This window comes from Lontra canadensis, unplaced genomic scaffold (genome assembly GCF_010015895.1).
Source record: "Lontra canadensis isolate GAN:19392208 unplaced genomic scaffold, GSC_riverotter_1.0 scaffold87, whole genome shotgun sequence".
NCBI lineage: Eukaryota > Metazoa > Chordata > Mammalia > Carnivora > Mustelidae > Lontra > Lontra canadensis.
Genome location: NW_022631081.1, coordinates 4,668,922 through 4,738,185, shown reverse-complemented (window position 1 = coordinate 4,738,185; position 69,264 = coordinate 4,668,922). Strand labels below are relative to the sequence as shown.

The window sequence follows — 69,264 nt, the reverse complement described above, 5'->3', positions numbered from 1 at the left end:
CCCCTGGGGATGCTGGGACACAGAGCCGAAGCAGTCAGGTTCCTGTGTGTGCAATGTAACACAAATGTCTTGCCATGACCTGCCACCATGCCTCTCTCAGACTCGTCTCCATTAAGGGTGCCTGCATACTTACTTCCCTCTGCCTGGGCTGCCCCCTACTCGTTTTCTTTTCAGCTCCTTTTCCTTCTCTGGGTCTCAATACACCCTGTCGCGCCTGGTCCTTGGAGAGCCTTCCCTCAACTCCCTCCCTGAATCAGTGGCCCCCAGCTCTCTACCTCCATGCCTGGTTCGCTTCCTTTCGCACTCACCGCAGCCCCAAACACAGCACAGATTTGCTTCCTGACTTCTTTTAACTGTCCCCTTTGCTAGAACAGATGCACTAGGAGGGCAGGGTTGGGACTGGTCTCACTCTATTCCTTCCCCAAAGCCCAGCGCTGCACTGGCTAGGAGAAGTCTCAGTCAATGCATGTTGAATGAGTAAATAAACTAATGACTTTAATGGGAGCGGTTTTGTCTGGTGGGCTGTCAGACATATAGAGCTGACCCTCGAACAATGTGTGTTTGAACTATGTGGGTCTATACGTGAATTTTTCTTGATATAGTACAGAACTTTAAATGTATTTTTTTTGACGATTTTGTTTTTTTGTTTTGTTTTATTTATTTGAGAGAGAGGGAGACAGACAGCAGAAGCAGGGCAAGGGGTAGAGGGAGAAGCAGACATCCTGCTGAGCAGGGAGCCTGGACGTGGGGCTCTGGGCCTCATCCCAGGATGCTGGGGACCGAGACCCGAGCAGAAGGCAGATGCTGAACCAACTGAGCCTCCCAGGTGTCCCAAATCTACTCTTTTCCTGGTGATTTCCTCAACAACATTTTCCTTTTATTTTTTAAGCTGACTTTATCACAAGAATACAGGATATAATACACATAACATACAAAATATGTGTTGTTTATCTTATTAGTAAGGCTTCCAGTCAACAGTAGGGTATTAGTAGTTAGTTAAGTTTCTGGGGAGTCAAAAGACACACACGGATTTTGGGCTGCATGGAGGGTCGGCTGCCCTAACCCACCTTGTTCGAGGGTCAACCATAATTAATCTCAATACAGGGTGTCAAACACTGAGGTCTAGCTAAGTCCCAACTGCTGTGGAAGCCCAAAGGGGCAGATAAATTGTACCCTCCCACACATCCAAGCCTCAGTTTCTCCAGATACACACTGAGGGGTTTGGACAAGGCGGTCCTCCCTCCTAAAGCCCCAGGAGGAAAGAAGCACAGGGTAGATCTGGTTACTTACCGCAGACATCAGCGAGAGCCCCCAGGACCCCAAGTAGGAAGAGGAGGGCCCCAAAGTGCCTCATGGCAGGAGCGTACAGGTGAACAGCGGGCGGGAAGCGCGACAGACTCCTGGAGCTGGTCTTGCACAGCTGGTCTCTGCTCAGAAAGAGGCTGCTTCCTGTCACTGATTAATCCCTCCACGCCCCCAGCAGGAAGCTGCTAAATCAGCAGAGAAAGGGGAAAAGATCTGTAGCTGAATTGAAAGCAAGGCCAAAGAACAGAGGAAGGAAGGGCAGTGTTTTCCTGGAGGTAAGGAGTGGGGGTGGGGGCAGACAAACAGGAATGGTGTGAGACATCCCGAAGACAGCAGCATTCTGTCCCCGCTGCCTAAGAGCACTGGGCAGGCACAGAGGGCCTAACATGGGATCTGCCCAAGTCTGTCCACCTGCGCCGGCGCGGTAGCCCCCTCACTGTTCCAGCGGTGGACCGGCAGGGCTGGGGTGCCTACCTGGTGCCCACCCCCGCCCAAAAGGAATCCCTGGGAGGGCCCAAGCGGGTCTGGGTCAGGGAGCGGAACTGAGCGCTGTGGCGGTTACGTGAGCGACTGCTGGCGTCAGCGGTTCTCGGCTGGCCTGCCCCGGGTTAGGGGTGGGAGGGGCGGGAGCCGGACCAGACCGGCCGGTTTTTTCAGCCAACCAGAAAGACAAAACAAAACGAGGAACAGTATTTAATCACTTGAGACACCAGAACCCTGGGTAGCAGGGCTGGTTGTTAGGACTAGGAAAGTAATCTTAACAAAAACAAAACAAAACAAAACAAAACAAAACAAAAATCTCAGTAGAGGCGACTGGGTAGCTCAGTCATTAAGCGTCTGCCTTCCCCTTAAGTCATGATCCCAGGATCGGGCTCCCTGCTCCCCAGCTTCTCCCCAGTCTCCCACTCCCCCTGCTTGTGTTCCTGCTCTCGCTATCTCTGTCAAATAAATAAATAAAATAAATCGTCTAAAAAAATCTCTGTAAGCAGGGGCGCCTGGGTGGCTCAGTGGGTTAAGCCGCTGCCTTCGGCTCAGGTCATGATCTCAGGGTCCTGGAATCGAGTACTGCATGGGGCTCTCTGCTCAGCGGGGAGCCTGCTTCCCTCTCTATCTCTCTGCCTGCCTCTCCGTCTACTTGTGACCTCTCTCTGTCAAATAAATAAATAAAATCTTAAAAAAAAAAAAAATCTCTGTAAGCAGAAGAGAGAAGGAAGGATTCCTCCTCTGCATAACCCAACAGGAAAATCAATGTGCAAGAGTTAAGCCTGGCGGTCTGTGTGACCTCGTCCAAACTCTTCTTGAGTTTGAAATAGTTCTCCTGCGTGAAATGGGAGGGTTGGACAAGATCATTTTAACTAAGCGCTCTTCCAGCTCAACCTGTGAAAATGTTATCATCTGAAAACACCTCTAATCATTTCCTCTAATGAGACTTCTATGGCAGTCATATTGTGGCTAATTGCCAAGATTCATTCTTTTTTTTTTTTTAAAAGATTTTATTTATTTGACAGACAGAGATCACATGTAGGCAGAGAGGCAGGCAGAGAGAGAGAGGAGGAAGCAGGCTCTCCACCGAGCAGAGAGCCCGATGCAGGGCTCGATCCCAGGACCCTGAGATCATGACCCGAGCCGAAGGCAGAGGCTTTAACCCACTGAGCCACCCAGGTGCCCCGCCAAGATTCATTCTTTCAAGATAATGTGGTTTTGTGCCTGACTTACCACAAGTCGAGCTCTTCACATCAACAAATACAGATACATGCATCTATTTACAGAAGTACTTTACAAGATACAATTAGATTGTCTGGCTCAAGAAGGCAAGGTGTGGCCCATCGGGGTGAGGTTCTGGGGAATGAAGGAGGCCAGCTGGAGGCCCAATTTCTGCAGATTCTCAAGTTCAGGCCTCCGAGGGAGCTCCAGCAATTTGTGGGCAATGGACCTGCCTTGATCTGGGACAGGACCGCTTTGGCTCCTGCAACCCGTCTGTGCCAGGTGGTGGTGATTGTGGTTCCTGCCGCCTCCAGGAGGGCAGTCTGAAGGAGGTGACCATGGTGGCGGCGTTCCCTATCCCCCAGCCTCTGGGAGAAACAGCTTCCTTCAGGAGGGTCACCTCTGATTCCCGTGGACTCAAAGGTACTGTGGTGACCCACCAGGGAAGAGGTGCATTTCCCATAGCTATCAGGAACAGAACAACTGGGGGCAACGCTGGGTTGTTTTAGGTAATATCGTCAGGAAAAGTAAAAAGGAAAGAGGACTAAAATGTTTGGTTCAGGATTTCTATTTGGGGTCTATACCAAGAAAGTGAAAATTAGCTTGGAATGAGCGAGTGAAAGTCTGCCGGTCCATGCATCAGGAAAGGTGCTGATGAAGTCTGCTGCAATGTTAACAGGAGACTACTTTTCCCAAGGTCATGTTACAGCTGTAAGTGTCCCGATGATCAGGTTCTTTGAGTGACTATTACTTTTTTACTGAGATTTCTTTTCCCCCCCTAAAATCATAAATTTGCTGTTGGAAATCCTAATTGTAAAAAGAAACATGTCTAGGGGCGCCTGGGTGGCTCAGTGGGTTAAAGCCTCTGCCTTCGGCTCGGGTCGTGGTCTCAGGGTCCTGGGATCGAGCCCCACATCGGGTTCTCTGCTCGGCGGGGAGCCTGCTTCCTCCTCTCTCTCTGCCTGCCTCTCTGCCTACTTGTGATCTCTGTCTGTCAAATAAATAAATAAAAATTCTTAAAAAAAAAAAAAAAAGAAACATGTCTAGAGGACCTGTCACTTGGACACAGAGAAGACGCCTGAGGTCAGGAGTTTCCGAACTTAACATTATACACCTGTCTCTGTAGTTCCCAAGGGAACAGGACTCTGGGTCCACTTTGCTGTCCGGATCTGAGGTCGACCCCTCTCACTCAGTGCTGTAATGCGCTGAGCACAGCAAAGCACTCCTTGGTTTACATTTCGCCTAACCCCAGTTTCTAGCCAAATGCTTTAATAACCTTTCTATTTGTGTGGTCAGAGCCCCACAGTTGCTCTGCTCCACAGAGGAGCCTACAGATTCAAAACAGCTCCAAGGATCTGTCTGAGAAGTTCTCTTGAGACTGGCCAGCAGGAATCCAGTGTGCTCCCTCCAGGGGTCCTGGTCAGGACAACCAGCCTTTGAGGAGGAAGGAAGGTTCAGGGGGAAGATGGAAAGGCTCTCCGAGGACAGGATTACTCAGACTGTCCGTGGTGTCCCTGCACTGCATAGATTAAGACAGCCTAATAGTCTTGGGTCCTGTGCAAGGCTCTTTTCTCTTACTAAACTGGAATCCAGATCTTTAGAAATTGGAAACTCACCAAGAGGACATTTTCCCTGTAGCATTTTTTCATGGATTTTTTTTAAATGTGTTACTTTTCTCTTTTTAAGATTTTATTTATTTATTTCAGAGAGAGAGAGAGAGAGAGCGCGCGCACCAGAAGGGGTAGGGTCAGAGAGAGAAGCAGACTCCCTGCTGAGCAGGGAGCCCAATGTGGGACTTGATCCCAAAACCCTGGGATCATGACCTGAGTTGAAGGCAGATGCTTAATCCACTGAGCCACCCAAGGACCCTCTTTCCTGGATTTTGATAGTTAGTCATTAACAAGTGCTAAAATGGAATGAGTTTGAACCATATGACAGCCATACTTCTAAGCGTTTCATAAGCATCCTCATGTGATCCTAATAAGAAACTTACGAGTATAGTATTCCAGTCCCATTTTATAAGAAACAGGCTTGGAAAACCATCTCAGTATGTGGCAGAAGGAAACCGTAGCTCTTTAAGAATCTATTTCAAACCTAGGCCTCAAAGAATTCCAAAAGGCAGAGAAATAAAACAATGTGAGTAGTAAATTGAACAAAACATGTATAGGATTGGGGCACCTGACTGGCTCAGTCAGTGGAGCATGCAATTCTTCATCTTAGGGTTGTGAGATCAAGTCCCACATTGGGTGTGGAGCCTACTTTAAAAAAAAAAATATGTAGGATCTATATGCAGAAAACTCTAAAATATAAAAGAAATCAAGGAAGCGGTGGCTGAGTGGCTTAGTCGTTAAGCGTCTGCCTTCAGATCAGGTCACGATCCCAGGGTCCTGGGATTGAGCCCCGCATTGGGCTCCGTGCTCGGCGGGAAACTGCTTCTCCCTCTCCCACTCCCCCTGCTTGTGTTCCCTCTCTCTCTGTGTCTCTCTCTATCAAATAAATAAATAAAATCTTTAAAAAAAATAAAAGAAATCAAGGAAGATCTAAACAAATGGAAAGATATTCTGTGTCCATCAACTGGAAGACTCAGTATTGTCAAGATGTCGTGGTGACACGGATGTCAACATAATCTAGAGATTTAAATGACCCCAGTCAAAATCCCAGTAAGCTATTATGTGTTGATAAAATGATTCTAAAGCTTCTGTGGAGAGACAATAGACCTAGAATAATCAACAAAATACTGAAAACGAACAAAGTTGGAGGTCTGACACTACCTAATTTCAAGATTTACATAAAGGTACAGTAATCAAGATGGTGTAGAGGTGGTGAAAGAATCAACGGGTGGACCAATGGAACAGAATAGAAATAGGAAGAGAAATAGACCCACACAAAAATTGTCCACTGATATCTTGACAAAGGAGCAAAGGAAATTGACAAGGGAGAAAAGATAGTCATTGCAGCAAATGTGCTGGAACAATTGGATATCCATATGTGAAAAAAAAAAGTCTATTGAGACGTATACCTTATACTTCTCATAAAAAATTGAGAACTGAACATAACATACCAAGCTATAAAATTTAAAACTTCTGGAAGAGATTATGACTTTTTAGAAGCAACATCAAAGTCATAGTCTGTGAAAGAAATAATTGATAAGCTGAACTTCATTAAAATTAAAAACTTCTGCTCTGCTGAGGACACAGTCAAAAATGAGAGGACAAATAAAATAAAATAAAATAAATGAGAAGACAAGGGGCACCTGGATGGCTTAGTTGGTTAAGCATCTGTCTTTGGCTCAGGTCATGATCCCAGGACCCTGGGATCCAGCCCCACATTGGGCTCCCCACTCAGCAGGAAGCCTGCTTCTCTCTCACCCTCTGCCTGCCACTCCCTCTGCTTGTGTGCTCCCTTTCTCCATCTTTCTCTCTCTGTCAAATAAATAAATAAATCTTTAAAAAAAAAAACGAGAAGACAAGCCACTGACTGGAAGAAAATATTTGCAAAAGACATGATAAAAACTTATCCAAAATACACAAAGAACTCTTAAAACTCAACAATAAGAAAACAACCAACCCAATTTTAAAAATGGGCAGCAGACACTTGATCAAAGATGATATATAAATGGTAAATAAGCATATGAAAAGATGCTCCACATATGTCATTAGGAAATTGCAAAGTAAAACAACAATGATACCACTACACACTTATTAGAATAGTCAAAATCTGGGTAGTGGGTGGCTCAGTTGGTTGTGGGTCGCAACTCTTGATCTCAGCTCAGGTCTTGATCTCAGGGTTGTGAATCCAAGCCTCAGGGCTTGATCTCAGGGTTGTGAATTCAAGTGGTTTTGGGTCGACACTGAGTGTGGAGCCTACTTTAATAAATAAATGAATAAATAAATAAAATTTTAGAAGATTTTAAAAAGGAGTGCCTGGGTGGCTTAATAGGTTAAGCGTTGGACTCTTGATTTTGGCTCAGGTCATGATCTCAGGATGGTGAGATTGAGCCCTGTGCTGGGCTCTATGCTGGACATGAAGCCTGCTTGGGATTCTCTCTCTCCCTTTCCCTCTGCTCCTCCCCCCACCACATGTGCACACTCTCCCTCTCTAAGAAAATAATGATAAATAAAATATAAACAAATAAATGAATGAAAGAATGGTCAAAATTCAAAACACTGACAACACCAAATGTTGGTAAATATGCAGGTCAATATCAATGACCATTCATTGTTTGTGGGAATCAATATAGGACAGTCACTTGGGAAGACAGTTGGGCAGTTTCTTACAAAGCAAAACATAGTCTTCCTATCAGATTCCACAATCATACTCCTAGCTATTTACCCACCTGGAGGTCCACACAAAAACGTACATGTAAAAGTTTATAACAACATTCTTCATAATTACCAGAAACTGGAAGTAACCAAGATATTATTTAATGGGTGAATGGATAAATAAATTCTGATACATATATATAATGAAATATGGTATAAATAAAAATAACAATCAAAAGAAATGGGAAAATGGGGTGCCTGGGTGGCTCAGTCAATTAAGCATCTGCCTTCAGCTCAGGTCATGATTTTGGGGTTCTGGGATCAAGCCCCATGGTGACTCCCTGCTTGTCAGGGAGTCTGCCTCTCCCTCTCCTTCTGCCCTCCTCCCTCTCCCACTCCGTCTCTCTCTCTGTCTCTTAATGAAGTAAGATCTTGAAAAAAAAAAAAAAAAGGAAATCAAGCCACAAAAGAGACATGAATGAAACTTAAATGCATATTGATGAGTGAAGAAAGAAGTGAGTCTGAAAAGTATACTTACTATATGATTGTAATTTTTTTTTAAAGATTTTATTTATTTGACAGACAGAGATCACAAGTAGGCAGAGAGGCAGGCAGAGAGAAAGAGGAGAAAGCAGGCTCTCTGCGGAGCAGAGAGCCCGATGCGGGGCTCGATCCCAGGATCCTGGGATCATGACCTGAGCTGAAGGCAGAGGCTTTAACCCACTGAGCCACCCAGGCGCCCCTATGATTGTAATTTTTAAAAAAGATTTTATTTATTTATTCGACAGAGACAGACACAGCTAGAGAGGGAACATAAGCAGGGGGAGGGGGAGAGGGAGAAGCAGGCCTCCCACTGAGCAAGGAGCCTGATTCGGGACTTGATCCAGGACCCGGGATCATGACCTGAGCCAAAGGCAGACACTTAACCGACTAAGCCACCCAGGTGCCTCTATATGATTGTAATTATACAATATTCTGGAAAAGACAAAATGATAGAGATAGTAAGATCAGTAGTTGCCAGAAGTAGGGGGGAAGTGGCTGGGGTAAGAGTGTTGAATAAGTAGAGCAAGAACAGAGAACATTTTTTAAAAAGTTTTATTTATTTATTTATTCGACAGAGAGAGAGAGATACAATAAGACAGGGAACACAAGCAGTGGGAGTGGGAGAAGGAGAACTAGGCTCCCCACAGAGCAGGGAGCCCGATGTGGGGCTCGATACCAGGACCCTGGGATCATGACCTGAGCCAAAGGCAGATGCTTAACAACTGGGCCAACCAGGTGCCCCACCAGGATACATTTTTTAGCATCGTAAAACTATTCTGTATTATAGTTATATGGTGGATACATAATACTATGTATTTATTGAGACTTATATAACTTTACAATACACAGAGTGAATTTAATGCATGCAATTTTTTAAAAAATCATTGATGAAATCCCAGGATAGAATCCAGAATGGGACAAGCAACCTAATATGTATTACTAATATATAAAACAACCGAACGGGTGGGGGAAAGGATGCTTACCTAAAAAAATTTGAAAATGAGTGGGATCTGGAAGGATAATGGCAAAAGAGGGTGCCTGGGTGGCTGTCAGTTAACCATCTGACTTTGGCTCAGGTCACAATACCATAGTCCTGGGATTGAGCCCCATGTTGGGCTCCCTGCTCACTGAGGAGCCTGCTTCTCCCTCTGCCTGCTGCTCCCCCTGTGTGTGCTCTCTCTGTCAAATAAATAAAACCTTTAAAAAAAGAAAGAAAAGAATAATGGCAAAAGGATTTGCACGTAAGTACTGTTCTCAAAATTGTATATCATGAAGGTATGAGTTAATACTGATACTACTAGACATGTGTACTGGAGTTGAACAATTAAGTAAATGGATGGTAGATTATGGAAGGCAAGTTCCTCACAGCTGAAATGGGAATTTACAGATAAGCAAGGGGAAGCTAGAATGATCCATTGATAATGGACTACAGCTGGAGACATCACTATGAACTCATGTTTAGCTTAATGTAGACAAAGGTGGTGACATAGTGATATAAATAAATGATTGAATGATTCACAGATAATGTGTGTATACAACAGAACTGTTTGTAAAAATTAGTAGGAAACCTTATTTACAATGGTGGAGAGGCCAGCAGGGGGAGCGCTCATGCCTACCACTTGTCCTCAGTTGCAGACCCAACAAGAAGAACTTGTATGTGGATACTATACTCCCACCAGGAGGAAGGAAGATTTCCTCTTGCCCTGGCAACCACCTGGCCAATGAGAAACAGTCACAGCTCAGCCAATGAGAAGCCACTATACTTAACACTCCCAATCTACTCCAATGAACTATTTGTTTACAACAGCTCTTCCAAAGCCCCCTTTTCTTTATTAAAAAAAGTATCCCGGTCTTGGGGCCCCTGGGTGGTTCAGTGGGTTAGGGCTCTGCCTTAGCCTCAGGTCATGGGCATGGGCATGGGCATGATCCCTAGGATCGAGCCCAGGAATCAAGCCCTGCATCGGGCTCTTTGCTCAGCAGGGAACCTGCTTCTCCCCGCCTCTCTGCCTACTTGTGATCTCTCTCTCTAATACATAAATAAAATCTTTAAAAAAAAAAAAAAGTATCCCTCTCATTTGTTCTCCTGGCTCCCCTGTGGGCTTGCTGTAGTTTGCTTTTCCTGCATTGCAGATCTCAGCTATTCCCAAATAAACCGTTTTTTATGTATTTGTCAGAGAGAGAATTAGGGAGAGCGCACAAATGGGGGGAGTGGCAGGCAGAGGGAGAAGCAGGCTCCCCGCTGAGCAAGGACAGGATGTGGGACTTCATCCCAGGACCTGGGGATCAAGACCTAAGCTGAAGGCAGATGCTCAATTTACTGAGCCACCCAGGTGCCCCACCAAATAAACTCATCCTTTGCTGGTAAGATAATAGTCACTTTGAAGGTTAACAGTGTACACACATTTTTTGATGTCAGCTAGAAGCAAAGACACCACAGTAGCAATAAGATTACCTAGTGCCCAGATTTTGGTTTATACCATCTTCCGCAAGAGAGACTAGGGCTCCCTAGAAAAATAACTGATTCTAGGACTGGGGCAAGAAATATACAGGGTGAACCTGGAACATCTTAATAGTGCCAGAAAGTAAAAAGTGTGTATATGAGTGCACATAAACACACACACACACACACACACACACACACACACACACACACACATGCACACTGATGTATATGCCAAAGGGATATGGAAGCCAACGAAAAGAACCCCCTACTAGCTGTAAGGTTTAACAGGCAAGATACACACGACACCAGGCGAGATAGGTGCAAGGCAAGGTTTATTAAAGGCGCCCTCGGGCGAGGTTCCGCGACTCCGGAGAGGAGAGTCGGGGAAGTCATGCCGAGGAGGGGGGTCGAGTGGGTCTCTTATTTGGGTTAAGATAGGGCATAGGTTCACAGCCATATTAGGTAAGGTATTTAGTCCTGATGTTCCTGTTTCCTGCATAGGTATCGGTTTACTTATGGTGACGTGTCCTCGGCAGACGTCCTTCGTCCTTCAGGTGGGAGAGTCATGGGTTAAGGAAGAGGGCGGCCTGGAAGATGACGGCCCGGCAGCCATTTTTATTGTTCCTCCCGCATTCCCGGAGCCCCCGACCCAACAATGGCCAAAGCTAAAACAATTTGAGCAATAAAATAAAGAAGTATTAGAATATGAACCAAAGAGGGGCACCTGGGTGGCTCAGTGGGTTAGAGCCTCTGCCTTTGGCTCAGGTCATGGTGCCAGGATCCTGGGATCGATCCCAGTATCGGGCTCTTTGCTCGATAGGGAGCCTGCTTCCCTCTCTCTCTCTCTGCCTGCCTCTCTGCCTACCTGTGATCTCTGTCAAATAAATAAATAAAATCTTAAAAAAAGAATATAACCCAAAGAAAAACAGTATTACTGAGTTCATACTGATGTAAATAAATGATTAAATTAAAAAATGTGGTGCTGTAGACTGAATGTTTATGTCTCCTCACAATTCTGTATTGAAACTTAATCCCCAAATGGTATTTGGAAGTGGGGCCTTTGAGGGGTGATTAGCAGCCCTCATAAATGGGATTAGTCCCCTTATGAAAAAGATGCCAGGGAGCCTCTTACTCCTTCACCCATGTGAGAACACAGTGAAAAGACAACTAACTATAAACCAGAAAGCAGGTCCTCACCAGATACCAAATCTGCTGGCACTTTGATCAGGGACCTTTCAGCTTCCAGAATTGTGGGAAATAAATTTCTGTTGTTTACAAGCCACCTAGTCTATACTATTTTGTGATAGTTGCCTGAACAGACCAAGATAAATAGTCAAATATTCTTTGCAGAAGAATCCCAAATAATGTGTGTAGATACTCTGTCCTCATGGAGGGGAAGCATAACTTCCCACTCCCTAAGTATGGGACTTCCTTCCAAAGAGTATAACATGGAAAGGGGGTGGGAGGAAGAGCAACTTCCTCAGCCAAAACCGCCTCAGCCAAATGGTTAAAGTCAACATTAACAGTGATGGATCATATTGGTAGCACATACCCGTGATATGATGTGAGAAAAATGGCACTTTTCCTCTGTGGTCTTCCCTCTGTGGGGATGGTCTTTGCCATCCCCAATTTAACCATGAAAAAAATTCCAAACTCCAAAGTAGGCATATTCTACAAAATACCTGACCATCACTCCTCAACGCTGCCAAGGTCTTCAAAAACAAGGAAGGTCCGAGAAACTACCACATCCAAGAGAAGTCTTAGGAGACAAGACAACTACAAGTAACAGGGTATCCTGGAACAAGAAAAAGGAGGAGGAGCAAGGGGCGAGGGGCAAGGGGTGAGGGGTGAGGGGAAAGGGAAAGAAGAGGAGGAAGAAGAAGAAGATTAGGTTAAAAATGAAGAAAATCCGAGTAATATATGGACTTTAGTTAACAATAAAGTATTGATATTGGCTAATTACTTGTAATACATGCACATATTAATGTTAGATGTTAATAAGAGAAACTGACCATGGAGTATATGGGAAGTATCATGCTAGATACTCAATTTTTTTTTAAGATTTTATTTATTTATTTGACAGAGAGAGAGAGACAGACAGACATCACAAGTAGGCAGAGAGGCAGGCAGAGAGAGAGAAGGGGAAGCAGGCTGTCCGATGAGCAGAGAGCCCAATGTAGGGCTCGATCCCAGGACTCTTGAGATCACGACCTGAGCTGAAGGCAGAGGCTTAATGCACTGAGCCACCCAGGCGCCCTAGACACTCAATTTTTTTTTCCAAAAGATGTATTTATTTATTTTAGAGAGAGGATGAGAGAAGGTACAGCAGGAGCGGCAGAGAGAGAGGAAGAAAGAATCCCCAGCAGACTCCACACAGAGCCCAATATGGGGCTTGATCTCACTACCCTGAGATCATGACCTGAGCCAGAACCAAGAGCAGGTCGCTTAACCACACAGGTGCCCCTATCTACTCAATTTTTATGTAAAATTAAATCTTTAAAAAAATATATTTTTTTTAAAAGGGAGGAGTTTCCTTAAGATGATCACCTCATCATTCTGGAGGGTCTACTGATTTTATGCAACTTATGGAGGGTGGGGATCTTTTGGGAGACTAGGTTAAAAAAAAAGTGATGTTGTTTGACCAATTTCACAAGGACTCGGTGATTTTAATTGTCCGTAATTTTTTTTTCTTTAAGATTTTCATTTATTTGACAGACAGAGTTCACAAGTAGGCAGAGAGGCAGGCGGGTGGCGGGGGTGGGGGTGGAGTAAGCAGGCTCCCTGCCCAGCAGAGAGCCCAATGCGGGGCTGGATCCCAGGACCCTGAGATCATGACCCAAGCCGTAAGGCAGAGGCCTTAACCCACTGAGCCACCCAGGAACCCCTAATTGTCCTTATTTTTATTTAAGAATTTACTTATTTAGGGGGGTGCCTGGGTGGCTCAGTGTCATGATCTCAGGGTCTTGGGATCCAGCCCCGCATCAGGCTCTCTGCTCGGTGGGGAGCCTGCTTCTCCCTCTCTCTCTCTCTGCCTGCCTCTCTGTCTACTTGTGATCTCTGTCAAATAAATAGATAAAATCTTAGAAAAAAAAAGATTTATTTATTTAGGGACACCTGGGTGGCTCAGTTGGTTGCATGTCTGCCTTCGGCTCAGGTCATGATCCCAGGGTCCTGGGAAGAAGTCCTACGAGTCCCACATAGGGCTTCTTGCTTAGCAGGGAGCCTGCTTCTCCCTCTGCCTGCTTTGCCTGTTCTGCCTGCAGCTCTCCGTGCTTCTGCTCTCTCTCTGACAAATACATAAATAAAATCCTTTTAAGAAAAAAAGATTCTATTAATTTATTTGAGAGAGAGAGAGAGAGAAAATGAGCAGGAGGGAGGGAGAAAGGGAGGTGGAGAGGGAGAAACAGACTCCCCACTGAGCAGGGAGCCCTATGTGGGGCTCAATCCCAGGACCCTGGATCATGACCTGAGCCAAAAGCAGACGTTTGACTGAGTTATCCAGGTACTCCAACTGTCCTTAGAAACTAAATTTGAGTGCCTGGGGGCGCCTGTGTAGCTCAGTGGGTTAAGCCTCTGCCTTTGGCTCAGGTCATGATCTGAGGGTCCTGGGATTGAGCCCCACATCAGGCTCTCTGCTCAGTGGGGAGCCTGCTTCCCCCACCCCCCACCTGCCTCTCTGCCTACTTGTGATCTCTTTCTCTGTCAAATAAATAAATAAAATCTTTTTAAAAAATAATAAAAAAATAAAATAAAATTTGAGCACCTGGGTGGGTCAGTCAGTTAAGCGTCTGCTTTTGACTCAGGTCACGATCCCAGGATTCTGGGATCAAGTCCTGCATCGGGCTTCTTGCTCAGCAATGAGTCTGGTTCTCGCTCTGCTTGTGCTCTCTCAAATAAATTAAATAAATAAATAAATAAATAACAAATAAATAAATAAAAATTTTAAAAATTTTAGATAGTTTATCAAATATTATAGTTAGTTGACTTCAATACTGTCTCGGTCAGTGCATCCATATTAATTTTATGCTTGTCTTTTCACGTTAAATAAATTAAAATGTTTCAAAAAAATATGAGGAATTAAAAGCCATGGATAACAGAGTAAGATGGTCAACATAAGTCTAATGGAAACTACATGAGAAGGAAATGGTGAGAATAAAGAAGAAGCAATGTTTGAAAAGATAATGGCTGAGAATTTTTCAGAATTGAGGAAAGATACAAATCCTCAGAATGAGGAATACCTTCTGGCTTGAATCTCAAGCCAGATAAATAAAAACAAGCCCAAACTTAGATACATTATAATGAAATGAAAAACATCAAAGGTAAAAAAAAAAGAAAAAGAAAAACCATCAAAGATAAAAAGAGTATCCTAAAAGAAGCTAGAAAAAGACACATTTTCTACAAAGAAACAATAATTCTACCATCAGATAACTTCTCAGTAGTAACAATGGAAGCCAGAACACATTAGATTAATATCTCATTAATATCTGTTAAAAGACTATGCTAGCCACCTAGAATTCTATACCCAGTGAATCTATCACTCAAAAATTATGTAAAATGAAGACATATTAAGACAACCAAAAACCGGGGTGCCTGGGTGGCTCAGTCATTTAAGTGTCTGCCTTAGGCTCAGGTCATGATCCCAAGGTCCTGGGATCATCGGGCTCCCTGCTGGGTGAAGCCTGCTTCTCCCTCTCCCACTCCCCCTGCTTATGTTCCTGTTTTTGCTGGCTCGCTCTCTCTCTGTCAAATAAATTTAAAAAAATCTTAAAAAAAAAAAAGAGAGAGAGAGAGACAACAAAAAACCAAGAGCTTACCTGCAACAGAACCTTATTAATATACCTCCAGAAGAAGGGAAACGATTCCAGAAGGGAAGTCTAAGATCTAAGAAAGAACGGGAACCAAGAAAATGTCAAGCTTGAGGATAAATGTAAACAAGTACTGGCTGCATAGAACAATACCAATTATGTCTAATATAAAGGGCATAATTCAAGATAAAAATGAAGTACAACAATTGTGCATAAGTCTAGAGAGTTCAGATTGGAGTTAGAGTATACTAAGATCCTTGTGTTGTTCCTGAGGAAAACAAAATAATGATTAACTTTAGGATCTGCTAAGTGTGTAAACTAAAATTTGGGGGTGATCATTAAAAGAACAGAAACAGAGTATACAATCTAGTAGAGAGAAAAAGAGAATTAGTATGGGGGAGAATTTAATCCAGCCATCACAATCCACGTACTAACAGTCTCTTGAGTCCAGAGAGAGAGGATGATTGGAAGCTCCCCAGTTGGTACTTTCCCAGGCTCTGCCCTATGTATTTCTTCCTTTGGTTGATTTTACTCTGCATCTGTAATAAATTGTAAAAGTTATAACAGCTTTTACTAAGTTCTTAAAGTCCTTCTAGTGGATTATTAAGCCTGAGGATGAACTTAGCAACCCATGAACTTGTCACTGGTGTCAGAAGTGTGCACTCTTCCCTATCTTCACAGTTGGTGAACTTTTGGACTATCTAATCTCCACCAAAAATAAAATGAATAAGGTATGGCATACTCTGTACAGCAATGAGAATGGACATTTGCACAAAAATAAAGATGAATTTCATAAACATAATGTTGAATGAAAGAAGCCAGAAGAAAAAGAAAACATTGTGTAAGGGAATAAAACTCCCATGGATGTCTTGGTGCTTCTGTAGAAAACCCTAGTCTTGGGCACCTGAGTGGCTTAGTTGGTTAAGCATCTGACTGTTGATTTCAGCTCAGGTACTCATCTCAGGATTGAGCCGCATGTTGGGGTCTGTGCAGGGAGTGGAGCCTGCTTAAGATTTGTGACTCTTCCTCTGTTCCCCAACCCCCACCATGAGCTCGCTCTCTCTCTCTCTCTCTCTCTCTTTCTCTATTTCTCTGAAAGATAAAGAAAGAAAGGGGCTCCTGGGTGGCTCACTTGGTTTAGCGTCTGCCTTCGGCTGGGGTCATGATCCCACGGTCCTGGGATCAAGCCCCATATCAGGCTCCCTGTTTGTTGGGAAGTCTGCTTCTCCCTCTCCCTCTCCCTCTGTTTGTGTTCCCTCTCTTGCTGTGTCTCTCTCTGTCAAATAAATAAAATCTTTAAAAAAAGAAAGTGAGAGAGAGAGAGAAAAGAGAAAGAAAGAAAAAAAATAAAAAGAAAGGAAGGAAGGGAGGGAGGAAGGAAGAAAGAAAGAGGGAGGAAGGGAGGGAAGGATAAAGGAAGGAAAAGAAAGAAAGAAAAAACCCTAGTCTCCCGAGATGTGGAAATGCATATGATATAAACATAGGCAATGCTTGCTTTCACTTCCCCTAAAAACATATAACTTTCAGACTCCGGAAGACTCCAGTCTGTAGCCATTTGTCTAGTTAATTGGTCTTATCCAAAAGCAAAATAAAACTCTTATTTCCTTGAGAGGGCCAAATGGATATAGTCCAACTAGGCTCCCGGTTTAAGCTCCCAAGTTTCCAGAAAAACTAGAGTGCTATCTCCCCGTGTATTTCAAAAGGGATAATGCCCAGACATCCCAAACATCATGGGCGGGGTCTTATCCAGTTCTTGGAAGGATGTATTTACATTCCATCGGATTAGGGTAAGTACCTAGGATTCTTTCCATTCAATCTCCAATAAGCAGAGATTTTTCTTTTTCCTTTCTTTTTCATTTTTTTAAGATTTTATTTATTCATCTGACTGACAGAGATCACAAGTAGGCAGAGGGGCAGGCAGAGAGAGAGGAGGAAGCAGGTTCCCCAAGGAGGAGTGAGCCCGATGTGATGCGGGGCTCCATCCCAGGACCCTAAGACCATGACCTGCACCAAAGGCAGAGGCTTAACCCACTGAGCCACCCAGGTGCCCCCATAGAGAATTTTTTTTTAATTGTTTTAATGTAGTTTTTGGAATGTAGGTGAGGTCCAGAGCCAATGACCGAGAAAGAATTCTTGAGACGTCTTTGGTGCAAAAAGATGATTTTATTAAAGCACAGGGACAGCACCCATGGGTAGAAAGAGCTGCTGCATCCAGTCTGTGAGGAGTGACTGATTATATCCTTGGGAGTTGGGGAGGTAAGGAGAAAGGAAGTTCTTCAAAAGAACTTTCCTATGCTAAAGAGAACCTATAAGATACTGGAGGCCTGGCCATTGTCAAGTTAGGGTTGTTTTTCCCTCTAGTAAAGCACTAATTATCTTAATAGATAGTTGGGAGTTCCCCTCTGGAAGTTAGGTTATTGATGCTTTTACCTTATAAATCACTATGACATTTGTAAACCGAGTCTCCCTCGGTTTACACAAGACACAATCCCTGTCTTGCAGGATTGTGATCTATATAGGTTAACCATTTGTTTATCCTTCTCTTAGTTTAAGGGCAGCCAGGAATGACAGAGGAACCTCACACAGATCCCGCCTGGGGCTGTGTGTGTGTGTGTGTGTGTGTGTGTGTGTGTGTGGTGTGCTGGGTGTCAGCTTGTGCTTTGTCCTCAGCTTGCCTTCAGCTCTCTCATCAGTTTGGCATAATCGGCATAAGGATTATATATACTGTTGGGCTGGCAGAAAGGGCTACTTAAGATGGCAAAAGTTCCCGCCACAAGACCTGAGCTTGAACAAGAGAACAAAGGCCCAAGCAGGAATCTGAGACCCCCGCCCCGGGCTCCTATGGACCAATGGGACACCGACGAGCAGGCGAAATATCCGAATAAGGGAAACTTGCCAAAAGACCCCTGAGCTCCCCTCGAGACCCCTTAAAAGCCCCCTCCTCCCTGCCTTGGGCGTGACTTCCACCACTCTGCTTTCCAGAGTCACGGAACCTCGCCAGAGGAACCTCCACCCGGCGCAACTTTCCTGGCTCCCCTCCTCCTGAGCCCTGAAACTTCACTGGAGATGCCTTTAATAAATATTGCCTTGCACCCACTTTGCCTGGTGGTGTGTTTATCTTGCCGGAAAAACTTTACATATACAGACCAGTGGGACAGAACCGAGAGACCACAAATAAACTCTCACATGTATGGTCAATTGATTTTTTTTTCCCCAGAGATTTTTATTTATTTATTTGACAGCGATCACAAGTAGGCAGAGAGGCAGGCAGAGAGAGAGAGAGGAGGAAGCAGGCTCCCCGCTGAGCAGAGAGCCCGACACAGGACTTGATCCTACAACTCTGGGATCATGACCCGAACCAAAGACAGAAGCTTTAACCCACTGAGCCACCCAGACACCCCTGATTTTTGACATGTCACCTGCCTCATCACCTTTTCCTCCCATCCTCTTTAGCAAGGTTATTTCATACATGTGTAAAACGGTTAAGATTGGTTTGTCACTTTCTGCATTCCATTCTGGGATTCCCCAGATGCCTAAAAGATTCTTTTCTTGTTGTTGTTAATTTGCACACATTAAGATTCAGTCTTTATGCTGTGACATCCTATGGCCTACCGCAAAAAGCAAACTTAGCTTGACAACAGCCAGACCTCCAGGATCCTGTACGTCTTTCACATATGAAAATCCCTTTGGAAACTTCTTTTCTCTCTGCCCCTCCCAACTTAAAAGTACAGAATCAATTGCTCATCACGACCCCAATGCAGCTTGTTCTACCCACAGGACCTGTCCCTGTGCTTTAATAAAACTACCTTTTTTGCACTGAAGATGTTTCATCTTTCTTGATCGTTTGCTTCTGGACCCCAATATCTCATATCATTTCGGTGTCCCAAAGTGCAGCCAGAGTCTTCTCTGGGGCTGGACTCCCATCCTTGGTATAGACTTGGTGAGTACTTTTTCATCTTTTCCTTTACTTCCACTTACTTTCATTTCAGGGCCTTTTCAAGGAGTAGTCTTATCAGACCACTTTCATGACTATTGCTCAGGCTGCAATCCTCTAGTTCGTGGCTACTCTACAGGAAGGAGAAAGCCTGCTTTTTTTTTTTTTTAATTTATTTGACAGACAGAGATCACAAGTAGGCTGAGAGGCAGGCAGATAGAGAGGAAGGGAAGCAGGCTCCCTGCTGAGCAGAGAGCCCAATGCAGGGCTCAATCCCAGGACTCCGGGATCATGACCTGAGCCAAAGGCAGAGTCTTTAAGCCACTGAGCCCCCCAGGCACCCCAGAAAGCCTGCCTTTTTGATATGGGAAACAGAGGCAGAAGAACAGTTACTAAATTTCCTTGCCCACTGACAAGCCCTTGAAACAGGCAGAGGGACATTGACTCAACTGCTTCCACCTTAATACTTTGCTAAGGGCAAAAGGCAATCCTAGCCTGAACAACCCACCACCACCACCACCACCACCAACCAGGATCCTGTGGGTCTACTTTAAGATATAAAAATTCCTTTGGAAACGTCCTTTATCTCTAAATCCTCCAAGATATATGTTGGCAATCATCACCAAGCATATGGCCCACCAATACATATCTGAAGGGTCTCATGACTAAGATCTTATTAGATGGTAATAAATGACCTTTTCACAACAACAGCTAGCCCCTCAAGGTCCTGGAAACCTTGCTTCCAAAATTCCTTAGAGACTTACTCTATTCCTGACTCCCTCCCATCTTGCAAGTATATAATGGACCTCTCCTCACAGCCCCAGAGCAGCAGCTTTTTCTGCCCACAGGTCCTGTCCCCATGCTTTAATAAACCACCATTTTGCACCAAAGATGAATTCTTTCTTGGTCATCAGCTCCAGACCTCACCCCAACAAACCTCACTTATATTCTAAAACTTCATCATTTTGGCTGGAAGATAGTACTCTGGCCAGAATGGTAATAAGACCCAGAAACTTGATGCTCTCCCTTTATTCCTGTCCTTATGCAAAGTTGTCTGTCTTGGGCACAGGACTGCCACCGAAGTCACCAGGACGGCTGCCAATCTTAAGACTCCCGTGTGAGGTTTCCTCCTGATTGATCTAACGCCATCCCATTCACATCCCTGGTCTAGCTACTTCTGGCTACAGGACCTCCATGGGGAGCTGGCCGAAACCAGTATGTGATGCAACTGTTTTCTATTTGTGCCCCGTACTACCTAAATTACAAACTTCGGTAATTTCCCCTTGTAAAACTTTTCTAGTGTTTCCCATGGGTCAAAAACGGCAGGCTCTTCACAGCCTGGCACAGTATTTTGGTTCATCCACAGGCACCCATTTGTAGTCTAGAAAGCATTGTGGAAGAAGGGGTCGCCAGCATCCCTCCTACAGGGCAGGATGGTGATCATATTGATTTCATTTGAGGGACTTCTCTGGTTGCTTTGACACCAGAAACCTCGGAAATATCCTGTGTGGGGATGCCACAAGGGAGTTAGGCAGCATCTGGGGGTAGTTTCATGGTAATGGACCTTCGATACTTTTCTAGGAGTATAGGATCTTCAGTTTCCAAGGACTCTCCCTTGGGATCACTTTTAACCCACTGGAAACAATTTGGATTTCAAAATCTTAAAAAAAAAAAAGAAGAAGAAGAAGAAAAAGAAAGACTAATCTTTTGAATCACTGCATGGGCTCAGTACTCCTTCAGAGACAAGGAAAAATGGCCCATTAATGGGACATTAAACTGCAATACAGTTAGATCTCTTCTGTAGAAAACAGGACAAATGGACAGGAGATACCCTAGATCCAGGCCTTCAGGGCCCTAAATCACGACCCCCAACACAAGGTCCTCTTTCAGAATGTGTTTACGAGTCCAGTGTCTGGCCCCTGACCAGGCTAGTAAACCCCCTCCTGCTATATGGGATGAGAACTGATTCAGCAGTCCTTCTCCAGATAAACCCAGGTTGCTGGAGGAAACACTAAGAAAGGGGATGCTGACTCTGTCACTGTTGCCCCTAATAGACCCAGGTTACTTCTCTTGTATGTGGGAGCTCTTCCCTCATTCATCTCCCGGGTTAACGGCATGATAACTGGAACCAATGGTCTCTGGTTAGACTATTTCAAGAAAGGGACTTTAAGGAATATTACCACACAGCTAGCTGCCAAACTCCCTTTGCTTTGGGGAAGTTCTCTGTCTTTTTTGGCCCCTTCATGGAATGCCTGCTTCTACTTAAGTGGTAAGAAAACCTGTCCTTTCATCAGCCCCAGGGAGTGAGCTTTAGAACTAGAAGTCTTCGCTCTCTGTCCTTGGGGTTTTTATCCACCTCTAGCCCTGGCTGGAGGCCCCGCCCCTCTTTGGCCTTCCCCTCCCCCTCCTCCTGTTTCTGCACCGTCTTGGGTGCCGCCTGCATAACTAGCTCCTCCCCTTGCCGTCCAGGAGCAAAGAGCACCCAACTGGACCTACATCACTCGCTTCGGTTTTCCCCACCAGTGTCATGGGTAAAAATGACAATGGGGAACAAAGTGATTAACTTCTAAGTGGACTCAGGTGGAAGATATCTAATTTAATTTAAGTTGGTTGGGTTTAAGATAGACATGTCTTTAGAGCTATCAAAATTAAATGTGAAACTTTTATTCTACCTAGGTTTACTAAGGTCAAATAAGCTCCTGATCTTGATGAGGGAGCAGAAGGCTGGCTGAGGACAAAGCCCGAGCAGACGCCCCACAACCTCCCCCCACCCCTTCCTGGGTGGGATATGGGTGATATTCTTCTAGAAAGCTCCTGTCTTCATGTTAATGACTTACTAGAGGGAAAAACTACCTTAACTTGACAATGGCAAGGCCTCCAATATCCTATGGGTCTTTAACATAGGACGATCCTCTTTTGAAACCTCTCTTTTCTTTACTTCCCCCAACTCGCAGTTATATAACAGCCACCCCTCACAACCCCATATAGCAGCTCTTTCTGCCCATAGGTTCTCTCCCACGCTTTAATAAAACCACTGGGGTTTTTTTGGTTTTGTTTTGTTTTAAGTAAGTTCTTTTTTTTTTTTTTTTTTTTTTAGATTTGATTTATTTATTTGAGAGAGTGAGACAGAGCATGAGAGGGGTGAAGGTCAGAGGGAGAAGCAGACCGCCCCCCCATGGAGCCGGAAGCCTGATGCAGGACTCGATCCCAGGACTCCGGGATCATGACCTAAGCTGAAGGCAGTCGCTCAACCGACTGAGCCACCCAGGCGCCCTAAAACCACTGTTTTGACCAAAGACGTCTCAAGAATTCTTTCTTGGTCGTTTGCTCCACACTTCGCCACTCCAAACAATTGGACATCTAAATCTTTCCCAGATAAAATATGGTACTGAAGGATTGATGACCAAAAAGAAGGTTTATCTGCTTTTGACTTCTTACTGCAAAGAAACTAAAGATACTTGAGTCTGTTGGTAAACATGCTTTGTGCTTTATTAAAAGATTGTACTATGGGAGCGCCGGGGTGGCCCAGTGGGTTAAGTCTCTGCCTTCAGCTCGGGTCATGATCTCAGGATCCTGATCTCAGGGTCCTGGGATCAAGCCCTCCCTCAGCCTCTCTGCTCAGCAGGGAGCCTGCTTCCCCCTCTCTCTCTGTCTACCTCTCTGCCTACTTGCAATCTCTCTCTGTCAAATAAATAAATACAATCTTTTTTTTTTTTTAAATTGTACTATGGAAAAATATGTTTTTAAAAATTGTAAACTGTATTCTTCAGTTTCAGATAAAAAAAGAATTCAGATCTAAAAGATCAGAAATAAATTTCATAAATTTCAGAATTCTCAAAGAATTCTGGTTGTCGCTAAATGTAATTAAGACTGATGGAGGGAAAAAGGCTTCGGTCAAAATTTGAATGAATAAAATCAAACAAGATGGGATCCGGAGGGAGACCAACCATAAGAGACTCTTAATCTCACAAAACAAACTGAGGGCTGCTGGGGGGAGGGAGGTCCTTGGATTGAGCCTTGCATCAGGCTCCTTGCTCAGCAGAGAACCTGGTTCTCCCTCTCCTTGGTGGGTTGTGGACATTGTGGAGGGTATGTGCTATGGTGAGTGTTGTGAAGTATGTAAACCTGGCGATTCACAGACCTGTACCCCTGGTGCTAATAATACATTATATGTTAATAAAAAATAAAAAATTAATTTAAAAATTTGAATGAATAGGTTGTAAAGGTTTGCAAAGGGAAATCATTGGAAAGGAATTTCGTAAGTGGTTGGGACTAAGTTTGAAATGAATGGATTTTTAAAGTACACTGGTATAAGATTACAACTCTGCTTTTCTTTTTGTTAAAGAGACAAAGTCTTGGATTGTTGATCCGCTTTTTATTTTATTTATTTGACAGAGCTATCATAAGTAGGCAGAGAAGCAGACAGAGAGGGAGGGAAGCAGGCTCCCCGCTGAGCAGAGAGCCCAAGGTGGGCCTCGATCCTAGGATCCTGAGATCATGACCTGAGCAGAAGGCAGAGGCTTAACCCACTGAGCCACCCAGGCACCTCTGCATATCTGATCTTGATAAGAAACTGCAAACAAAAGTGTTTTTGTTTTTTTTTTCTCCTTTGTCTGCCAGGAAAACCAAAGTTTCTATGTTTGGCCTTTTTCAGGTCTTTGATTACTTAAGATAGTTAAGACTTCTCAATATTAAAGGAACTAATTTTTGGTAACTATATAACCCTACCTACTTGCCCTTGGGAATTCTTACTGACACCTTGGTTAAATAAATTAAGTTCTAAATTCTGTAATGATCTCTAATACTATTTAGGCATGTGCTTTACATTTTCTGAGGGTTTTAAACAAATACCCTCAAGATTTAAATTATAAATGAAGTTTTTGGTTTTGTTTTTGTTTTTGTTTTCAAATGATAAACCTTAGGTTATGGTGCTTGGATAAATGCTGTAACTACTGTGGAGATTATATGCAGTTCCTAAAATTTATAATACATTTTTGTACAAGGCCACCACTTGATATTCTGATTATTGAAGTGTTATGTGTCACGAATAACTGGACTTCCTTGTCGCTACATTATAATGAATTCTCAGATCATTAACTAGGTCCATTTTTGAGTCTTTTGTCATTTACAGTTATTGTTCTAATCTCTTGTGAAACAAGTATCTTCAAGGAGATTCATGAAAAGGGCTTCTGACAAAGACAAGTTTTTGAGATCTTTAAAATCATAAAACCAGGGGCACCTGGGTGGCTCAGTGGGTTGAGCCTCTGCCTTTGGCTCGGTGGTGGTCTCAGGGTCCTGGGATCCAGCCCCACATCGGGCTCTCTGCTCAGCGGGGAACCTGTTCCCCGCCCCCCCACCTCTCTGCCTACCTGTAATCTGTCAAATAAATAAATAAAATCTTTAAAAAAAATAAAATAAAATCATAAAACTAAAATGGGTAAGAATTTCCAGAACTTAATTTTATTTTATTTATTTTTTAAAAAGATTTTATTTATTTGACAGACAGAGATCACAAGCAGGCAGAGAGGGAGGGGGAAGCAGGCTCTCCGCTGAGCAGAGAGCCCGATGCAGGGCTCAATCCCAGGACACTGGGATCATGACCCGAGCCGAAGGCAGAGGCTTTAACCCACTGAGCCACCCAGGCACCCCCAGAACTAAATTTTAAAAGCTGCAATCACACTGAACAAGAATTAGTCATGGAACTAAATTAACCAAAGAAGATATTATAGTTTTTGTGACTCCTGTTTGAAACATTGTTGGTTCTCTAAAGTTTGCTCTTACAGATTAAGGAAACTTTTCAAGATAACCATGACTCACAGAAATATAAAATATTCCTTTGTGAACAATTAAAAATGTTTAACTTTTCTCTCTACCCGAACCCTCCACAATCCAGGAAACCCTTAATGAATATTCTTTTATCTATAGCAACTACAACTGTTTGAGTAAGTACAGTAAGACTCTGTTTTTGTAATAGGAGACCACTCGAAACATTGGTTATTTTACCAAGGCTGTGACTGGAATGTCATATTTGAGAGACATGCATAGACTCAGATATAACTATACAGCTTTTAAAAAAAAAGATTTTATGTATTTTTATTTGACAGAGATCGCAAGTAGGCAGAGAGGCAGGCAGAGAGAGAGGAAGGGAAGCAGGCTCCCTGCTGAGCAAAGAGCCCGATGGGAGGCTCGATCCCAGGACCCTGAGACCAGGACCTGAGCCAAAGGCAGAGGCTTAACCCACTGAACCACCCAGGAGCCACCAAACGTACCTTTAAAATATACCACAAGTTCTATAGCTCTGCTTCGCCTTTGGTCATTTTTCAATTTACTGCTAAGGCTCAGAACATACAAGTGACCTCTCGGGTCACTAGACTTCTCTGAGTAAAAAAGTCTGCTTTTGATCTACTTTATCCCCCTCCAACAGCCAATGAGCCAAAGGGAAAACCACTGGCAGCCCGAGGGAAACAGCCCAGCCTCACTAAGCGCCCCTGGCGGCCGCTTTTTCTCAGGAGAACCCTCTTTCCGAGGGCGCCTAACAACCGTTACGATGACAACCCACCGGCCCTCGCTCACCTCAGAGTGAGGCTGTCCTCTGCATCCCAGAAGGTACTGCGGGGTCGCCAAGCCTTCCGCCACCCTCCATCCCAACATGCAACGGGGCTCATAGAGACAGGCGATCGTCACCAGATGGCTATAGAAACGCCTGAATAGCTGCGGTCCTTTAAATGCTAAAACTGTTATATGTCCAGAGATGAGAAAGAACTCTAAAGAGCGGTCTCAGTGACTTTTTTCAGAAAGTTCCGTTGTAAATTTCGAAGAGGAAAGCCGAATATTTCCCTAGACTCCCTCAGGCACCTCATCGGGCAGCCCGCGCAGGCCCGCGGCGTGGGGGCCTCGGGACCCACGTGCGGGAGGAAGTGGCGCTGTCTGTGCGCGCGGCGCTCGTAGACCCTTGAACGTGGAGCAATGGGAGGCCTGGAGAAGAAGAAGGTGAATGGGGCAGGAGCCGGGGAGGGGTGGTGCTGGGAAGAAGGGGAATGGGAGGGAGGGGGAAGCGAGGGTGCCAGGGGACTGCACCTTCCTGGCGTGGCCCTTCGTGCGTTCAGAAATGTCTGGGATCAACGGGATGAGAGACGGTTATGAGAAGGGGTCCGAGGATGGCAGTCCTCGTCCGATGAAGTCCAGGAAAGAACCTTGGAGCAGGGCTGTAGAAGAAAGTTGGGAGTTGCCAAAGAAAGCTTTACCCTAAATGCAGACCGGGCCGAAAGACAACTGCTTATTTGAAACAGTCATAAACATTACGTAAAGTTTACCATTATGTCAAGTTTATCATCTCCAAAACTTGTTATCCCTTCTTTGTTGAACCTACCCTGCACACTGGGGAGGGAAACATAAACAGTCAGGTGTGGTCCCTGCCTTCCCCAAGCTCACTTTCTAGCGGGGAAAGGACTCTAAACAACCAAATGAAACAATCACATGTTGTTAAATGTGATGCGAAAGGGTGGGGAATGTAAAAGAATACTTACTTCAGTAAGTGTTGTGTTGGAAGGTCTCTCTGACTCGACATTTAAGCTGAAATCTGAAAGATCAGGAGATCCAAATGGGTTCTGGGCCATGGGAGTGTTTATCGAGCAAACCTGGCAGGGGACACACAGTGCCAAGACCGTTAGGTGGGAAAGGCTTTCTGTGTGCAAGAAATTAGGACATCAGGATGGCTGGCGGATAGCCAAACCAAGGGAAGAATGGCTTTTGGTGAGGTTGAGGTTAGACAGGGACCAGATGTGCAAGACTTGTGAGCCACCAGGAGGAGCTTGGATTTTACATCAGGTGCAGTAGGTCTCAAGGGGAAGCACCATCGTCAGTTTTTCAAGGATTTCTTGTGCTGTATAGAGAATCACCTTGGTGGTGTGAAAAGACTGGGGAAGGGATGAAGGTGAGGAAGATGTAGTTGTCTCCTGTTTCCTTCAGATTGAAAGTTTCTGTTGCCTGTTTATGTTTAAGCCAACACAGTGTTGAACAACCAGTAAGTGTCAGTGTTTGGAATTACAAAGTTAGAAGATGGAAAAATCTTCCTTGCAGCACAGATGCAGCTATGTAAACAAATCACAACAGTTTTTAATGCTGGGTTTCACAAGCGTCTTGAGTCAGATAACGCCCCCCCCCTTTTTTTTTAAACACAGCACAAGCTGGGGAGCAGCAGGCAGAGAGAGAGGGAGAAGCAGTCTCCCTGCTGAGCAAGGAGCCCCCAGGATCCTGGGATCAGGACCCGAGTTGAAGGCAGATGCTTGACTGACTGAGCCACCCAGACGCCCCAAGCCAGATAACCCTTTGTGGTAGAGAGGGCTGTCCTGGGCATCATAGGGTATTTAATAGCATTCTAACTTTTTACACGCTAGATGCCACTGGCACTCAGCTGTCCGAAATGCCTAATTGCCTTCCCTCCATCCCGCACACACCCAGGAAGTAAAATCACCCCAATTGAGAACTACTTATCTCCTTGATGTTTAAAAGGATAAGCAGGATGACAGACATAGGTGTGATGTAAAGCAATGGAAAACACTTTTAATGAAGACCTAACTTTCTGAGACAGTCTGAAGCTCATCTTTATAACCCCAGTAGACAATTTCTGGAGGAAAGAATAAATGAAGGATGTATTTTGTGATGGGGTGGTCGGAAGGTGGGGGTCATAAACATACTCTTTGAGGGGCTGTAGGTTTATTTCTTAGAGCTAGACCTGGCCATCAAGGTCCCTGCTGCCTTACTGCAGACAATGATCTTGTTTGGAAAGGACATTCTTGGTACAATGCACTATTGCTCTTTATCATTGATACAGAGATGCGAACATGAGACAGGATGTTGGCACTGCAGACATCCACATGGTTGCATCAGACAGTATGCTCCTTGGGGGCGGGGAGAGACCAGGTCTTCTGTCTTCATTGCCCTTGTAGCATCTAGCTTAATACCTGGAACGTAGTAGAGGTTCTCTTATTTTCCTTTGAATGAATGCTGGAGGGGAGAGGCTTTGGCTTAGAGCATGCATTCTCAATTGGGTATCACCTACAAGAATTAGTTGAAGGGGTTTTAGATTTCAGTGATTTGTGACCCTTTGTTTTTATTTATTTTTAATTAATTAAAAAAAGATCTTATTAATTTATTTGACAGAGAGAGACATAGTGAGAGAGGGAACACAAGCTGGGGAAATGGGGGAGGGAGAAGCAGGCTTCCCACCAAGCAGGGAGCCCGATGCAGGGCTCAATCCCAGGTTCCTGGGATCATGACCCTAGCTGAAGCAGCCGCTTAGGGACTGAGGGACCCATGCGCCCCTTTTAATTTATTTTTATTAACATACAATGTATTATTTGTTACAGGGGTACAGGTCTGTGATTCAGTCTTACACAATTCACAGAGCTCACCGTAACATACACCCTTGACAATGTCCATCATCCAGCTACCCCATCCCTCTCACCCCTGACCCCTCCAACTGTCAGTTTTTTTCCTGAGATTAAGAGTCTCTTATGGTTTGTCTCCATCTCTGGTTTTGTCTTTTTCATTTTTTCCTCTCTTCCTTTATGATCCTTTGCCTTGTTCCTCGCAGTCCACATATCAGTGAGAGATCATATGATAATTGCTTTTCTCTGATTGACTTATTTTGCTTAGCATAATACCCTCTAGTTCCATCCATGGTGTTGCAAATGGCAAGATTCCATTTTTTGAATGTTGTGTAATATACCATTTATATACCACATCTTCTTTATCCATTCATCTGTCAATGGACATCTAGGGTCTTTCTGTAGTTTGGCTGTTGTGAACATTGTTGCTATAAACATTGGGGTGCAGGTGCCCCTTTGGATCAGTACATTTGTATCTGTGGGGTAAATACCCAGTAGTGTAATTACTGGGTCGTAGGGTAGCTCTATTTTCAGCTTTTTCAGGAACCTCTGTACTGTTTTCCAGAGTGAGTGGTTGCACCAGCTTGCATTCTCACCAAAGAGTGTAGGAGGGTTCCCCTTTCTCTGCATCCTTGCCAACATCTGTTTTTTCCTCACTTGTTGATTTTAGCCATTCTGACTGGTGTGAGGTGGTTTTGATTTGTATTTCCCCGATGCCGAGTGATGTTGAACACTTTTTCGTGTGTCTGTTGGCCATCTGGATGTCTTCTTTGCAGAAATGTCTGTTCATGTCTTCTGCACGTTTCTTGATTAGATTATTTGTTCTTTGGGGTTGAATTTGATAAGTTCTTTATAGATTTTGGATGCTGGCCCTTTATCTGATATGTTATTTGCAAATATCTTCTCTCAACTCTGTTGGTTGTCTCTTGGTTTTGTTGACTTTCTTTTGAAGGGGTCTTAGATATTTCAGTGGTTTGTGGCCCTTTAAAAGACCATATTACAGGGATGCCTGGGTGGCTCAGTGGGTTAAGCCTCTGCCTTCCGCTCTGGTCATGATCCCAGGGTCCTGGGATCGAGCCCAGCATCAGGCCCACTGCTCAGCGGGGAGCCTGCTTCCCCCTCTCTCTCTGCTTGCCTCTCTCTCTGCCTACTTGTGATCTCTGTCAAATAAATAAATAAAATCTTAAAAAAAAAAAAAGACCATATTACAGGGGTGCCTGGGTGGCTCAGTTGATTAAGCTTCTGACTCTTGACTTCAGCTCAGGTTGTGATCTCAGGTCATCAGGGATCTGCACTCAGAGAAGAGTGTGCTGGAGATGCCCTTCCTCTGCACCTCCTGAGCGCGCACGCGCTCTCTCTCTCTCTCCTTCTCTCTCAAGTAAATAAACAAAAATTTTAAAACAAACAAGAAAGAACACATTACATAACAGATCTTTGGTATGTCTGTAGTAACATTTCATGGGGCTGTGAGAGGGGACAGTTAAGGGGGGAGACAGTTTAAAAAGGCTTCTCATGGTAGGGGTTGCTTACAATGAAAACACTGAAAAAACTGGCTTAGGGGATTAGGCACTGAGGCGTAGGATTCCAACCTGCATTTGAATCACAGCCCTTAAAAGCTATGTGACCCGGATAGGTTATTTCACTAAGTCTGTTTATTCTCAGTAAAATAAATTTTAATGGCACCCATGCCACGGTGTTGTGAGATTAAATGAAATAATGTGTGGAAATCACTAATCATAATGGCCAGTACTTAGAGCCACTCCCAAGTGCTTGGCTTAGCACCTGATCTATAGCAACCTCGTGGTCCCCAGGGTCGTGCAGATGTGTGTGTCCTTTATACTGATTACTGCAAGAACACTGCAACAGAGCTTGTTCAGGCAGGTGGACTCCCTCTCTATAGCATTTCCTTTCCCAGAAGCCTCTTGGCTACTTGTGCACAGTGATTATGCCTCTGGCCTGAGGCATGCCCAGAGATTGATTTCATCACTGCAATCAGTGCTAATGGTCATTTGTTTTTTTTCCATCCCCAAGTATGAACGAGGCTCTGCCACCAACTACATCACCCGAAACAAAGCCCGGAAGAAGCTGCAGCTGAGCCTGGCTGACTTCAGGTGAGGGTGGAGAGAAGTAGAATAGGGGAACCGCAGGGAGGTGCCTGGGTGGTGAGTCACACTCAGTGATGGTGAAAACTCAGCTGTATCCGTGTCTTAACCTACACTGCCACAAACTCTGTCTAGAATTCTGATAGCCCTAGTCTGGCTTTGCTTTAATAAGCTGTGCTTTGCCAGGGGTGGGTGTGCGGGGAAGCTGGAGAATGGGTCATGCCACGCTGGGTCATCAGAATGGGCCCACTGCTACCTTGCATTGCTGCTCTCTGGCTGGGTCTTTGTCACTCGTCCCCTCCCTTCTGGCAGAACAGACTCCTGATCCTGCAGCCAGGGGCTCTCAGCTCCTCATAGAGTCAGATGTGTAGTTTTCCACAGCCTGTGGGCCCTGCTCTGTGGCCCACTTTTGGTCACCCAGCACTTTCCATCCTTACAGCCTCTGTCCTTCTAGAATGCTTTTCCCCTTTTATATGGCTGAAATGTCAGCTTCTCAGCAAGGCCTTTTCTGACTCGCTTTGCTTAAAGGGGTACCTGCCATCTGGCCCCTGTCAGCATCCTGATTATTTCCTTTCTGGTACGTGTGACAGTCTACATTAGGTGATTTTTGGGGACTTGTGTTGATCAGGTCCTGCACAGGGACATGAATTCTCCAAGGGTGGGGCCCCTGTTTTCCCCGTTCCCAGCTGTTTTGCAGGCCTGATGTGGCCAGCGCTCAGCGCGTTTACTGACAGAAGGAATGGTCTTCGTCTTCCAGGCGGCTGTGCATCTTGAAGGGCATTTATCCCCATGAACCCAAACATAAGAAGAAGGTTAATAAGGGCTCCACAGCGGCCCGAACTTTTTACCTTCTTAAAGACATCAGGTTCCTCCTCCATGAACCCATCGTCAACAAGTTCCGGGAATACAAGGTGAGGCCGGGGCTCTGGGGTCTGGATGGCATCTGTCGCTGCTCTGTGACCCACCAGCAGTGACCTCGGGCAGTGTTTAACCTTTCTGAGCAAGAAGGGTGAGGTAATTCTACCTCAAATGAATGTCTCGAGGATTAACTGAGATCACATGTGGAAATCATTTGCACAGAACCTGGCAAATGATCACGCTTTACCTGCTGTACCTTTGGCCTGGATCTTCTAGAGAATAAATGTGTTGCCCTTGAAGCAAAGATGGTACTAGTTCAGGGACTCTTTGGTGTATTCTTCCGCGCTTAGAGAAACTGCGCCTTTTCAAATTCTTTCTGAAATCGCTTCCAGGAGACCAGGCTTTCCATTCCATAAATGGAAACCATTCACTGCTTAAGTACCATAGGGAAAACAGAGACCTCATTGGACCAAATGCTGGTCGTTGAAAGGAGACTGCTGTTACTGAAGCCTGTGCGGAGTAGCGGGACCCAGCTGAGTTCTGGGCTGGGAGGAGCTAGGCGCCACCTGGTGGCCACAGGAGACTGGCCAGCCCCAGATGCTGGCCCTTGGAATATCCAAGTCCAGGGGGTGGGTGGCTGGCTCTGTTTTGCTGCTGTTTTTTTTTTTTTTTTTTTTTTAAACTACTTAAACCCACTGCATTGGAAGTGGGCCCATTGTGGGAAATGGCTGTCTTGGCTCTTCGGCAGCCTTGGAGCCTCTGAAGAGCACCAGAGGCAGGCCTGGCCGAAAGTACTTACAGGGAAGACATCACTTGGTTTGGAGGACCTTGTGGGCCCAGGCCTGGCTTCAGCTGCATTTTCCTGCATGACCTGGCCGCACGCATGGACCCGTGGCTTGTTTCATGCCCACACAGACTGGTGCTCAGAATGAAGGCCAGCTTTCCTGGCCCAGTGCTGCTTTGCGAGTAGGTCACTTGGGCTCAGTTGGAAAATAGGGCTGAACATATGGTGTTTTCATGTTTCATGTGGTGGAGTCAGCACATCAGAGTGGTCATCTCTGGTCATCCACCACAGGGCTACAGAGGGCTGGCTCTGCTCCTCTGTGTGGGCCAGCTGGGATGTTTTTGGGAATTCACTGTTCTATACATCCCAGGCTGAGGGCATCAGCTGGCATAATCAGACAGCTGTGGTCAGCTTTAGGAGGTCCTGAGAGTCCTCCTGCCCATGTGTCCCTCTTTGGTGGAAGAAGGGTCTCCAGGAGCCCTTGGCCTCAGCATCAGTGATCTCTTCCTCTCTCCCAGGTGTTCGTCCGGAAGCTCCGGAAGGCCTATGGGAAGAGTGAGTGGAACACTGTGGAGCGTCTGAAGGACAACAAGCCCAACTACAAACTTGACCACATTGTTAAGGAGCGGTGAGTTGGGGACTCAGTCCTAACACCAGGACTCTGCTCAAGTTGCTGGTGGCCTTTTGGAGGAAGCAAACCAAAAAAACCATGAATTGTTAGAATGATTGCAAGTCACAGCAAGTACTATGTGGGATGCTAACTGTATGAAGGGACCTGGGGGACATATGTTATCTATGGGTTTATCAGAGTAGCTGTCTAGGGGTAGACATTTGAGCCAGTCAAGGGAAATATGGTTCAAGCAATGGGAACCACAGATGCAAAGGCCCTGTGGTTATAAGAGCCAGAGTTCTGGGATTGCGCCCCAGGCACGTGGGGGCAGACACGGCAGGCATGGCTGGGTGCCTCTGATCTTTTTTTTTTTTTTTTAAGATTTTATTTATTAGGCAGAGAGGGAGCACAAGCAGGGGGAGTGGCAGGCAGAGGGACAGGGAGAAGCAGGCTCCCCACTGAGCAGACAGCCTGATGCAGGGCTCAATCCCAGGACCCTGGGAGCGTGACCTAAACCGAAGGCAGACACTTAACTGACTGAGCCACCCACGCACCCTAATCTTAAGTGTTCTTTCCCAGCCTTCTCAGTAGTCCCACTTATCCACCGGCTAAGGCTATGGTTCTTTTTTTTTTTTTTTTTTTAAAGATTTATTTATTTATTTATTTGACAGACAGAGTTCACAAGTAGGCAGAGAGGCAGGCAGAGAGAGAGAGGGGGAAGCGGGCTCCCCGCTGAGCAGAGAGCCCAATGCGAGGCTCGATCCCAGGACCCTGAGATCATGACCTGAGCCCGAGGCAGAGGCTTTAACCCACTGAGCCACCCAGGCGCCCCTAAGGCTATGGTTCTTAACCAGTAGCAGAATTGGTTCCCAGGAGACATATGGAAATGTCTGGAGATACTTGCGCTTCTCATGACTTGGATGTGGGGCAGGAGAAGGAGTCCTACTGTTGTTTAGTGGGTAAAGACCAGGGAAGCTGCTAAACTTATAGTGGATAGGACAGTCCCCGTCACACAGAACAGCTTGGCCCAAATTGACAGTGGTGGTAAGGTTCAGAAACCCTGGGCTGATGAACATCATCTTCCCTTGGGGGCTGACGGCCTGGGAACAGTCACTCTGGGCTGGATGGACTTGGCGTGACTGAGTCAGGCCCGCCATGGGCTAGCACAGAGAGAGCCCTGGCCTAGGAGCCCAACATGGGGTGTCCTCACCACAGCTCTGCAGCCTGCAAGCTGGGCGGCCTGAGAACGGTTCCTGCTCCGAGTACATCCTCCTCTGAGAGAGAGACGATAGCTCCTGTCCTGCCTGTGACACGCAGCTGTCATGTGGAGCAAATGCAAAACTTGTACTAGGAAAAAGCCAAGTATCTGGATTCATGCCCAAACCAGGTGGCAGTGTGGTTATGGAGTTCCAAATCCACCACCCCCCACCCCAGCCCTGATCTCCTTTGCCATCACCTAAAAAAAAGCTGGTGTCTCAGAAACAGTTGGTGCTGTTCCTACAAAGGTCCTGGCCAGGTTAGTGTGTTTGTGCGTGAAGTGCAGAGAGAGGACACTTAGGAGACACCACAAGGGGCCAGTTGAAGTTTCTGCCTGCACACCAGAAAACCAGATGCCCCTCCTCCTGTTGGCTTTGGAGAGGTCCCTGCGGCCTTTCTTCTGTTTCTGTGTGCTGTGAAGACTGGCAGGTTCCTCCTGGTGCACTGCAGGGAGTGACGCCACATGGGGCTGGAACGACCATGGCCGTCTCTGGTCTCATGGCTTTCAGAGTCCCTTTTTGAAGCAGCAAAACGCTTTCTGCGAAAGAAAGCTTCCTGGAAGGCACTTTGGGTTCAGAGGCTCCGACAGCCGCTCTGGCTAGGGGAGGGAGGCCTGAGGCCCTGTCTGACCACTTGTCCCTAGGCGTTTCCAGGGAGCTACAGGAGCCCAGTTTTAAACCAACAGTCTGGTCCAACAGTGTCATTTTCCAAATGAAATCACTGGAGTTGGGTGAGGCCCAGGGACTCATTCTGGGTCACAGCTGAGATGGGAATCCAGGTGTCATTACACATACTCCAGTGTCCTCTTCATGACCCAGGCCTCCGTCCCTCAGCAGGGCAGCCACGAAGTAGTGGATCCTGCCAAGGATGGCATGTTCTCGTCAGCTTCTTAATTTGTCACAGGATTCTTGGAAGCGCTTTTTTGCTCTGGCTTTTCCTGGCCCAGGACTGAAAAAATTCCAACATTTTTAGCATTTGGTTCCAGTTGCTCCTGCAGTCCAGGCCACGGGCCGGGTGAGGAGGGATGAGACATAACTCACTCGGGTGACCTGTGGCCGGGCCAAGCCGTGAGTGCTCCTGAGTGCAGGCTGGCCCCCATTCTCCACCATCACACACTAGGACAGCGTCATATTTTTCTGCTTTTGGTTTTGAACATTCGACTGTATTTGCTTTGAACTGCAGTTCCTACCTTGAAAAATAGACTCGGTCCACTCTCTTTGACCACAAATAGAAGTGGGTCCAGGCTGAGTCCTTGGTGGGCAGTGACTGTTCAGGACCCCCTTTGGGATTTCTCTGATCCTCAGAGCTAAGTGGGCCTGGCCTCATTCCATGCTTTCTCCAAGGCTATGGGGAAGCTGCCACTGCCAGGCCCCTGGGCATTGCCCAACTTTGTGATCAGGAGTTGGGAGTGGAAAGACCTGCTTGGGAATGGGGCCTGTGGGGGTGACTGACAGAGCAGAAGAGGAATCCAGCCCTCCCCCCACAACCCGAGCCCAGCCTGCCCAAGCCTGTGAGCACTGCTCTCCTCGGCTTGCAGGTACCCCACATTCATAGATGCTCTGCGGGACCTGGATGATGCCCTCTCCATGTGTTTCCTCTTCTCCACCTTCCCACGGACTGGCAAGTGCCACGTGCAGACCATTCAGCTGTGCCGCCGGCTCACTGTGGAGTTCCTACACTATGTCATTGCTGCCCGCGCCCTGCGAAAGGTATGCCTGGGGCCACATGTGGGAGGGGTTGCCTCTCTTCTCCCTGCCCTGCCTCCCAGTGCTTTTCACCCTACCATGCCCTCCCCCCAGGTCTTCCTGTCCATCAAAGGCATTTACTACCAGGCCGAGGTACTGGGGCAGCCCATTGTGTGGATCACACCCTATGCCTTCTCCCACGACGTGAGTACACCTGTGGGGCAGGCAAGGGCTTGTGCTGGGGCGTTGCTCATTCTCTGGCTCCTAACAGACATCAGGACTTGGGCAGAGGGGGGATTTTGTTGTCTTTCACAGTCCAGCATGTGCTGGGTTTCCAAGGGCAGCCGGGGTATCGTGTGGGGGTGAGGGATGTCCTGCACAGTGTTGTAATGACAGCTTGAGCCTGCCTGTGTGCAGTCTTCCCCTGCTGGGTGACCTTGGACATGTTCCTGCCTCTTTCTGTGCCTTAGTTCATGAATGATGTTTTTCCACTTGCTAAGTCTTGTCCTGAGGACGTAAGGGGGAAAAAATCTTGTAGAATGCCTGGCGCTAGGCCCTTTGGGAGTGCCGTGTGGCCAGTGAGCAGCCACCAAAGCTCAGGAAGTAGCCGAGCCCAGCCCTGCCTTCAGAACCATGGGATCGTCGTCCCACTTTGCCGCTAGTGGCTGCCAGACCTTGGCCAGGCTGCTCTGCTTAACCCCTCAGCTTCTCCTGACTTCTACCCAGGGTTGGGGGCACTGGGTGAGGTGGGGGAGGATGAGGACATGAGACGTTTTTAGCACAAGGCACTACTTCCTATTTATCTTGGTTTAGATTGGGTATTTTGGGCAGGGATTCACAGAGAGAAATCCTGCTTTTGCCTCCTTAGGGGGCAGCATTAACCTTTGGTCCCCCGCATGGTCTCGGCCAGACTCTCCTTCTGCCGGACTTGTCATCCTCTGGGCCTGTGTCTGGCCTGGTCTCCTGCCTATGCCTTGAGCAGCAGGTGTGCCAGCCTGGCTGGACAGTCTGTTTGCTGACCAGGTTAGCAGGTGCTGCAGGGCGAGCTGGGGATCTGGGCCCCTCCCCTTTACTCTGGGCTGGCAGGGGTCCAAGGCTGGAACCCACTCTGACTGCAGGGTAGTGGAGCTGTCTGGGGGCAGGCTGCAGTCCATGGGTGAGAGGCGCCTTGGCCTTCAGCAGTCTTCTCTTCCCACTCTCCAGGGCCCATATGTGTGCCAGAGCCTGTGGCCCCTCCCTCTTCCCCATCCCGTCCCTCCCCTCCTTCTCCTTCCTTCCTGTCTTCTTGCCATGCCTCCTTCCTCTCTAGCCCTCCCTCTTTTTCCTTCTCTCTGATGTGCCACCCCCATGCTGCTCAGACTGGTCTTTGTATGTTCTCCTGGTGGTGAATAGGGCCCTGTAGAGGCCAGCCTCCGCACAGCTGGCCCTGGGGGAAGGGAACAGGACGCTGTTCCTCCTTCCTCCCTGGCCAGCTCACTGCCACTACTTCCTCTCAGTGAGAGGATGGGGGACCGGTCCTGGGTCATTACTGAGGCCCTCGTGTACCTTCTTCCCCCTGAGTGGCTAGTGCTGGGCTCCTCAAAGTAGGACCCAGGCAAGTAGTGGGGTGTGGTGGGGAGGGGGGCAGCGATGGGACTCTGCTCAGCGCTGTGCTGTGGAAAATGGAGTTACGGAGTTAGTCCTCAGATGCTTCCCTAGCAGATGTTCTTGGAAGGATGGAGGTGTGAGTGGGGGCACGGGTAGAGTACGTCTTGGTCCCTGTACCCGCACACTGCCTAATGGCAGAATAGAGAAACAGCTCAAGGTCATGGGCGCGTGTGGCATGAAGGGGATGTTGTGATCACTACCGGTTTTGACATTATTCAGCATTTCTGCCATCCAGCTCCTGGGCGGTCAGCAGGGCTGGGCTCGCCTCCCTGGTTGTGGGGGCAGTGTTGCTCAAGAGTCGAAAACCCCGTACTTGCCAGGTTGGTAGCTCTCAAGGGTAGCCATGTGCTTTTGCCCCAAGCAGGCAGCTTTTCTCCTGCCATTTCTCCAGAGCTTCCTGGGGCCGAGTCAGGCGGCTGTCCCATCCTGTCCAGGTTCCTCGGGTTCTGCGTTTGTCTCTGGCTTGGGCCTTGGCCTGGGCCTCTGAATTGAGTGTTCGTTCCAAGGCCTCTGCCAAGGTGTGAGGGTGCTGAGTTGTACCCCCGCAGGCCGACAGACTGCTGGAGGGCCAACTCTCCCAGCTGGGGTGGCGATGGAGCTAGGCACGGGGAGGCTAGCAGGCAAGGCCAGGAGAAGACATTAAATGAAGACTGTGGGATGACTCATGGTGAAGGATGAGCTCTGGCCAGGCTGGCGGTGGAAGGCCACCTCTGTGACCGAAGTCTGGTTTGAGCCAGGACTTGCAGGATGAGTGAAAGCTGGGGCAGGGGCAGGGGAGCTTCAGCCAGTCCCTTTCATCTTCCTCTTTATGGTTTGGGGATTTGGCTCTGGCTCAGGATGCCCCTAACCCTGGGGAACCCTGTCCAGTGCCTCCCCCAGAGTGCTTGTGGGACACGCCACAGAGCCCCTTCTCATGGGGTAGGGGTCTGAAGGCAGGGCCGCCATGGAGGAGCCTTGGGCAGGCTGGAGTCACCTCCTGTGGGGGTTGCCGTCTTTTCCCTCTGCCTGCACCTGCATTGCCAACGGATCCTCTGTGCCCTGCAGCACCCGACAGACGTTGACTACAGGGTCATGGCCACCTTCACTGAGTTCTACACCACACTGCTGGGCTTCGTCAACTTCCGCCTCTACCAGTCGCTCAACCTGCACTACCCGCCCAAGGTAGGGCCCCAGCCCAGCCCAGCCCAGGTTCTTCTCAGTGTGCAGGGGCCATGGCCCTGCTACCCACACAGAGATGGGGCTCTGGCATCCTCTCCCTCTGACCTTCTCCTTGCCTCCCAGCTGGAGGGGCAGGCCTACACAGAGGCAAAGACCAGTGAGGACACCTATGCGTTGGACTCTGAGAGCTCTATGGAGGTGAGAGAAGCTTCCAGAGTACTGGCCCTGCGTCCTCCTAGAAGGGTGGTCAGTGGCCTGGTGGTGTGGATATACATGGCTAGATGGGTGGGCTCAGGGCTTGCCCTTGGAACCCAAGCCCACTGATGTCCCAGAACTGTCACTGCTCCTGCTACCACCACCCTGCCACTGACCATGTCGCCAGCCAAGACCTCCTATCTGTAAGCAGTGGCCCTGCTTCTTTCCTATAGAAACTGGCAGCCCTGGGTAACAGTCTGGCCCGCGTGGTGGTGCCTGCAGAGGAGGAGGCTGAAGTGGATGAGTTTCCTGCTGATGGGGTGAGGACTGCATGTCAGGGTTGTGGGGGGTGCGTGCTGGGACTGAGCGCTCTGGGTGGAAGCTGGGGGACATCTCCGCCTGCTGCCCTCCAGTGCGGGTGTGGGAAGACCCAATGGCACCATGGCCTCTTTCATGGCAGGAGATGACAGCGCAGGAGGAGGACCGCAGGAAGGAGCTGGAGGCACAGGAAAAGCACAAGAAACTCTTTGAGGGCCTGAAGTTCTTCTTGAACCGTGAGGTGCCCCGCGAGGCCCTGGCTTTCGTCATCAGGTGGGAGGCTGATGGCCCTGGCTGTGCCCTGCTCTGGGCTGGGGCCCGTCCCAGATGCCCTGCAGTAACACAGGATGGTGGCAGCACGCACCCCTTAGGGCTGTGTTGCAGAATCACCAGGGTGGGTGTAGGGAGTGTCCATCACCAGCATGTGGGGAGATCCTGGTGTTGGGGAGGGGATAGGTGTGTCCTAGGGGGGTGCGCTTCATGCTGGATGCTCCTATGCTCTCCCCCTATGCCTGTAGGAGCTTCGGGGGGGATGTGTCCTGGGACCAGTCTCTCTGCATTGGGGCCACATATGACATCACCGACTCCTGCATCACCCACCAGATTGTCGACCGGCCTGGGCAGCAGACGCCTGTTATCGGCAGGTAGATCCCCAGGGCTCTCATCTTCTTCCGTCTGTTTGGATTTCGGGGTGAGGGGCAGAGGTCTGTCTCAAACCGCAGAGGCGGGGGGGATCAGGTTGCTTCTATGATCTGTCTCTGCCGCCAGGTATTACGTGCAGCCCCAGTGGGTGTTTGACTGTGTGAATGCGCGGCTCCTCCTCCCCGTGGCAGACTACTTCCCTGGAGTGCAGCTGCCGCCACACCTCTCACCCTTTGTGTCGGAGAAGGAGGGAGACTACGTCCCTCCCGAGAAGCTGAAGCTGCTGGCCCTGCAGCGGGGGGAGCACCCAGGTGAGTGGGCCAGGCGATGGCATGGGTGGGTTTCTCCGGGCTGGCTTTGGCCTCACCTCGTTTCCCTCCTTAGCTGCAGAGGTGGCAAGCTCCTGAGAATGGGACAGTCAGGCTTAGGAAAGGGAACACGTGTGTCCTACAGTCTGCTGTTCCTTGATGTTCAGAGTAACTGAGCAGGAGTGATCTGGAAGTTGTCGTGGGTATTTATGTAGGAGGTGGCAGAGCTCGGGATTGGGGGACTGGAGTTTCCTCAGAAGCCAGCTGGGGCTGTAGGGAGAGGTGCCAAGGGGAGTCACAGTTGGGACAGCCCTGCACCCTCTTTGGAACGTCTTCGTGGCTGAAGAGTGTGGTGCGTGGGCCCAGGTGCTCAGCCTGCAAGGAGAAGAGGAGGCTCCCAGGGCTTTCAGAAGTCACTGCCCTTTCATAGAAAATATGGATGAATCTGAAGAGGAGGATGAGGAGGAAGACAATGACGGTGATGGTGATGAAGGGGGAGAAAATGAAGAGGAGGAGGAAGAAGATGCAGAGGCTGGTTCAGAAAAGGAAGAAGAGGCCCGGCTGACAGCCCTGGAGGAGCAGAGGCTGGAGGGGAAGGTACTGGGAAGCTGCTGGGGGGTGCCCCACCCATCTTTGGTGCCTGCCCCGGCCCAGAATGGCAAGAACCAGGGGACCAGTGGGGGTGGGGGACCCAGCATCCACAAGTGTCTGCCCTGTGTCCCCAGAAACCCAGAGTGATGGAAGGCACCGTGAAGCTGGAGGACAAGGAGAGGCTGGCGCAGGAGGAGGAGAATGAAGCCAAGCGCCTGGCCATCATGATGATGAAGAAGCGGGAGAAGTACCTTTATAACAAGATCATGTTTGGCAAGAGGCGCAAAATCCGAGAGGTGAGTCCCTGTCACCTGCCCGAGACTCCCAGGTGAACCTGGGGGCCGGCTGGCTGTCCTCTGTGCAGACTCCAGGTCCTTAGATTTTTTCTGAGGTTGCCGGTCTGGCCTGGCCCAGCCCCTGGGGCCCCCATGTAGGCCTGTGTCGGCATCTTGGTGTCAGCAGCTTGTGCCTGGGCTTTCTTCAGAGCATCAGTTTCCTTCTGACACCCAGCTCTTTCTGAGTTTATTAGCGTCTGGGGACAGAGCTGTCTCAGCAAACTCCAGGCCCCCTTTCGCAAATGACCACTTAACAGATGTGCATAAAGCAGGAGGGACTGTGGAGGTCTGGGTTAGGTTTCTATTTTGTTTACTCTTGTTCACAAAGCCAGAAATGCTCATTGTAAAAAAAAAAAAAAAAATTTTTTTTAAGTTCTTTGCACACCAGAACTCTGTAATCAATGATGTGGGAGTGGCTCACAGTCCTGCTTCTGGGGTGATCTGTAGTAATAGCACCCCACTTTCTTCTGTGTGTGTAATAACACAGGGTTTTGGAACCATCATGCTACGTACGGGTGGTTTAGAGGGTGTTTTTCATTTAATCATAGAGTGAATTTCTTGCTATGACCTCATACAAGTGATCTGTTCTCTAGATAGAATCAGTTTGTTTTTCATTTTGAGACATTCTTAGAAAACGCCCTTGAGTGCAGCGCTGCCTCCTCTGAAGTCCCTGCAGGGTCCATTCACAGGCATGTAATTGGCCAGGTTGAAAGACCCATGTGTGTTTTGTAGTTGATATTTCCAAATGGGCCCCAGGGGAAAGACCCCTCCGCAGCAGCCCTGTGAAGGTGATTGGCACTCAGCTTTCCTGAGGAGGAAGGTAAACGGGGCAGTTGCTTCTAGCTCTGGGAGCCTGGGATCCTCCTAACTTGTTATGGGCCCATTAAATCATAGAGCCCTGAAAGCAAAGGTAAAAAGCCTGTTTTATTGCCTGAGGTTTAGATAGTTGTTTTTTCTCTTGGTCATTTGCCTCTTTAACTTTCCTGGAAGCTCTGCCTTTAAGGGACAGCCTTGAGTAGGAGGAGAAGCAGCCCACAGTCACAGCTCGATCCCCCCTTCCTCCTCACAGGCCAACAAACTGGCAGAGAAGCGGAAGGCCTACGATGAGGCTGTGAGGTCTCAGAAGAAGGCCAAGAAGGCCAGGCCAGTGTGAGTGGCGGCAGTCTCTGGATGGGTGCGGCCTGCTCCCGGCAGCTGGACTTGGCACAGGCAGGCTGGAGGACCCAGGCTTGGTGGCAGACCAGAGTCTCTTCTGTTTTCATCCCCTTCCTCCCCCTACTGGCCCTGGCTTCCTCTCACGCTCTCTGGCTGGAGCCCCAGCCTCCGTTGGATGGAGCTCCCTGCTGGTGACTGAGCAGAGGAGAGGCCTCTGTGCCCAGCCCAGCCTGATGCTCAGGAGTCAGTGGCATGGTCGGGGGTGCTGTAGGGGCCTGAGCAGCCTCTCAGGAGCTGCTTCCTTTTCTCCTGGCTTCCTGCAGTGCTCACTTCCCCTGAAGGATTGGACCTGTGATTCTCCTGCTGCTGTGGTGGGGTGAGGGTGGGGAAGCATTTGTTACCAAACAGCTGGAGTTTTAGAACCAGTTGAATTCTGTGTTCATGAGCCTTTGTGGGGTTGGAGAAGGGCCACCTAGTGAGTGGAGTCTGCGCTTGGTTCACATTCCAGCCCAGGTATTTTTCCTCTGTGAACATTGCTTCCTCCTGTGTAAATTAGGGGTAGAAGTTCTGGTGCGTCTCTGGGGGGTGGGGGTGGAGGAGGTGGGTTCAGTGATAGTATTGTGCAGACTCCATAGGGCCAGGTGCCTGGGAAGGAAGGTACTCTAAACACCAGCTGGGATTGTGGTAACTAGCTGCTAGAGTGAGCCCAGGACGGGGAAGCCAGCACCTGAGAGCTCTGTGCGCCTTGAGTCGTGGGTACTTAGCTTTACGTGGTAGGCTCATGGGCAGAACTGTCCATTAACCGCCTGTGGGTGTTGCATGCAGTCTGACTCGTGACCCTTGCTGGGCCGTCGTTGCAGCTTCCCTCCTGCCCCTGACAGTGCTCTTGCTCAGGCCTGGAGAGACCTGCCTTTGCCCAGAGGGCCAGTGCCGGGGCCAGAAACCAGCGCTTGGGATGGTCACTCAACCCCTCCCAGATCAGGCAGGGAATTTCTGAATAGCCCCTTCAGGGTGCTGAGGGCTCTCAGGAGCAGGGGCCAGGGTGGTGGAATGTGGGTTTGGAACTGGGTTCCATGTACCCTTAGTCTAGGCACCTGAGGGCATTGGCCCTGTACCCCTCAACTGTGCCCAGGCTCTGTAGTTTTTTGGGCAGTGGCTGCAGGCCTGCCCGGGGGAGGAGGGTCCGGACAGGCGTGGGAGTGAGTTTGGGCAGGCTCTGGCAGGAGAGCAGAGAACCCAGGCCCCTGTCTTGGCCAGGCCCTGCTGTGGGTGGAGAGGGCTGTGCTGTACTCTTGCACACTCGTGAGGGTGGGGCTGGTGGATGTGCTTTCATGGGCAGGGTTGGGATCAGGGCCTTTGGGGCCAAAGCCTGTCCCTAGGGAATAACTTGGGCCTGCCTGGGTGCATGTGCATCAAAGGGGCCACGGCAGGGGTGCTAAGGCAAGGCTGGAGAGTGAGCCAATTGGATCCAGGAAAATCCCTGGCAGCCGTGCGGATGTGGAATTTTCCCCATTCCAGTGTCGCCCAGTTATGGCGGGGGCAGCAGGGCTCTGCCGCAGCCCATGCCCCACCGAGTGGCGAGCAGGTTTTGCAATGCCCACAGCTGGAGCTGTGCATTCCCAGCCCAGGTGGGCAGGAGTTCGTATCCTTGGTCCTCCTCTGCGGTGAGGAGGGAAGCTGGGGACTGAAAGAAGGTGGATCATGGTTGGGGTGCCTGCATCTGGATGTTGCTGTGCGCACCCCTTGTGGACACCCTGGAGAGGTGGGTCAGCGGAGACCTCCTAGTGGCCAGACTGGTTGGAGATAGGTCCCTTGTCTGAGCTTCCCTCAAGGTATCCTTCCCCCCCATCCACATTTTAGACCCCAAAAACGTGTCCCCAACTCGCACTGACTTGAGCAGGAGGCCGTACCTTATGTTGGATGTTTAGGATTCCAGAGACCCAGTAAAAGCTCAGCGACTAGTCTAGCCACTTCCATTTGCCCAGAGCTGGGCTGCCCTCATCACCAGCACCACGCCACCCCGTTTCCCAGGCACCCTCGAATCCCCTTCCGGGCCGGAGCTCAGCCGAGCCTCAGGGTCCAGCGGTGGGACAATGGCCCCGTTGGCGCTCCCGAGACAAACGCGCCTTGTTGAGCCCGCGGCGGGGGCGCAGCGCTGCGCGCGGGGACGCTGAATGCGGCTTCTGTGCGTCCCAGGCCGGCGCGGAGGGGCCGGGAGGGGGCCGTGGACGGCCGCCTATTGGCCACAGCACCGGGGGATGGGCCAGGCTGGCGGCCGCACCTGGCCGGAGGGAGTGTGGCGGTGGCGGCGGAGGCGGCGGAGGGAGCATGGTTCAGGTCCGGTGGAGTCGGGGGCCCGGGCGGGTATGCCCCGCCGCCTAGTGAGCACCCGGGCGGCGCGGGCCCGGGACTGAAACAGCCACGCCAGGCCCGAGGAGAACGGGGCTAAGGTATGTTCTGGGGGCCCAGCACCCACTGCCTGCCTGTGCCCTGTCTGAGGCTGCAGTCGGCGCTACCCAGACCTCCAAACTGGGACCGTGGGAGTCACTCTCAGACCTGGGTGGTGCGAGAGTGCCAACAGCTGCTCCAGGGAATGAGTGCCCTTTGGGCTGACAGAGGGTCGGCAGCTGGGGGGGTACGTTGGTGTGTGCCCTGCCCTTGGTTTTTTCCTCTTAGCCCCCTTTCCAGGGTTGTCCCAGTCCTCGGACAGGGTGGGTGGGGCTGGAACTGGGCTGGAGCTGGAAGTCCATTAATGATTAATCTTGGACACAGCAGCCTGAGCCCTGGGGGAGGAAGGGCAGGGATCTCCCCTGTTCCCACCAGCGCTCTCCAGAAGTGGTTGGGGGGGAGGGGCATCAGACCAGGGGCTGGGGCCAGGGGGAGAGATGGAGCCCCCTCTGCTTGGGGAAGGCCCAAGACCACCAAAGAGAAGCTCGTAAATGGGACAAGCCCTGATATCCAGGAAGGGTCCATAGGAAATCCAGCGGGTTGATTTTTTAGGACCAGTGTCAGGAGGGGATACAGCTTGGTCTGCCCTCTCATTAACAAGCAGGTACTTGGTCACAGCACAGAGCAAGACTGTGGTCTCTTCCCAGTAGGGCTCCCCGTTCCCACCTGCCTGGAGCTGGAGAGGTGGCCGCAGTAGCATCTGCACATCTGGCTGCAGTAACCCACACCAGGAGGAGGGAGGGAGGGAGGGCTGCAGGCCTGACACCCGATCCCCTGGGTTGCCAAGGTGACAGGTGCCATGAAAATCCTCAGGAGGACAGTCCAGTTGGGAGAATCCAACCTCTTCCTTTACCAAGGGCATGACCTGAGACCCAGAGAGGTTAAGGCCACCGGCAGGCCTGGGCCAGAGCAGCCCCTATAGTGCGGCACCGTACTTTGTCCCGTGAAAGAGGGCATTCCCATTATCCTTAAGGGGAACTGAGGCCCAGGGCAGTTCAGTGACTTGCCCAAGGTCATACATAATTCAAAGGTGGCTGAGTTGATTATGAATCACAGGAGTCTTGTCCCAGCCCACATCTCAGGATTGCAGCCCTGCTCAAGACCTCTCTGATGCTCTGGGGTCCTAGGCTCCCAGATCGGCCTGTGCTGCCCCAAACCCCTAGCTCAGGACCCCTCCCCCGCTTGCCATCCTAGCTCCCAGCTCTGCCTGACACTCAGGGGGTGGGCAGGCTGCTACCCTGGGAGCGGAGACAACAGAGCCCTGTTCCCAGCTGCCACTTCGGGCTGCTTCATTCCCTGCTTCTCACTCAGGCCGAGCCGTGCCTCAAGGAAGCTCCCTGTGGACAGAGGAGCCTGCTTCCTGCATATCCCCTTGTCCAGCGGGCCTGGGACTGCTGTTTGAGACATGGGGCAGATGCCCTCTTGTCCCCCAGCAAGAAAGGAGTGTTTCCCTGGCAGCCACCACTCCGGGCCCTTGAGGACTGAGTGTCACTGTGGTGAGAGGCAGTGATTAACCTAGGCGAATGAGGCACAGATGGTGGAATTGCAGGCGCGGCAGCAGGCCTGTGAAGGGCTTCTTGCTTCACTTGGACTGGGTGAGGAATACGGGGAAGAACAAGCCCTCTTAGGAGCGCTATTCTACTCTAGACAGGGAGGGCAGGAGAGAGCAGAGGTGCCCTTGGGGACCAGTGGGCTGGGGGCTGGAGGAGTCACCAGGTGGGGAGTGATGGTTGGAAAGAACTGGGGCCCCAGATGATAACTTCTTTCCCACCTGGCAGCTCCAGGTGGCTTGGGCACTCCCAGACCTGATTCCAGCAGTGCCCTCCCTGAACTGCCATGAGACGTTAGGCAAGTCCTTTCCTACCTGTGCCTCAGTTTCCCCCGATGTAAAATCTGGGGATGAGGGAACTCAGGTCCGGAGCATGGGAAATATAGGGTTTGGATGGAGGAGGGTTGCCTTCCAGGAGTCTGCACTGGTGGGTCCTATTTCATCTGCCAAGTGGGTCTAGAAGGGTCATGATAATAATCCAAGGTTTGAGTAAAGGGTCCTGCATGCCTCATCTGGTTTAATCCTCTTAGTAAGCCCTGAGAGGGGCAGAATATTCCCATTGTTAAGACAGGCTCAGAGAGGGGAAGTCACCAGCCCAAGATCACCCAGCTGGGGACTGGTAGAGTCAGAATTCATAGCTAGAGCATCTCAGCCTCTCCAGGAGGGGAGAGGCTGGTGGGCAGAACCCGGACATTATGCATAGCAGGTGCTCAGCACCTTTTAAAAACCTTCATACTGTTACATTATTTATGCAAACAAGTGCATGACATTCCTTTGAAAAACATCTCAGCCATGCTAGAGGGTACAGAGAACAATTATTACCAACTTCTACGTACTCACCTCCGGTGTTCCCAGTAACTGGGAGCTAATGAAGAAGCCACTGACTTCTTGGTTAAGCTGTGTTTTGCCCCTCTGAAGCTACTTGGGGTCAACTCAGCCCTGGTGGTGACTTTGCCCAAACAAGGCGGTGTAGCAGGAAGAGCTTGCTTGTAGTTCTGACTTTGCTGGTGAACCCCTCTGCTAGTTTCTGAGCCTCAGTGTTCCCACCCATCCCATGGCTAGCAGGTGACCCTGGGAAGTCTGTTGGGGGTCCCAGGCATGTTTGCCATTTGAAATGGTAGAAATAGGTGACCCTGCAAGATGAGAAAGTGCCTTCTGAATCATCAAAGAACATTGCCCTCTCTCAGTCAGCTGCAGGACCTGGGACCCAGCTGGCAGTCATCCCCACAGCCCAGGGGGCAGGCAGGAGGGCTGACAGTTTGGGGGTGCTCCTCTGAGCCAGCAGCTTGGAGTTCAGGTGAATTCCCTCCCTGGGTGATCCTCCCCATCTCTCCTCTAGCACTCCATTCCAGAGGGGCACCCCACTTCTGGGTCCCTGCAGGGCGCTGTGCCAGGACTCCCGGCTGGAGGGCCAACCTGTCCTGTCTGCACCTTTAACTGTGCAGTCCACACTTCCCAGCTTCTCTGCCCTGGGTGCCTGCTGTTTCTTCTCCAGTTTTGGATACTGAGGCTCAGAGAGCTCTGTGGTCACACAGCAAGGTGGGGTAGGCCAGTTCTCTCTTGTCCTCCAGCCAGACTGCAGTTTTTTAAAAAAACGGAAACATCTTTTTCATTCTAATTTTTTTTTCAAAGTAATACAGACTCTTTGTAAAACAAAATTGTGTGTGTATGTGTGTGTGTGTGTATTTTTTACTTTATTATATATTGTAGACATCATTTAAATGAGCACATAATTAACCGTGGGGTGAATATCATGTAATATTTTTAACCATTGCCTATCATTGGACATTTAAGTTGTTTCTACCCTTCCCCTTTGCTATACTTTTGCACCCACCTCGGATCTCCTGTTAGGTTATCTTCTGTGAACAAATGGCCACAGGTGGAATTGCTGGGTCTGAGGATGGGTGCCTTTAGACCTGTAATAGTTGCTGTCAAATATGCAGCCCAAGCACTGTAGGGTGAGTCTTGTTGTTCCACTTTGAAAGACTCCTCCAGTGTCCCCATGAGATTCCCTTCCAGGTACAAGAAACAGCCCTAGGAAACCCTCACCCCTTTACCTTATCTTATAGAACCCTGTTCCTTTGTGTGTGCACTGAGCAAACAGCAGGGACGCCCATCAGGCAGGGAATGGTTCTTGGGGAGTAGTGCTCCACGGAATGTTCTACAGCCAATGGCTTTAGAGGCCCTTCATCTTTATCTCCCTGGGAGACTCTTGCTCTTCCGGCAGGGCTCTTCACCTTCCTCCCCCTTTCTCTGGTGGATTCCATCTGCTCCATTGACCTCAGTTCTCACCTCTGTGCCCATGCCTCTTTCCACTGAGATCTCCCTCTTGTGCTGTAGGTAAGGGATCTTACTGCTCTTTGCATATTCTACAAGCATCCCACACATCCTTCAGACTCAACTTGTCCTAAACTGAAACTGACATTGCCGTTCCAACCCCAATACTAAACATACCCCTCTCTTAGCTTCCCCCACTCAGGGACTAGCTCCACCCCCAGCCAACTCCCCGCTTAGTCACCCCAACAGGGGTTCTTCCCTTCCCTCCTCCACACCCTATCATTCACCAAATGTTGTCTATGCCATGGCCTACAGATGGTTCCAGTTCATTCCCAGGCTTCTCCTTGGTCCGGGTCATTTCATACCTAGACAGCTGTAACAACCACTGTGAAGGTCTACGGGCTTCTCCCAGTCCTTCCCCACCCCTACTGTTCATTTTCCATCTAGCAGCCTGATGGGAATCCCATCTCCTCACTTCTTTGCTGGAGACTCTCCAGGGTTCCCCATTGCCCACAGGATCCAGGCCAGATTCTTTAGCATGCTTCCTCAAGACCCTGCATCTCCTGCCTGCCCCTGTCCCTTTTCTGGCTGTCCCTCTAGTCTCCCCCTGCAAACCCAGCCTCTGACATACATGCATGCTGCACACTCTGGCCAGGGTGAATATCTGTTAGTTTCTGCGTCTTTGCACATGCTTTTCTCTCTGTCTGGCTCATTCCATGGTAACAGGTGCATTAGTTAAGCCTAGTTGCTGTAACAGACAAGGCCCAAGTTTGGAAAGGCTTAACACAATGGCAGTTTAGTTGTCATTTCATGAAATCTAATTGGGTGTTTAGGGAGTGGTGATGCCAATACCAGCCTCCTCCCTTCTTATGGCCCCCCCACCCCCGCCCATCTCCAGATCATAGAAGACGGCCCCATTCATCCAGCATATGCCAAAGGTGACCACAGAGAAGGTCCGCCCATGTGACATCAACAGCTATTATTCTGCTCACATTCCGTTGGCCAGAATTCAGTCACACAAGGACGCTGAACCACAAGGGAGGATGGGAGATGTAGTTCAGCCACACACAGGGAGAAAAGGGAACTAGCTGCCTTTGGAAATCAGAGAGCACGTAGCCTCTTCCACTACCAGGGATCCCTAACCCCAGGAAGTCTCCCTGAGCATGCTCTTCCTGTCCCCCTCAGGCTGGATCAGGTGTTTGCATTCCAACAAGCCCTACCAGCCTGTCCCCCATCACAGCACCTGCAGCTGCCTGCTCCTCTCACCCTCAGGACTGTGAGCCCAGAACTCTGGCCCGGGACTCATGAACCCTAGTGCAGTGGAACAGATCAACTGAAGACTCACTGGGGTCACAAAAGATGTCCACAACCTATTGACATGGGAGGAGGGAGCAAGCGTAAGACAAAATGGGACCCTTCTATCATCTGTACGGGTTTATAGATAGGAAAAAAATGTGGGGAGGCTTGTTCTAAAGTTGTAAGGGCAGTGACCTCTGGGAATGGGGCTTTTTTCATTGTCTTCTTTACAGTTTTCTGTACTTGTCTGAATTTTTTTCTTCAATGATATGTACTGTCTTTATAATTAAAAACATTTTCTATTTTTTGTTTCTTTGGCTGAGATGGGGGGAGAACCCACCAGAGATGATGTCACTATCAATACCCTGAGAGGAGAACCCTGTGGCAGGGCTGGAAGCGTAGGTTGTGCTCTCGATGCTTCCCACTCTAGAAAGCTCTGCTTCACGTGTCTCTTCTTTGCCTGCCTTCCCACCCCACCATGACCTCACCTTTTGTTCAGGAGCCTGATCTCCACTCCCTCCTGCCCAACATCCTTAACCTCTGGTGACACGGGGCTTGTCACATCGCATCCTTGAGCTTCAGCTCCCTCCTCTGTAAAGTAGGGGTGGCAACGAGGCCTTTAGTGGCAAGGATCATGAGGGTGTGTGACGTGTGGGAAGTCCTGAGCACAGGAGTGAACTCTATTTGGTCAAGAGTCCACATTTTTAAACCACCTCTCTGCTGTTTGTTACTAGCTCTGCCCTGACTGATCCCCCTTCCCATACATTTATTTGTTTTTAAACTAGCTCAGTCTAGAACAGATGGAACAACTCTTTCCCATGCCCTGGGCCAGTCCAGCACTGGGAGAACTATGGACTCTTGGTCCTCCCTGTGGCTATTTAAGCTCTGGTATTTCATGGGGCCTTGAGGGCTGCTCCCAAGCTAGGTGAGGCTATGGGGGAAAGGGCAAAGCATCTGAGTGGTGTCAGATGCCTGCTGCTCCCTGAGAGGAGCTGGCAGCTGGTCAGCCTATGAAAGTGCTCAGTGTGAGATTAATGACTATCACAATAATGATCACTATCAACAGATGGTCAATTACCAGTAAACCTTGATCCCCAGGACCCCTGTGCCTGATGGAAGGATGTGAGGTGCTTTTCTAGGTATCCTCTGTTCATGGCAAGGCCGAACCCAGACCCGAAGACAAACCTAAACCCAGCTAAGAGAGGGGTGTAAGAGATTTCGGCGCCTTGGGTGAACCTGAGGGCCCTTGGGATTTAGGACAGGGCTCCGAGAACTGCCTCTTCTTGCCAAGACCTTGGGAAGGATCGGCACCTGCAGCGGGCCTGAATCGCATGGTGTCCCGTGTGCCCATCCCCACACAGGATGCTGATAGGAGAGGCATGATCGATCTGTACTGCCTCTTTGATGAAGGACTTGGGGCTCAGAGGTGAAATCTCATCAGACTGATCCTCGAAGAGCTGGTCAGGTTCTCTGGTCAGGACTCCCAGGTGAGTTGCTTGCTTTTGTGGGCTCTGCTGATTTTAGGCAAACCTTGGTCTCTGGTTGTGTCTCAGTATCTCTAAGCCCTGGAATTTGGCAAGTCTGCATTTGGATTTTCTGTCTGGCTCTGACAGTCCCCGGCTAACTGTGTGACCCTGTACGGGTGAGTTTACCTCTCTGAGCCTCGATTCCTTTACCTGGAGAGTGGACTAATGCATAGAGCAGCCGTGGGACTTAAATGAGATGCCTTTCGAGGAGAAGTTAGCCTCCCCAACTCTCTGCAGGGCTCTGCGCTGCTTGTGTCCTTGGTGCAAGGACACCCGAGACCTGGCTGAGCCCCGGGGCAAAGGAGCTGTCTGGCTGCTGGGGTCTAGAGATAGTCAGGGACCACCCGGAAGGTGCCCCTGGCAGAGGGCCCAGGCAGCACCTGCAGGGTACAGACACATGCCACCTGCTATCCCCAGGAAGGGAACTCATGAATATTCACACGCGCTGGAGCATGAGGGAGCCCGCTGAACACTGTTGGGTGTCATTGGAGCGTTCCTGTTTCCCAGTGACCGCAGAGACGGCCTGGGAGTCAGATGTGGCTCAGACAGGGAGAGGAGAGGGGCAGCCAGCCGAGGCCCAAGGTGAGTGTGTCTTCCTCCACCCCAGCACAGGGGTCCCTGGGGGAGCAGGACACCTGGGACCAAGGCCTGCCTGGTTGTGGCAGTGACGCCAAAGGACAGAATGTTTACCGTCCCGGGCTTGGTTTCCCTGTGTGCCTGCTGTGGGGATGAGTCCTGTTTCTCTTTCGTTCTCTAGAGGGTGCTGGTCCAACGGAACAGGAGGATTGCTGGGCCTGGCCTGGAGCCAGCTGTCAGCGTAGATGGAGGACGATGTTGCTAGGGTAACCAAGAAGGATAGGAATAGAAGGGGAGGGACCATCGGCCCTGAGTGCCTGGGACTGTCACCACCTTGGGCAGAGGAAGAAAGACCCAGGTTCTAGTTCTGTCTGCTGCTGCTGTGCTGTGTGACCTCGAGGGTGACGCCACCCTCTCTGAGCCTTAGCCTCCCTGCTATGCTGTATTCCCGATTGGAGGCTGTGAGGCTCAGGCCACACTGTAATTGTCCATGGTACTCCATGGCCTTGGACCTGGGGCAGTCAGCTGCAAGCCTCCATCACAGGCCAGGGGGCACACACCTTGAAGGGGCCTTGACTGGGACCCTGGGAGGGCAATCATAATGATGTTAATTATACTGATGGCCATCCATGCCCAGCAGTGTCTGCTCTGCTCCAGCCCTGTGCTGGGCTCTTTCCTTGTGGGATGAGGAAGACCTGAATAGAGCATCTATGCAAGGGGGTGGCATCATCATTTTAGAGGAGAATCTAAGACCCAGAGAGGGACACAGCCTTGCCTAGATTTCCTTCTACAGAAAGGAAATGGCTGAACCCGGTATCAAACGCAGGACCCTGGTCCCAGGTGCTGGCTCCAGGTGGCCCTTGGATGTGTAACTCACACATGTGGCTCTCACACCCTTGAGTTAGCTGCAGCTCCCTTCTGCCCTGAGGGTCATGGGGGTCATTCACCAAACATTAACTAGGTGCCAGGCTCCAACAGCGCAGGGATGAGTTCCCTTCATGCTTGTCTGCCTCTGGGCACAGACAGGATCTCTCCTCCCTTATGGGAGGCCTGGGTACCTGGGTCCTGGTCAATAGTGATGGTAATAATAATTAATGTATATTGATCTCTGTCTGTGTACGTGCATCCTGGTGTTGAAATCTCAGTCTCATGACTCTTCTCCACTAGGCTTCTGGCTGCCAGCCAGCCCCTGTCTGGAGTTTGGTCTCCCCAGGGACTCTGCCTATGATTACCAAGGGCCCTGTTTGCCCCGATCTTGGTGCTGTGTGCCCATTGTACACGTGAGGAGACTAAGATGGGGAGGCTGAGCGGCATGCCCAAGTTCACAGAGGCCAGGCAGGAAGGCTGTTGAGACAGTAGGGACCAGCCCCCAAAGTGCCCTCTGTTTCTCCTCTCTTCCTCCTGGCTGCCCTGGCCCAGCCCACAGGGGCCAGACCCTGCTGTGCTGCTGGGACAGAGACCCATTAGCCACACTTTGGCCTCCTGTGGTCGATCTTTTTGTCTCATACACACTTACTGCAGGCTTGGGACTGGGCTTGGGACACTCTGGGCGGGGGCTGCCATGGACAAAGCTGTAGGGTTTATATTGGAGGCCGACAGACTAGGGCCTGAATCCCAGCCCTGCTCCCTGCCTTGCTGAGTGACCCTGGGCAAGTCACATCACCCATTGGAAACTTGATTTCCCCATTTGCAAAATGTGGGTGACAGGAGGTTAGCCTCCAGGGATAGCTGAGCAGGATCAGTGAGATGCTCTAGAGAAGCCCCTGCCCAGGGCCTGGCTCATAACAGGGGCTCCAAGGTGAAACCTGAGGGCAGGCATGGTTTCAGGAAGCCCAAGTGGCAGAGTGGACAAAGGAATGAGTGAAGCCATGATGGGCTGGTTGGGGGCGCTGTCCTGGGCCAGGCTAGGTGGAGCCTGATTGGTGGTTCTGGGGAGCTGGTCTGCCCCCTGCTGCTGGGCCTCCACCCCAGATCTTCTGCTATCAGCCTCCCAGATTTCCAGAAAGTGCCCTGGTGAGTGGGGCTGCTGGGGCAGGAGTGGGCCCTGGGATCTGGGGAGGGCAGGAATTTTACCCTTCTGTGTTTTAAAGCGAGAGAACCTGAGGCCTAGGGCCCCACTCAGGGTTTGGGATGGGAGTCTGAGGCTCTGGCCGGGCCTACTGCTCTGCCCTATTTTCTACTGGGTCCCCCAGCAGGATGGGAGCCCAGTTGGGGCACGTGATGCATGCAGCTGCTTTGTGCTGGGACTGGGCAGCAGCGAGCCCACCCTGAGGGTGACAAAAACTGAGACGACCAGGACCAGGTCCCCAGGGGCTCAGGAGGGAAACAGCTAACACTCTTTGAGAGAGAACTACATGCTAATTGCTTTCTTTGCCTCCTCTGTCTCTGAAAGAGTCAGTGATGGTGGCGGGGGGCGGGGGGGGGGACTATCAGCTTCCCAATTTTACAGAAGAGAAACTGGGACTCCATGGGGGTTCCTGTGACTGAAACACAGGCTTGGGGCCTCCACAGCCTGGGGTCAGCACCTCCCCTTCCATGACCAGACTGGCTAGCCACCTTACCCCACCCTGCATTCTTTATCACCTATTATTTAAATATGTTGAAAAAATTTTGCCCTTTTTTTGGATTAAAAAAACAGTTGTTACAGAAATGCATAATATAGAAAAATATTCCCGTATATACCCCTTTTCCCAGCAAGGTAGAGGATACTGCTGTTAAAATTTAGAATACTGCCCTCCAGTTGTTTCTGGGACTACATGTATACATAAATGGATTTGGGGGCATAGTGTTCTGGAAGTTTCTTTTTTTTTTTTTTTTTTCCACATCATTAGATCATGGTGTGTTTTTGAGCCAGTCCACTTAGCTCTGTCTTGTTTTGTTAACGTGTGCAGAGGACTCCGTCTGGAACAGGTCTCGGTTTGCGTAACGTCCCCCACTGATGGACGTTGAGGTCATTTCTAATTTTTTAAATTTAACACCATGCCATGTGGGACTCTGCCGAAGTGTTTCTATAGAATCATTGGAATTTGGAGAGCTTATACCTTCCTCCTTTGCTAGGACAAACTGCCTTCTAGAAACATTCTCCCCCGTTCTCGTTTACCCCTGCCTTGTCCACCTTGCCCACCTAAGAGGGAACAGGGCTGTGTCATTGTCCTGAGGGAGGCTGGCTTCTCTTTTGTGTAGCTTCTTCCTCTGCACATTGCTTCCTCATGTCCTTTCCTGTGATGAGAAATTTCTAGAGGATGAGCAGAAGACTCAGGGCTGTCTGGTGGGGTGGGACCTGGAGTGCCCCTTCTCCAAGAAGAGTTTATGGGTGCCTTGGGTAACTTTCCCAGAGGGAAATATGTGGGGTCCTCCTCTAGGCAGGCTGCTTAGCCTCTGCCCCCAGGGATGGTAGCGACGTGCCGTGTGTGTGGTCACGGGGTGGCGTGCATGAGTTCTTGTGGCCTCAGAGGCCCAAGGCCCCCATGCCATGTGTGTTAGAGCCAGAGTGGAAAGTATTGTGCTCTGGCCTTACAGCTAAGGGGAGGGAGGAAGGTGCCCTAAGCCCCAGCTCTCTCCTGGACTCCTATCCCTCAGCACGAACTACCCGCCTTACAGTTCATGCCTCAGTCCCCCGCTGTTTAGGGTTGCCGCAGTTAGACCAAAAGACTAGACCAAAAACTTCTCCCCAAACCCAAAACAAACAACAAAAAAAGACACCCAGTTAAATGTAATTTTCAGATAAACGCTGAATAATTTTTAGTATGTGCTATGCAGTAGTAAAATTAAACAAATTTGGGGGCACCTGGGCAGCTCCGTTGATTAAGCGCCCAACTCTTGGTTTCGGCTCAGGTCATGATCTTGTGGTCGTGGGATGGAGCCCCACGTAGGGGGCCTCTGTGCTCAGCACGGAGTCTGCTTCAGATCCTCTCCCCCTCACTTTGTCCTCCACGCTTGTGCATGCACGCACACTCTCTCAAATAAATAAATAAAATCTTCAAAAACAAATAAAATTACACAAATTTTATTCATTGTTTATCTAGAATTCAGATTTACCCGGGCATCCCTGCCTGCTGGCAGCCAGAGAGAGGAGGTAGGTCTGGCTGGGTGACCTGAACCCTCTCCTTCCTCACTCGGAGCTTCAGTTTCTCCATCTGCCTGCCCTAGAGACCCAGGGGCACAGGGACCAGTGAAAGGAGATGAGGAGCCAGCCCTTCACTGGGCAGCTGGAAAGGGTGGCACAGGGAACAGGTGGCACTGGCAGGGTCTTTGAAAAGTGAACGATTCCTTGTGAATAGTGCTGGCCCCAGGCCTGGGGCGAGGGGAGAACGGGGCACTGGGAGAGGGTCTTCTTTTCTGTCTTAGAAAAAAATTCATTATGAAGCCCCAAAACGTATGAAGTAAACTGATGATACCCAGGTACCCACCCTACCCTTAAAAACTTAAACTGAGGGATACCTGGGTGGCTCAGTCGGTTAACTGGCTGCCTTCAGCTCAGGTCATGATTCCAGGGTCCTAGAATCAAGTCCCGCATCGGACTCCTTGTTCAGTGAGGAGACTGCTTCTCCCTCTGCCCGCTGCTCCCCCTGCTTGTGCCCTCCCCTTCCTGACAAATAAATAAATAAAATCTTAAAAAAATTTAAAACGAAACAGTTAGTAGAACCTTCTTCTTGTGCCATCCCCCAGTCTCTCTCTGTATTGGCTTTGCCCACCGTCTCTGTCTGTTGCCCTGTCGCTGTGTCTCTCTGTGTGTTTGTCTCTCTGTCCTCACGTGGACCTTGCCGGGGGGCCACAGAGCCTGCAAAGGGCAGTCTCAATGTCAAAGGCTGCCCCTGACCCCGCCAAGCCTGGCGCGGGCATGGGGGCTCCCCAGGGCTGGCCTCCTGATGCTTGGCCCTGCTCTGTGACCCCACAGGTGTCTGAGATGCCGCTGCCACAGAAGAAGCGCTGGGTGTCCATGGCCAAGGGGCTGGTGCTGGGCGCACTCTTCACCAGCTTCCTGGTGCTGCTGTACTCCTATGCTGTCCCCCCACTGCACGCGGGCCTGGCCTCCACGTGAGTGGCTCTCCTGGGGGGCTCAGGGGTGGGGTCTGGGGTGTGGGGGCACCCTGGGCCCTGCATTATGCTGTGCTGGGCAGAAATGGTGCTACGGGCAGAGCTCTCTGTGTAACCCTGGGCCTCAGTGTCCTCTGTAAAAGGGGCATGATAACAGAGCCTGCTTCATAGAAGTATGAGGACCCAGTAACACTGTGTGTGGGGCTGGGCTGATTACCATCTGAGGCTCCAGTGGGGCCGGGAGGTGGGGGTGACTTGTCCAGGAGAACTCAACTGACACAAGGCCCGGATTCAGACCGGGGTCTGTCTGCCCCCCCCGCCCCCGCCCCAGGCCTGGCTCCTAACTGTGAGGCTATCCCATCCCCTCATGGGGCTGCTGTGCCCAGGCCTGCCATGGTTGGTGCTCTTAGCTGGTGGTATCAAGCCGAACTAGAGGAAATCACCAATGGTTGACTATTTTGGGTTGAAAACCAACCTACAAAATTTCCTGTGGTCCAGCCTCATGCTAATTGGAGATAAACAGACAATGCCATGGCCAGGAATGAGACAGGAACCAGCAAGCTTGTCGCACTTGGACCTCACACCAACATCACAGAGGGGATGTTATTTCCCCCATTTCACAGATGAGGAAGGTGAGGCCAGAGAGGCCAAAGCACCCTGCCCAAGCACTGCAGCCTGGACGCAGGCCTGTCTGGTCCCCTGTCCTGGCTCCCCTCCTCCCCACCATCCCCAACAAGCCCCAGTCTTTAGACACTGGGGCACTGGGGGTTCTGCCTCTGGGAGGGCCCCCAGCAGCCCCTGAGACTCTCCCCACCATTCTGTTCACAGAAGGACCCCAGAAGGCACAGCGCCCTGCTCCCCAGAGCCCTCTGAGCCGGAGACCCAGACCCAGGCCAACAGCTCTGCGGGAGCTTGCCAGCCTCGGCGCGACATCGTGTTCATGAAGACGCACAAGACAGCCAGCAGCACGCTGCTCAACATCCTGTTCCGCTTTGGCCAGAAGCATGGGCTCAAGTTCGCCTTCCCTAACGGCCGCAACGACTTCGACTACCCAGCCTTCTTCGCTCGCAACCTGGTGCAGGACTATCGGCCCGGTGCCTGCTTCAACATCATCTGCAACCACATGCGCTTCCACTACGACGAGGTCCGCGGGCTGGTGCCGCCCAACGCCACGTTCATCACTGTGCTCCGCGACCCCGCCCGTCTCTTCGAGTCCTCCTTCCACTACTTCGGTTCGGTGGTGCCCTTCACGTGGAAGCTCTCGGGCCGCGACAAGCTGGCCGAGTTCTTGCAGGACCCGGACCGCTACTACGACCCCAACGGCTACAACGCCCACTACCTCCGCAACCTGCTCTTCTTCGACCTAGGCTACGACAGCGGCCTGGACCCCGGCGACCCGCAGGTGCAGGAGCACATCCTGGAGGTGGAGCGCCGCTTCCACCTGGTGCTCCTGCAGGAGTACTTCGATGAGTCCCTGGTGCTGCTCAAGGACCTGCTGTGCTGGCAGCTCGAGGACGTGCTCTACTTCAAGCTCAACGCCCGCCGCGCCTCGGCCGTGCCGCGCCTCTCCGGGGAGCTGTACCGGCGCGCCACGGCCTGGAACGTGCTGGACGCCCGCCTCTACCGCCACTTCAACGCCAGCTTCTGGCGCAAGGTGGAGGCGTTCGGGCGGGAGCGCATGGCCCGGGAGGTGGCCGCCTTGCGGCGCGCCAACGAGCGCATGCGGCGCATCTGCATCGACGGGGGCCGGGCCGTGGACGCCGCCGCCATCCAGGACTCGGCCATGCAGCCCTGGCAGCCGCTGGGCGCCAAGTCCATCCTCGGCTACAACCTCAAGAAGAGCATTGGGCAGCGGCACGCGCAGCTCTGCCGTCGCATGCTCACGCCTGAAATCCAGTACCTGATGGACCTCGGCGTCAACCTGTGGGTCACTAAGCTCTGGAAGCTCATCCGGGACTTTCTGAGGTGGTGACATCCCGCCCACCCGCAGCCCCCTCGGCCAGCTGGATCGCTGAGGAGGGGCTGCATGGGGGCGCAGGGGGTGGGGTGCCGCCGGCCTCCGCTGGGCCCTCCTGGTGCCACCCCGGCTCCCGGGGTGAGGTGGGGGCTGCTGCGACGGGCACGGCCAAGCCGGAACGGGGCTCTCGGCAGGCAGGGCCTCAGATCAGTATTTGACTAATTCTAGGTTTTTTTTTGTTTTTGTTTTTGTTTTTTTTTTAGAATTAAATCCCCTTCCCTCCAAAAAAGAATGTTCTATTTCCTGCCTCCCCTTAAAGGGGAGAGTTCAGAAGTAAAGGCGTTTGATGTTGTGTTTTTTGTTAATCAGCCTCAGTGGTGCTGACTGGTGGGGCCCTGGGTGGGAGGTGACCCATGAGGATGGGGGGACCTGCAAGAGAGCATGGCGGGTGCCTGAGTGTGTCTGTGGGACGGAGCCCAGTGGTGTGGCAGGGTTTGGCGCACACCTGTTAGGTGCTGAAGCCCTGTGTAGTTGAAGGACTCCCAGGTATTACCAAGACCTGGAAGGGCGTGTGTATGCGCGCATGCGCGCACGCGATCATCCTGGAACTCTACCAGTCACCGAGTCCAGCCCAACACTGATTGTGTCCAGCACTAGGCTGAGTGTGTTATTTCAATTCATCTTCATCAAAACTCAGCAATGCGGGAACTATCATTTCCTCATGCCAGAGATGAGGAAGGGAACTCAGAGAGGGAAAGTCATCTGGCCAAGATCACACAGCAAGTAAGTGGTAGGACTGGAACAGGGGCTGGGGAGGATGGAGTGTGCGTCCAGATTAAGATTAAGAGTCCATGCGTGTGTGTGTGTGTGTGTGTGTGTGTGATGGGGAAGTGGGGAGTTCTTGGAGTAGCATTGAGCAGCAGGCCCTGGGCCCAGGCTGAGGGTTCCTTGTATAATCCCATTAATCCTCACCGTCACCCTTCGAGGTAGGCACCATTACCATCCCATATTACAGATGTGGGAATTGACATTCTGAGAGAGATCAGAAGGGACCTAACTGAAGTACACATCAGACCCTAAACTAAACCTTCTCTCTGGGGCCCCAGACGCCTTGCAGCAGTGTGAGTATGCCTCAGCTTTAACCACCTGCCTCCCTCAGCCTCCCCAGGGGGACAAGTTCCCTCTCTGGGGCACAGGACTTGTGGGTCTCTAACTAGGAGCCAGGAGCCAGACACAAAAGGTAGAATCCACAGCCAAATGAGTTTATTGGAGAACTGTCTGTACCAGGCTCCAAGCCAAGTACTTGTACACCTTATCTGGATATCCACAACATCCCAGCTTTATAGACCAAAGCTCAGAGAGGTTAAGTGATTTACTGAAGGTCACCATCTTATTACTGTAGGAACTGGGTTTCAGGCCAGATAAGTGAGCTCTTAACCCCTCCCTGGATTTGAATCAGTCTTTCTCCTGGGAGTGAGTTTCTGGTCCAAGCAGGGTGGAAAGAACTTAAGGGGACCAACTGTCTCAGTACGCTGGGATTGTCCCAGTTTTTGCACTGAAAGTTCCCAAATCCCAGGAAACTCCTCAGCCCTAGGCAACCAGGATGGTTGGTCAGCCTGGGGGAGTTTTGAACTCACCATCCCTCTTTAGCCTCCTAAAGTTCTTTGCAGCAAGAAATAAGGACACTTTTGAAGGCTTTATTTAATTCATATGGAAAGAACTAAGTGGAAGGAAGGAAGGAAGGATAGCCAAGAGAGAGAAAGGAAAGAAAGAAAGAAAGAAAGAAAGAGCCAAGATATTATTGACTCCAAATTTATGAGATAATCTCCCCCAATACACATTTTATTTGTCAAAGAGAAATATGATTTAGTGCAATAAAATAATATATTGGGCTTGTGGAACCTCCTAATTTTATTTCCTTGGACCTTAAGGGCCTATAAATACCGATAATAATATTATATGCCATCTAATTATTTATTATTAATATTGGCACTTCTAAACCCTTAGGGATCCAAGGAGAATAAATCTGGCAAATAGTAGATGCCAAGAATATAAATTGCTCCATTAGCATTTACTATCTGCCTGGTTTGTTTTAAGAACATTACAGTTATTACCTCATTTATTAACATAATTAATATTTTAAAAATGAGAAGTTGACTGGTATGAGCGGGCACTTTGTGCTCAGCTCTGTGCCCCATGGGAACATGAACAATCCCCTTTGCTCTTCTGAGGAGGCGACCAAAACACAGAGAAATTGAGCAACAAGTCCAGGGTCAACCAGCCATGCAGCCATAGAGGCAGGATGCAAACCCAGGTCAGACACCAAGGGCTGGTGCTTGCAGCCTCCAGACCCTCGGTGCCTTCTAGTTGGCCACCTCAGCCTCGGGATGGAGGTCTTGTCAATGGTTGAAAATGTATGAAGTCTCCAAGGGGCAGAGCTGCTTAATCCCCAGGAGCCACACTGCTCTTGCCACACCTGGACAGCAGAGGGCGCCATGGTACCAAATTTGGTCTTAGCTGGTCATGACGTTCGCCGCCGCCAGGGGCTGGGGGCACCCAGGCATTAGACCTGGGCCTACAGGTGAAAGCCAGGGCGAGGGTCATGATTGTGCCCTGGGAGAAATTCAGTAGAACTACCTGTTCCTCTCTGTTATGGGATGAATTGTAACCCCTAAAAAGATACCTCGAAACCCTAACCCCCACTTCCCTATGACTGAACTTATTTGGAAATAGGGTCTTTGTACATTTAATCAAGTAAAGATGAAGTCATTAGGGTGGGTCCTAATCCAAGACGGCCGGTGTCCTTCTAAGAAGTGGCAATGTCATGTGTCCCTTCACAGGGACAACGCCATGTGAAGACAGGCCAAGATTGGCGTGAGGCAGTTACAAGCCAAGGAATGCCAAGGGTCAACATTGACCTCCAGAAGCTAAGAAGAGGCAATGAAGGATTCTACCCAGAGTCTCAGAGGGAACATGGCTCTACTGACACCTTGATTTCAGCCTTCCAGCCTTCAGAACTGTGAAAGAATAAATTTCTGTTGTTTTAAAGCCATCCAGCTTGTGCCACTTTGTTACACAGCAGCCTCAGGACACACACACATGGTCTGTGCCCGGTCCCTGCTCTGGGTCAGGCCTCTGTCCCTCACCTGGATCCCTTCCCCCAGGCTTGCCCCTGTGATCCACTGATAGCCAGAGGCCATCCTAGGTTCTGAGCACTCCATGGTCCCCCTCACCCCTGGGGAGAAGCCATGAAACTGCTTCGCACAGGCTCTTCCCTCTACCATAAAGTGTCCTTCCTGTTGCAAGCCTAACATCGCTAAGTGACTCCAAAGCAAACTCTGCCGCCTCCTCTGGACCTTCTTCCCCGACATCCCAGCCCTCAAGCTAGCTTAGGGCCTCCAGGCTCCCCATCTCAGTTCCACTCACCAGGGCACAACTGCAGAGGTGCTTGTCTGCCAGGCACTGATGGTGTGCTCCTCCAGGACAGGATCTGCGTTTGTCTTGACACAAGCAGCCTCTAGTACCCAGGCCAGTGCCCGGCACACAGTTGGTTTTCAATAAACGTTTAAAGGGGATAGGAAGGAAGGAAATAGGGAGGGAGGAAGGGAGAAAGGAAGGGAAGAAGGGAGGAAGGAAGGAAGGAGGGGAGGGAGGAAGGAAAGAGAAGAGGAAGGGAGGGGAGGGATGGATGGAAGGGAGGAGGGAAGAGAAGAAGGATGCCTGGGTGGCTCAGTTGGTGAAGCATCTGATTCTCCATTTTAGTTCATCATGATTTCAGGGTCATAGGATGGAGCCCTGTGTAGAGCTCTGCACTCAGAGCAGAATCTGCTTGAAATTCTAGCCAGTAGGGCAAGAGAAAGTTATTTCCTCCCTTGAGGGCATTCCAGAGCCTACTTGCCTTAAGTGACTGGGCCCTCATTTTCACTGGAAGGTAACACATTAGCCAAAGCACGCAAGTGCAGGAATGAATTCACAAGGTGAAAAGTCATGTGTTGCTGGGATGGGACACAGGTCAGGTAAGAGTTGACAGGGACCGGTAGAGGCAGGGACCCAAGGAAACACTTACTCTGGGGAGTAGGTAGGTCCTGGGCAGGCTGGGGACAACCCAGGGGTACTAGAGAGCAGTAGAGAAACTGTGAAAGGAGAGATAGCCCTTGCCAACTTCCTTGCCGTCATGTCTTTGCTAAGTTCTTATTGAGCACCTTCTGTGTACAATGTACCTTGATGGGTGCTCAGGTGGGAATATACAAAGATGAACCAGCTTCTTAAGGAGCCCAAGGCAGGGACCTGTGAAGGGCTCACAACAGCTGGGCGGAGAGCTGATGACAGTGAGGTATAGGACTTCAGTCGGCGAGGGGAGGCTCAGTTGCCAGCGAAGAATACAGAGCAGAAAAAGGAGCAGACCAGGCATTTGGAATAGGCTTTGAGGGAGGCAGATACTGGATGCAGGATGATACTGCAAGGAAAGTCGTTGCAGGGAGAAGAAACAGCAGAAGCAAAAGCTGGACAGGAAACAGTGGAGAGGCAAGGGTCCTGGAATAAGAAGGCGAGAAGGAAAAATCAGCTCCGGAAGGACCCCAGATGGACTTGCACTTCAAGCTCAGGGATTTACAATTTCTCTCCATGGCAGCAAGGAGCCAAGGGGGACTTTGGAGCAGGGGAAGGCTCTTGGAGGCAGGCTGCTGGAGGATGGACCAGAGGAGCTGGGAGTGGGGAAGCAGGGGAGGGGCCAGGGAAGCAGCAGGGGAGGGTGGTCTGCATTTGCCCCAGGGGCTAAAGCTCTAGTTTATGGGTTTGTGGGGTGCTGAGGAGGTCCTACAGGAGGAGGAGATCCACTCCAGTTACCCCCATGGAAGACCAAGGGAAGACCATCGGGGGCTCAGCTGGGCCATCCACGTGCGTGCTCTGCTTGGTGCTGGGCACGTGGGGTTCAGTGTCCTGAGTGAGCACTAAGTTCAGACAGTCTCCATGGTCACACAACTGCTGCACGGCCTCAGACCTTCCCCTTCCCTATTCCAGGCTCTGTTCAGATGGGGAGGAAGAGTCTGGGGCTCCCAGAACAATCGAAGCCTTTGGCCTCCAACCAGAACGAAGCTTCACCACTTCCCGAGGCCCTTCTCCACCCTCCAGAGCCACACGCCCAGCAGGCCGGCAGTGCCTGCGGGATTGACCGTGCCTGGAGCTGCCCTTGACCCAAGACTGTGCGAAGCTGGCATGTAAATATCCTCAAACCGTCAGGTGGGAACTCTGAGGTGCCCAGTCCATGCTGCCTTCCCTTGGTCCCCACAGGGATTGGGCTCTGCCTCACCTGCTTGCTTACCCTCCCTGTGCAGCTGTCGTCCATCTTCCGTCTCACTCTCCCCTCCCTCCCGCCTCGGGTTTTCCCAGGATCACCTCTGGAAAAAACTTACTGCATTGGAGTCCTTGTTTCTGAGTTTGCCTTGGGGCGAACCAGACTGAGACAAGTACCTACTGTGTGCAAAGCCCCATGCACACAGATGCTCTTGTTAGGGACCCAAGGGGGTCAGCTCCTTGGTGAGCTGCAGGTGGAAACGGACTACACCAGTTGGTGTTGCCTCTCAAAATGATCTTTATTTGCAGCAAAGAAGGAGATGGAGGGGATTAATTTCCAAAACTGTGCTCCGCTGAACAGGGGTAAGCAGTCTCCTTTTATTAGGGCTTGGGATGAATATTCAGAGGGGGATTTTAACATGATAGTGACGCTAACCATTGGACACTTTGTGATTCCCCTGCACAGGCAACGTCCTCAAATGTTTCTTTCCCTGTTCCAGCATTTCATCAGTTTCCAAAAGATGAAATGGAGAGATCCGCAGAAGCCTCTAGGAGTGTCCAGAGTTCAGGGAGTCAAGGGGTCTTGCCAGTGACAATCATGTGTATCCTTGTCTCTGCTTGTCCAAGGGGGTGTGGAGAGAGTCTGTGGCTGGAAGTCGTCGTTGTGGTGACCACCCAACCCCCAACCCTCACCTGAAGGCGTGGTTACACACCCATCTGCTGGGTCTGGACCTGGAAAGTCTCTCCTCTTCCCGAAACCACGAGCTCTAACAGCTGTATGAATCATGGACAGGTCCTCCTGATACATCGGGTGGTAGATGGAGCCTGGGACACACTGGGACACCATGACAGCGGGTTCCAGGCCTTTGCTGGGGGTGAGCAATGGCCAGCCCAGCTCAAGGAAGCATCTGATGGGACCATAGGTATAGAGGGTGGGTGACTGAGGCAGGGTGGACAGCTGTGTGTGTGTGTGTGAGAGAGAGAGAGAGACAGCAGATGGTATCACTTTCAACATGCCCACATCAATGCAGTGGGGCAAGCATCACTGTCCTCATTTTACAAATGACTATTTGAACCCAGGGCAGTGAGTCCAGGGGCCAGTGGCTCAGGGACCTAGCAAGGAATGGACCCTGCAAGTCACCTTGAGGTAGGGACTAGAGGCCCAGGAGGAAGGGGCTGGCTTTCTGGGGGAGGGATAGGCATGGCAGGGCTGCCACTGGGTAAAAGACAGGGCCCCTTAGGAAGCCACAGAAAGGGACCTGGACACAAGGCCAGAGAGTCAGATCCCATCCTGGCCACTGTGGGCAGCACAGGTGGACAAGTGGGTGATCTGATTGCAACAGAAGATACTGGGCCAGGTAAGTCGGGGGAAAGAGCCCTACACTGGCCTCAGTTTCTCCTTCTGTCCCAGGAAAGGCAGCACCCAAGGCCCCTGAGGTCCCTCCGAGTTCTATAGCTCTGGGTCTCTTCCCACCTCTGAGGGTCTTGGTGGCCAGAGGCTACGTGGCACTCTTCAGTAGAAATATAACAAAAACCACAAATGTGAGTCACATGTGTTATTTCAAATTTTCTAGTAGCCACATTCAAAAATAAAAAAAAGCGAGTGACATAAATTTTAATAATAGATTTTATTTAACCAGATACAGCCAAACTACTATCATTTCAATATGTAATCAATATAGAAATTATTACTGAGGTGTTTTTTTTTTAATTTTTTTTTGGGGGGGGCAACAAGTCTTTGGAATCCCACGTGTGTTTCATACTTGCAGCTGCAGCGGGTTTCAGTTTGGACAAGCCACATCCACCGAGCATTAGCTCACATGTTGGATGGCATAGGCAAGGGCTAGTCAGGGGAGTCTGGCCTAAGCAGATCACCGCCTCAGCTACGGCCTGGAGGGGGGCGGGTGGAGCAGGCATGAGTTTTCCTCTCTAGCCTGTGAGGGTCCTTAGGGTCTTTCCCTCGTGGTTGCTCAGGGCAAGCGTGGGCTCCAGGGAGACTGACACGCATCCATGAACACAGAGGGAGCAGTGAGGCTGTGGAGGGCCCGATTCCTGCCCTCAGAGTGTTCTGCATTGAAAGAGGGTGCATTCCTCCCAGGTCAGGAATAAACCCAATTACCAGACAGCTGGGGTCAAGAACTGTGTTCAGATCTGGGCTGAGCAAATCATGTCCTAAGTTCAGGCTTCAGTTTCTTTACCTGGGGAATGGGTATAATAATAGTATCATGTCGGGACTAATTTAATGCTTAGCCCAGAGCTGAATACTCCCTTGTGTCCTTGAAGACAAAGGTTAACAGCTCACTTGGGGTTGGGGGCCCAGAGAAAGACCTTTGAGCCCTCTTTTGGAGACTGAGCAAACTGAGACCCAGAAAGAGAGAGGAAGTGAGCCAATCCAGGCCATACTGGGGCTGCTGACTCCTTGTCCAGTGCTCTTTCCTCTGCCAGATTCACTTTTGAAGTTTGGCTTTGACCCACAGTCAGCAACTCTTGGGGCCTGCCTGCGGAAGATCCCCTCCCAGACTAGGTCAAGCTACCCCTCACTTAGGCCAGGACAATGGGCTCTGGGTCAGATGCGTGATTCGCCTCCCAAATCTGACACTTGCTGGCTGTGTGACGCAAGGCAAACTGCTCAGCTTCTCTGATCCTCAGGTTCCATGTAGCTTACCCTCCCACCAGAATTGGCTCTGAGGATGGAAATTAAGTGTCTGAAGGGGGCTCCTCCCTGCCCCCACAGGCCTGCGGGAAGAGTCTGGCACAGAACTCCAAACTGCATTTAATCCACAATTAGTCCTTTCTGAAGCTTTGGGCAACTGGCTCATTATTATCCCATTTCCCAGAGGGAGAAAGCTAACTGCCTGACTTGCCCCAGGTCCTGGCTCCTCTAGCACTCATGGGTCTTCTCCTAAGGGCCGGTGAGATCTGCAGGCCTGAGGGTGGCTGGCTAATCCCCTGATGGGGGTCAGGCACTACAGAGGCCTTCTGACCTGGGTGTATCCCCGCTCTGTCCTTTGTTCTGGGTCAATCTCCAGGCTATGCTCTCTGTCTAGCCCAGCCCTGATGATGACTGCCTTCTACTTCAGCTTAAAGTGGGAATAAAGGGTGGAGTGGGATGAAGGTCATGGGCATAAAGAGGGGTGTATTACTTATCTACTGATCTCTATATCAATGATAACAAATTACTCCAAAACATAGTCATTTAAAATGGCCATAAACATTTCTTTTTTTATTTTAAGAATTTATTTATTTATTTGGGAGAGAGAGTGGCAGGCAAAAGGAAAAGCAAGCCCTTCCTCCTCGCAATCCCCAAGCAAGGAGGCTGATGCGGGACTCAATCCCACAATCCCGGGATCATGACCTGAGCCAGAGGCTTAAGTGACTGAGCCTCCCAGGTGCCCAGACGTTTCTTATCTCCTGGTTTCTGTGGTCAGGAGTTACGGCGTGGTATAGCTAGCTTGTTTTGGTTCAGGATCTCCCACGAGGTTACGGCTGAGATGTCAGCCAGGACTGCAGTCATCTGAAAGCTTGAGTGGGGCGGGAGGGTCGGCTTCCGAGCTGCCTTATGTATCTGGCCAGTCGTTGCTGGCTATTGGTACTCCTAACAACAGTTCCTCCTCCACAGGGCGCTCTCCAGACAACGTGGCAGTTGGCTTTCCCAGAGCAAGTGAGCTAAGAGAGCAAGGAAGACGTGGCAACATCTTTATGACCAAGCCTTGTAAGTCACACCCCATCATTTCTGCAATATCCTCTTGGTTACAAAGATCAGCCCTGCTTAGTGTCAGAGGGGACTGAACAAGGGGGTGAAAACCAGGAGGTATGGCTCATTCGGGGCCATTTTGGGTGGCTACCGCCAGGAGTCATAATAATTACTACTATCCTCTGAACACTTATTCTGTGATGGGCACTGAGTAAGATAATCTGTTTTTCATTGCCTTTTTTTTTTTTTTTGACCTAACAACCCAGTGATGAAGGTACTACTATCAACCCTGTTTTGCATTGGAGGAAACTAGCTCAGAGAGGTTAAACCACTTGACTAAAGTCACTCAGCTAGCAAGCAGCCATGCCAGGTGAGTCTGACCTTAGAGGCCAACTGCTTACCATCTTCCCAGAGGAAGAGCTTGGGGAGAAAGGAGAGGGAAGAGGTTTGCTCCTGAGATAAATGTTGGAAATCCCAGGAACCTGAATGCACAGATGGGAAACCCCTTTTCCATGGTCCCGAGAATGTGGCCAGAGTTCCCACGTGCAGACTCCTTCCTAGTGGGGTAAGCCTGGCATCAATTTTGGCTGCTGGGAGGAAACCAATACGAAACTATGTCGATGGGCGCCTGGGGGCTTTAGTGGGTTAAGCATGCTTGGCTCAGGTTGTGATCCCCGGGTCCTAGGATCAAGTCCTGTGTTGGGCTCCCTGCTCCCCCACACCTGCATGCTCTCTCTCTCAAACAAATAAGATCTTTAATACATAAATAAATAAAACCATGTTGATGATTACGCATACTCCTACTCGTGCAGAGTACACAAGAATTCACATGCCTGGATGGAGAGAGAGAGAGAGCATGCGGGATACTTAATATGCGTTAACAGCTTTTGTAAATCTGTGAGGGCAACTTGACTCCGAACGAGGTGTATAGCTTACTCAAGTTATACACAGGAATTCACATGCCTGAATGGAGAGAGAGAGCACGCAGGATACTTAATACGCGATAACAGCTTTTGTAAATCTGTGAGGGCAACTTGACTCTGAACGAGGTGTATAGCTTATACGAGTTTTGTATACCTTATACAAGGCTTTCCCAGCTCAAAGCCTTTGTTCGGACAGTTCCCTCCACCTACAGTGCCCCTCAAACCACCACCAAAGCAGCAAAGAATCCTCCCTGGAATCCTGAAGACCGAGTCTGCAGATGCCTGGGTGGCTCAGTTGGTTAAGCGGCTGCCTTCGGCTCAGGTCATGATCCCGGGGTCCTCACATCAAGCCCCACATCTGGCTCTCTGCTTAGCAGGGAGCCTGCTTCTCCCTCTGCCTGCCACTCCCCCTGCTTGAGTTCTGTCTCTCTCTGACAAATAAATAAATAGAATCTTTAAAAAAAAAGAAAAAGACCAGTCTAATCCCATCTGTGCCTCTTACTAGCTGGGTGGAATCTGGGGCAGGCGACACCCTTCTGTTGGGCCTCAGTTTCCTTGTCTGTTCTTGGGAAACTAGACCCTTCTGCCCACCCTGCAGGGTGGTCATGAGGCCCATGTGAAGGCAATGCAGAGCCCAGTGCTGGGGCCTTGGGAACCAG

At 50.0% G+C, this 69,264-nt stretch overlaps 3 protein-coding genes across 7 annotated transcripts in view; 2 read left to right on the top strand and 1 right to left on the bottom strand.

Moving 5' to 3' along the window:
* The window catches only part of TCN2 (transcobalamin 2), a 14,937-nt gene extending 13,079 nt beyond the window's left edge, over window positions 1-1,858 (bottom strand). Inside the window, exons 1-2 of one of the 2 annotated variants that reach the window (XM_032883418.1) lie at window positions 1,780-1,858; window positions 1,291-1,490 (exon numbers count right to left, since the gene is read on the bottom strand). In XM_032883418.1, the coding sequence (XP_032739309.1) occupies window positions 1,291-1,354 (64 nt within the window). In that variant the 5' untranslated portion in view covers window positions 1,355-1,490; window positions 1,780-1,858. Of the gene's footprint in view, window positions 1-1,290; window positions 1,491-1,779 lie in introns of those variants that run through there. The other variant, XM_032883417.1, reaches the window with a different exon arrangement.
* A 24,039-nt stretch (window positions 1,859-25,897) lies between these two features.
* PES1 (pescadillo ribosomal biogenesis factor 1) lies at window positions 25,898-42,461 on the top strand. Of its 2 annotated transcripts, XM_032883416.1 has the most exons (15): window positions 25,898-25,986; window positions 30,417-30,496; window positions 31,245-31,398; window positions 32,648-32,757; window positions 35,534-35,705; window positions 35,796-35,885; window positions 38,373-38,489; window positions 38,610-38,684; window positions 38,915-39,001; window positions 39,142-39,272; window positions 39,518-39,643; window positions 39,768-39,952; window positions 40,380-40,546; window positions 40,675-40,836; window positions 41,945-42,461. In XM_032883416.1, the coding sequence occupies exons 1-15, from the start codon at window positions 25,963-25,965 to the stop codon at window positions 42,026-42,028; spliced, it is 1,764 nt and encodes a 587-aa protein (XP_032739307.1). In that variant the 5' UTR covers window positions 25,898-25,962; the 3' UTR covers window positions 42,029-42,461. The 2 variants fall into 2 exon arrangements, 1 of the variants encoding a protein (XP_032739307.1); XR_004385700.1 differs by lacking the exon at window positions 40,380-40,546 and having other exon boundaries at window positions 41,945-42,052.
* Window positions 42,462-44,332: 1,871 nt separating this feature from the next.
* Window positions 44,333-58,929, top strand: GAL3ST1 (galactose-3-O-sulfotransferase 1). Of its 3 annotated transcripts, none has more exons than XM_032883414.1 (3): window positions 44,333-44,480; window positions 56,600-56,739; window positions 57,568-58,929. In XM_032883414.1, the coding sequence occupies exons 2-3, from the start codon at window positions 56,609-56,611 to the stop codon at window positions 58,709-58,711; spliced, it is 1,275 nt and encodes a 424-aa protein (XP_032739305.1). In that variant the 5' UTR covers window positions 44,333-44,480; window positions 56,600-56,608; the 3' UTR covers window positions 58,712-58,929. The 3 variants fall into 3 exon arrangements, with proteins under 3 accessions (XP_032739305.1, XP_032739304.1, XP_032739306.1); XM_032883413.1 differs by lacking the exon at window positions 44,333-44,480 and adding an exon at window positions 51,423-51,708; XM_032883415.1 differs by lacking the exon at window positions 44,333-44,480 and adding an exon at window positions 53,366-53,715.
* The last annotated feature ends 10,335 nt before the right edge of the window (window positions 58,930-69,264 follow it).

Coding starts and splice junctions, on each gene's coding strand:
- GAL3ST1 (XM_032883413.1), top strand. CDS start 51,661: ATGTGGCTCAGACAGGGAGAGGAGAGGGGCAGCCAGCCGAGGCCCAAG. Junction 51,709..56,599: donor GCAGCCAGCCGAGGCCCAAG/GTGAGTGTGTCT, acceptor GTGACCCCACAG/GTGTCTGAGATGCCGCTGCC. Junction 56,740..57,567: donor CACGCGGGCCTGGCCTCCAC/GTGAGTGGCTCT, acceptor TTCTGTTCACAG/AAGGACCCCAGAAGGCACAG.
- PES1 (XM_032883416.1), top strand. CDS start 25,963: ATGGGAGGCCTGGAGAAGAAGAAG. Junction 31,399..32,647: donor ACAAGTTCCGGGAATACAAG/GTGAGGCCGGGG, acceptor CCTCTCTCCCAG/GTGTTCGTCCGGAAGCTCCG. Junction 38,490..38,609: donor ACCTGCACTACCCGCCCAAG/GTAGGGCCCCAG, acceptor CTTGCCTCCCAG/CTGGAGGGGCAGGCCTACAC.